Genomic DNA, 71,911 nt, shown 5'->3' with positions numbered 1-71,911 from the left:
CCTCTATAAAAAGGCTGTTAATGATCAGTTGATACCTGGCATTCAATAATTGCATGAATGCATGTAAAGCGAGACTCTGCAGTCTCTATTTTAGATTATCGTCAGCTCACTATTAAAGATGGGCCATGAGCCAAACACCTCTCAGCTCTGGGGTGTTCAAACTTCACCTCCCAATTTTGCAGCTGGGGCCCCTCTCTGACAAACTTATTTAGTCAATTGTAATAATTATCCAGATAAAATTCACCTCTGCAGCTGCTAACCCTGGGGAAGGGATTTCATAGTCTCTAGGGCCCTATTTCACCAAGCTTTAAGCATGTGAGTAGTCTCCTTGGGCATGTGCTTAAGAACCTTGCTGAGTTGGGGCCTACAGTAATAGAGTCAAACAATGGTAGGTAGAATGAAGTATCCCCTCTACAGTCTGACTCCATCTAGTCTGTGACATTGTGGGGGTCAGGTACTACAGTGATTGACATGACACGACAGGATGGATGAATAGAATAGGGGCAGGAGGAGGGAATGAGGGTCTTGCTAAATATGCATAGACAGGGACATCAAAGTAAATAAAATGTTTCTCTATCACCTTCCATTCTGCAAGATTCCAAAGCACTCTTGGGTGGAATGGTCAAAAGGAGTTTGCTTCCTAACTTCTGTTTAGGCAACTAACTTCTGTTGAAATCAGTGGAAGTTAGGCACCTAAATAGAAGTTAGGAAGTGAACTCCTTTTGACCATTCCACCCTTTACAGACTTTATATCGATCTGTTCATCCGCTGCTGAAATGCAGCCCACTCTAGGGTGGAACCTATCAGGTATTTAACAGTGCACAGCAATGCTACACAAGAGTTTAAGACAGGAAGCGAAGAAGAATCCTGGATCCAATCAGCACTGCAGGGGGAATCATTTTAGGGAGGTAGAATGTAAATACCCAAACTGGAATAAATTAAACAGATAAACAATAAGGGTTCTGAAATTACAAGTGGAGTCTCTTGCACTCATCCGCAAAGGCAGTGTTTACATGCTATTGTGGCTGGTGAAGCCCCATTCTTGCCCTGACACACATGGTATTACATTTGTAAGCTATTTTTTGTTGTTTTAAAGCAACGCTGCAATTTTAACCCAGAGTCTCAGATTGTCAAATAGTTTTTCTTTTCTTTTTTCTTTTTTAAAATACAGCTGAACTAATTTGATGAAAGGAAAAAATAAAGCGTAAGCCAGACTAAACATACAGAGTTCCTACCTACAACCAGCGTTCAGCTTCTCACTGCCAAAATCAACATGTGTCAATTTTTAACATGACAGGATTTTAAAGAGGAGGTTTGATTCCAGGACAAGGGGTGGCTGGAAAACATTAATAATGGGCCCTGTCCAGGCTGATATGACAAGCTCTTACAAAGGGTTTGGACTTTTATTTGGTGAAAAAATTATTTATGAACTTTGTCTATTAAGCTAAAACAACAGCATTTTCTAGCCTGTACACACCTTGTGCTGGCCAGCAGGGTAAATGTACCTGTGTGTGTACGAGTGTGCATGTCTTTGTCTGACTGTGTATAAATTCTATGAGAATAGATAGAGTGTGTGTCTATGTGCATCTGTGGTGTGATGTGTGTGTGTGTAGATGTATTTATATTAATGTGGCTGTGTGTGTTGTGAATACTATATGTAAGTAAAAGCATGTTTGGGAGAGTGTTTGCCTTTGGGTGTGTAAGGGGTGATCTCTCTGTGTTTGCAAACACATTTTTTTCTCTCTCTCTCTCTCTTTCTGCAGGAATACTTATCTCTGCTTGGGTCTGTATCTTGGACTGCTTGGGTCTCTATGCAAGTGTGTTTGTGTGATGTGCGTGTATGAGCATGAATCTCTGCTAGGATATTAGTCTCTGTGCGAGTGTGTCATGTGCGGGTTTCTCTGCATGGCTGAAAATTTTACGTTTGCATCACATTGCTAAATTAAAGAAAAACTGGTTATTTATTTAGGAATCTGGAGAACTGACTGGTCACTGAGAGTCAGGAGTAAAAGGTCAAGGATGAACTTTATCAAAGCTCATATTCCTGCCCATCCCATGCCACGCACCAGGCCATTTTACCTGATTTTGTCTGGACAAGATGAGCAACGGGCTGGCTGGCCCAGCTCACTTGACAAGCCTGTCTTGTCTTGAGTCTGCCTTATCAGGGAGCATCAGTGTCAGCCAGACTTCATAGAATTTATTGAGCCGAACTGACTTTTCCAGTGATGTGCCTGTCACATTGGAAATGGCAGTTTTGGGTTATAACGAAAAGCCACTTTTATCGGCCATGCAGAAACAGCGTATCGCTTCTGTGAACGGGGTGTGCTTTTCATAACAAGGCATCCACGCATATTTAAAATAGGTCTGAAAGTGAATGAAAGAGGTGGAAGCTAGAATGTCCTTGAAAAGTGTCTATTAAACTATACGGTAGGACCAAATATACTGAAATATGGAAACACAAACCTCATCCTAAGAGACGTTAACATTTGGCTGGTTGGTGTTATCTTTCAAATACGCGGCTTGGCATAATTCAGCACAGGGCCTGATTCTCCTCGCTCTTGAATTGGGGAGAATCAGGAGTTAACATCAGAATAAGACCAGTTCTTCATTACCCTGCCCCTTGTGCAGTCACCTAGACACTGTAAAAATATGAGGGATCATAGCCCTCTTAAAGATCAAGATGACACCCAACATGGGGGACAGATGATCTCACACCGGACAACTGAGGGATTCTTACACCTTCCTCTGAAGCATCTGGCACTGGCCGCTGGCCGAGATAGGCTACTGGGCTAGATTGACATCATGTCTGATCCAGTGTGGCAATGCTTATGTCTCTCTCTCTCGGTAAATGACTTTGTGCTTTGCTAGGATATCTGAAGAGATGATTCACTTCGCTCAGCGTGAGGCAAACGCAGAGTCACAAAGGGAAGACAAGTCAGCTAATGCCCCCCACTTGCTGCTGTGCTTCCCCTCCTCCCACGTACCCCTTCTCGTGGCAATGACAGCATTTACAGGGGCATCACCCCATGACACAGGCTGAGAGGTGCCTAGGATTTTCCCATGGAATTAAAATAAATACAGAGGGTCTTTTGAAGGTGTTAGAAGATGGCTAAGCATCAAGTTGGTTATGCTTTTAGTGGGACTGTGACCCGATATGTTTCTTTCTTTTGTATTTCAAGTGTGTTTGTGTGCAAACTTAATGCTGCTGTATAATGCAGGCAGGTGCTAAGCAAGCTTCGTATAGATACAGCTTTGCCAGCGCATCTCAGTCCTGATCTGCACCACCGCCTGCTAGTTCAGGCCTGGGCTCTCATACTTTCAGCTTTGCCAATGCACCACATTTCTAACCTGCAGGCAGCCCCCCGCTACTCAGATATTCCAGCCCTGGGCTCCCATACACACAGCTTTGTCCATACACCTCCATCCAGACACGCAGCAGCCCCTGCTATTCCAGTCCTGGTCTTCCCATTTAGCTCTGCCATAGCACTTCAATCCTGAATGGCAATACCTCCACTAACCTGAATCTGGGCTGCTTCTTGCCAGAGGCTGTTAAACATGAGGCCTGATTCTCTGTTGTGCTGACCCAGTCAGTGTAAATCGGAAAGGTCACATTGCACCAGAGTAAATGACTCCACAAGGTGCAGGGTAATGGTGAATCGGGCACATTGACTTCACCAAAGTTAATGCCTGATTAGCACCAGTGCAAAAGAGAGATGGATCAGGCCATGTGCACGTGTAAATTGTTGTGAGGATTGGATCGGGGGTTAGAGAGTTACCTTATTTGTTACTTTTCTCACTGCCACAACACTCAACTTTATTTGGGTTTAGGGCTTTGTAGGGAAGATCTTGGTTTCACTTGTACACATGCAAGTAAAAATTCTTTTCACCGTTACACACATTAAAAGGACAAGATAAAAAAAACTGGTCAACCATTTTTTAAAAGACCATCTTCTTTTTAACAATCCCACTTATTCCCTCTTCCTCTATTTCCCCCTTTAAACGTCTATATTGGGGTAGTCAATAGGCAGAACGTGGGCCAAATGCAGGCTGCCAGATGCTTTTTATTTACTTCTTCTTATTATTTTTGTATTATTTTCTGTGGAGTCTGGGCCTTGACTATACCTTGACCAGGAAATTTGATCTTGACAAAAAAAACAATTGACTACCCCTGCTCTATAGGAATAGAGGACGAGGGAATAAACGGGATTGTTAAAAAGATGGCCTTTTAAAAAAAAAAGTGCGATTAGTTTTCTCCTTGTCCTTGTAATGTCTGTAATCGTGGAAAGAATTCTGGATTGCTAGTGTGGACAAGGCATGTGACATTATATATATATATATATATATATATATTAGTATCATGGCTAAACTGCTCATGTTAAACCTAAGCCTCCCTATAGGCTTTAAAGCAACCAGTTTAGTAGATGTTCAAGGCAGCATGCCTATACTTTTAAAATATATTAACTCCTCAGCTAGACCAGGCCTCAGGCCCTGTCTTGGGCAGGCCTAGGCTATAACTCGCTCTACTATATCAAGTCATTAAACTGCATCCACATTGCTGTTATGTGGGATTTTAAACTGAAGTGGGAGTTTCAGCTAATTCAGCTGAAGAAAGCACCATTTTCCTGGTCTAGACAAGGCAAAGGAGTGTGCTTTTCATTCAAAATGAGCTAACATGACTGAAAATACACCCTTTTTGCCTATTAAAACAGGGCCTTACCAGTCAGCTGCTCAGGCATTGGGATTCGCTTGCCATTTGGTCAGAGTGGAGTGTCAACCAGTTGCTAGGACTGCTGCCAAACAGAGGGCAAACAGAGAGAGAGAAAGAAAAAAAAGACGTAGGTGGAAAATAGAATGAGGAGGAAGGTTACTCACTGGGGATGGGCTAATGGAAGGAACCTTACATACATCTCTCAAGAGTTGCTGAGGACACAGCCATGGAGACAGTGATGTTGTCTGGTACCCTTCCTCTCCTTTCTGGTCAGAACATCTTTCAGGTCCAGGAGATAAATCCCCGGTGCCTCCCAGTGTTTGGGATGGTGACAGCCATGAGGACAATGCTGGTTGATGCTTTTGGCCATGCACAAGCAATTTGCCAAGTGCGCCCAGGAAGGAAATGTCTCAAAGGAGGCAGCACGCATGTCCCATCAAACGAAGAATCTGATGCTCACATCTGGGGACACTTCCTCTAACCTTAAGGGATTTTTAGTGTGTTGCTATAACAATTCCATAGGCTCACAGGAGCTTGGGAATGCCCTAATCTCCAGCTCTTTCAATTCAGACAAGCTCACTTCACACACTCCTTTGGTTCTGTTCTGTGCTTTCTTTGAACAATAATTTAATTAACATGTTTATAGATGACAGCGATCTCTCTGCCACCTTCCACCCACTCTGGACAATTTACAGCTTCATCCAAAGGTAGGATTCAACACAACTAGAGGACCTGTGAGCCAGTAGATGCAAGTATTTTCATGTTCAATGTAGGACCACCTGTGAGAAGGGACCAGCTGTTTAACTTGAAATTTGGAGCCTCAGGCAGCATTTACACTAAATATTTCCCACACAATTGCCTATCATTGCTACCTCTGGTTGTAGCAATGGTGGGAGTGACCGTGTGGATAGCGCTGGCATCCATCACCATGTGATCTAGACCTTCTCTGAGCAGGGTTAGTGACATGGTGTTAAAATGCCAGCTACCAAGAGATCTGTGTCTACACTAAGGCTCCCACCATTGCAATCACCCATGGAGCTGAACCAGTGTGAAATGTTAGGCAAAATGGTTAGTGTAGACGCAGCCTTAGGTTTGGAATGGCCATGTCTAGTGGGTGCAATAGAGGAGATTTAGCCTTTTGGTAGGCAAAGTTCTTGACTCAACAGCTCAGAAAGTTATTTGATGTCAGTGTTCTGTGCCCATAGCTTTTAGAAAGCACTTTACCAATGCATTTTGTGAACCTGCTGCCTACCAGCCCTATGGTAACCAAACCAAAGTCATCTCTGTAGGCAGCTGCCTAGTGCATGAACTGGAAAACATCACCCCCAAACAATGATAGCACCTTGTTCAAAGTCAATAGTTACTGCTTGTTCACTTTGAGGCAGTCATTTAAATCATTAGCTCCTGGTGGTTGCTAACAAACTCCATTCTCAGTAGCTATGTAATGGGTGAATGATTGCTGTCAGCAGTCTGCTAACTCAACATTCCTCAGGACAAAATCAGGGCTGCTCCTCCTGGGAGGTGGGGTAATAAGTGGGGAAGGTATAAACACAAGCAGATACAACCTAGGCTGATTTATTGGTTTTCAGCCAGCCAATGTATTGGTCAGTCTTGGTCTTTTTACATTTATGTAAGTACAACTCAGTGAATGAGGGTGGGAGTGGGGACAGAGCTCTCTGGTCAGGCATAAGGGAAGATGGGGTCTAGCTGCTTAGGGCAGACAGGCACTGTTCCCGCTGTCCCACATAGTTCTGCCAATACATCACAAGCCTGATCAGCAGGTCCTCCCCTCCCCTGCTGTTCCAGTCCTAAGCCTGTGACATAGTTCTGCTGAAGTCCCTCCAGCCTGATCCAGCAAGCCCTCCTTTTATACCAGTGCTAGAGCTCTTCTGAGCAGAGACTGGGAAGCACATACTCAATTCTGCCAAACTAGTTAGTGTGTTTGTGGTGTAGACACATGCCCTAGGAGTAAGATTCATACCTCCCAAAACAGATTTCAAGTGTGATATCGTCTACAGACAAACCAAGTTCTCCACTATGGAGAGGCTAGTGCATTATCCTACTGCATCCCTTAGCTTCCTCTCTGTCTTTATACTGGCTACAAATGCTACCATTCCCAACTCAATGTTTGCCTAGCAGGTTCACAGACATTGCAAAAATAGGCCTTTTAAATTAAGTCATCCCCGCACCGCCCCCCCCCCCGCCCAAGAGAGGATAATTGTCCCACTCCCTGTTAGAAAAGACATCTCAGGTGCTAAATTCATGCAATATTTGATCACAGCCAAAGAAATCAAGATTATTTACAGAATTCATTCATCTTTAAATGTAAGCCATGCTATTATTCCTATTCTGAATGGTGAAATTACTATATTTCCCCATTTTCCTATTAGAATAGTAGATAAATAGTAGATCATGTAATAGGAGACCTTTCCATTGTAGGACTACTGTAACTTCATCAATCTGAGACTGAAGCTCAACTCAGCAGAACCCAAGGATGGAATTCTCTTGTTAAATATATATTATTACTGTAAAATAGAGAACTTCTATTTACATTCAGTGGATCATATTCTGCTCTGTTATACTGATATAAATCTGGAATGATGCTACTAAAGTCAATGGAGTTACTTTAGATTTACCTGGGTAACTTAGAGCGGAATTGGGTTCAACTTGAGATCATTCAGAGTAGCATGACTGTGTGGTACCATGGTGTGACTGATTAAGAGTATCATGATGGTATGATGCAATAGGTAATAAAATTGAAAGTCTCAGCGCTGCATGGCATCATTGTGAGAGAATCTCAGGGCTCTATGAAATCATGGCAGGACTAATAGGACTTATCTTGTCTGCAAGTCTAGGTGAGTTTTCAGACACAGGTGAATTACAGAAAGAAGTTAAGTACCCCATATATACTAAATATGAATAACTAGCACTCGGAGGAGAAGTGGAACTGAGAGACTCAGCTTCCGTGGCATTTATCTTACAGAGACTTTGTTTTCTGAGGCTTTTTAATAGTGAGGTTGATGCCTTTCATCGTACACTACCATCCTCCAGCTGGGCCTCTTCCTGGGAACTATGCGTAAAGTGCAGATGCCACTGAGACAGAGAAACAACTGAGGACTAACCTGGGGCATTTAGCCACAGTGCTGCATCCAGCACATCATGGAGCCATACCCTCCCACACCCAGCAGTGGGCAGAATGCCTCTTGGAAAGCCTAGGTCACGCCAGGTGCCAAGCAATTTGCTGCTCTCTTTCAGAGGTGCAGTTCTCCTGCTTGCACAGCCAGGCAGCTCAGCTGAGCGGCAGGAGATGGGGTGGAGCCATTTGTCAAGTGCTGCCCCATGGTAGTCATGCCTAATGGTCAGAGCAGAGGTATAAGCCTCACTTAAGGTTGGGACTGGCCTGAGGGTGGCACTAGAATCTGGGGTCAGAACAGAGATCAGAGTTCATAGACAAGCCAAAATCAGTACCACAGCCGAAGTCCAGGTGCAAGCTAGAGGTCGAAGCCAGGCAGTCAGAATCCAGGGACAAGCCAAATTAGTATGGTAGCTGGGGCAAATACAGGCCGAAGTTCGAAGCTGGGTAGTCAGAGTCCAAGGGTCCATGAAGGATCAAGAAGTGGAGGCAAGGCTGGATTGGGTCAGTAACAGGGCTGGAGTGAGTCAGTAACAGAGCACAGACAAGGCTGAGGCTGGAGCCGGATCAAGAACAGGCTGGAAGCCTGGAGAGTCTGATACACCGGGAGGAAGGTTCCTGGCCAGATAATACTGTTGCAAAAAACTGATCTGCAGCTCTAGTGGGGTTGGGGAAATACCTGGGCCTGAGGGTCATCTGACCCAGGCTTGGCTCAGCCATAGGCTGCTGCCGCATGCCTGAAGGCTGGGTCACTGCAGGCATTGTGGGAAGGGTAAGTCAGTGCAACTGGGTCCAGGCTGCTTGCCTGCGTGGTGACTCAGCTCAGCTCTGTTGGAGAGGCACCTGTGCGAGTAGCCCGCGCTTGGCTGTAGGTTTGCCTCCCATCATGGTTCCACCTATTCCCTGCTGCTTTTCAGGTGTATTGCTCCTGGGCAAGAGCTGTGCACGAGCAGCCCCTAAACATCCCGGAGCTTTCCCCAACCAATAAATAAGCACCCTCTGTAATTAGTGTAAAAGCTTGAGTCCCAAGCGTCTGTTACCAAACTGGTGCCAGGCCATGATATACCACCAAAAACAAAATCAACCCAAACTCTCCATGCTAGCTTGCAAAGGCATTGTGACAGACACTCAGGACCTGCAGTTCCCCCGAGCTGAGAAACATCAGCTAATGCAGAATGTGGCTGCAGCCAGGCAGGGGCAGCAAGAGCCCAGAATGTGCATGGTCCATATCCTGCACTGGCTGCTAGAAACCCCCTTGGCGGGGACATTCAAAGAGCTAGGCTGGGTCCAACTACCATTTCTTGCTCTCCATCCTGGCACACAGCCTGCTTTCAGGCAGAATGCTTAAGCCAAATGTCTCAAGGGTGCTGGGCTCAGGGCATTTCCATTAGCAGACCTTTCCTTCTGGCAGCTATTGACTCTAGGAGTTTGCCAAAGCCCAAGACAAATTACAATGAGAAAATACTGTAAGACTTACCTATTGGTCCAGGCTTTCCCCTAAGTGTCAGCTCAATTTCCATTATGATCCACCCATTGTCAGCATCCTCATCATCTCTATCCTTTCCAATCATGTCATGGAGCAGGGAGGCCTAGGGGTATTAGCTCCCTATACATGGGAAATGTTTTTCTGCCAACTTAAGCCTTATCTAGTTCACTCAGATACTATGGTGATGGGCACCATATCAGTGCTAGTAATCAGCTAGCTAGCTAGAAACATATGCTTTAATACCCAGGCTCTAATGACAGGGTGAACTTTAACAAGAGAGGAGCTCTGATCCTCAAAGTATTCCATAGTTATTTTTGTTACCACTCTTCTTCTGGACTTACGCAGCTCCAGGCCAAGCTTTGTGGTGCTTCATCACATGAGCATAAAACATAACTAAGTTACAAGGAGAGAAATTCATTCCCAAGCCACTAAAACCTGAGCAATAACAGTATTTTTAAGGCTCATTCCTACAGCTTTGAACCCAAGGGTTCAAAAAAATCACGAGCCGATCCCCAAAATCATGGCAGTGGCTAAACAATCCCATGAGACTTTTTAAAAAAAATACTAACTATAGTGTTCACTTGGTCTGCCTCTCTCTTTTGGAGCCTTCAGGGTGCACACAGATCAGATTCTCCAGCTTTTCTCTGCAACCACAAGTACTAGAAACTAATGCAGTTGTAAATGAGACCAGACACTGGCCCTGTGGAGGCCCACACAAACAACTATTACTCCATTTCAGGCCAGAGAGATCTAAGAGTTTCATTTCAAAGGAGGTAAGTGACACACACTCAGAGCACAAAAGCAGAGACAGCACAGTGGAGATACTGTAATGTTACTAGGCTGGTGTTCCTAGTCTGTGCTGAAAGCCTGCTGCCTGGCCTCCAATACGCTGCTGTCCACCTCCTAGCCATTCCCACCTTCTGTTGCTGCTTCCAGGGCTGCCTGCCGCCCAGTGTCACTATTATCACCGCTATCTCCTGAAGAGAACGGACACCCATAACAAGGGGGCTGGGAAAGTTTGGGGAGGGGGGGAAGAAATAGAAAAACAATTCTTACTTCTCCTCTCTGACCGTTCTCCAGCTGCTGTTGCTACTGTTGCTTTCCCGCACAGATATTCCCATATTTAAATATTCCAGAATAATCTCAAGAACAGCCCCTCCAAGTGCACAAAACATTATGGTTCCAGACAACAAACAGGCTTTTTGTACATCATGAGCTCACATATGCGTGTGCGCACACACTCCTTCCCTCTCTGCCAGGCTCCCAGCAGTGACCATGGAGGAGGGAAGAGCTGCAGTTCTTCATGTTGTAGAGAGAACATATTTGCCACCAAGCTGTCTAAAGCCTGCCCAGGTTTTATTTTATGGCATTTCCAGGGGTCACCAAACCCCTCCCCGATACCTGCTTGATAACAAGTGACTTTGTTTTACTTCTTTATGCCAGCCTGGGCCAGGTGGTTTAGTTGCAGCGATTCAAATCTGTCAGCTTGGAAAATGGTGGTGTGTATATAACACAAGGCTTTCTTTTTTTTAAAAAATACGTATTTAGCAGAAACCTGCAGTCTTCACGACAAAACCACCATGTAAATAAATAAATAGATAGAACGTGGATACCATTTGTTGCAAAGGTAAACGCATAGTGAGCCATAAGCACTGGAAAATGTGAAGTTGATCTTTAGCATATTATGAGAAGCGGTAGAGAGATCACCGTTGTGAAATCAAAAAAATATTTATTTACTCTGTGCCATTACTGTGCAGGTGTCTGCTCTGTTTGGTGATCAGAGACCCTCTACAAAATTTCCTAGCCAATAGGAAGTTAGAGAGTTCACTGAGATAATCAGGCTTCAATACACCCAAGGATTTAAACCCATGATTAACTCTAGCTGCATATTTAAATCTGGTTGACTTGAATAGGATTTAAACATATGCTTAACTTTAAGCGTGTGCTGAAGTGCTTTGCTGAATAGACATGGACTTCTGAACTGGGGCATAATTCAGAAGGCTCATTACTAACACATATTAATGGTTATATAGAACACTATAGAGAAGGCAGTTGAAAAAGCTAACAGAATGTTTGGAACCATTAGGAAAGGGATAGGTGATAAGACAGAAAACATCATAATGCCACTACATAAATGCATGGTACACCCACACCTTGAATTCTGCATGAAGTTCTGGTCGCCCCATCTCAAAAAAGATACACTAGAATTGGGAAAAGCACAGAGAAGGGCAACAAAAATGATTAGGGGTATGGAACAGTTTCCATAGGAGGAGAGATTAAAACGATAGGGACTGTCCAGCTTGAAAAAGAGAGGACTGAGGGGAGATTTGATAGAGGTCTATAAAATCAATCATGGTGTGGAGGAAGTGAATAAGGAAGTGTTAGTTACCCTTTCACATAGCACATGAACTAGGGGGTCACCCAATGAAATGGATAGGCAGCAGGTTTAAAACAAACATAAGGAAGTACTTCTTCTCACAATGCCATCAGCCTGTGGAACTCGGTGCCAGGGGATGTTGTGAAGGCCAAAAGTATAACTGGGTTTAAAAAAGAATCAGATAAGTTCATGGCGGAGAGGTCCACTGCTGGCTTTTAGCCAAGACGGTCAGGGATGCAACCCCATGCTCTGGGTGTCCCTAAACCTCTGACTGCTAGATACTGGGACTGGACAACAGGCGATAGATGATTCAAACTGCCCGGTTCTGTTCACTTCCTCTGACACATCTGGCACCCAGCCACTGTTGGAAGACAGGATACTGGGTGAGACAGATCCTTGGTCTGACCAATGTGGCCATTCTTACGTGCTTAAGGTCTCATCTCTTGCGAAACTGTGCATGTCTAGTGCTATGACTGTGAAAGGCAGCAGGATGGTGAGGATTTATCCCCTAATAAGGTTGATCTAATTTCTTCCTACTTTAGCTCATAATTAAGCCCAGCTTTTGCTTTTCCCCAACAGAGTGAGTGAAGTGCTAGGCAGGTCTGTTGCTCGTGGCCTTTCCTTGAATCCACAGTTATCATGAAGTGGATCAACCAAAAAAGAAGGGACAGGACACATCTACTTTTTATGCAAGATAAAGAAGAATCTTTATTTTACACTGATCGAATCCACTAGCTAGTGCAATAAATATTTCAGCCACTGGCTAGCCTGACTGCACCTGAACGTGGGTCATTTTGAAAGTGAGAAGGCTAAATAATCCCAGCCACAGAAAATGGGCCTTACCTTTCCAATCCACAAGCTGGTCTCTTGGCTTTCTGGCACATGATGCTGTAGCAGAACAACATTAAGTGCAGCTTTCTAGCCTAGTTGGCCATGAAATGGGTTCTCCTTCCCGCGCTTAACTTCTGAGACCTATTGCACCATAAACAAACCTAAAGCTTTTGCTTAGGAAACTCGGATGCTTCGCCAATGCTGGCCAGAAGGTGGCGGCCTTCGCCTGCAAATCTCAAAGAGCCCAATTAGCTGTTCAATATCACTAGAAATCATTGCTGTTGATAGAGATAAATGGGTAATACACTATCTATGTAACAATAGTTTAAAAAAAAAAAAGAAAAGAACTTTTCATCAACGGCTAATCATGTTTTTTATTGCTTTGCTTTGCATTTTCTGGGGAATAAAACCTCAGAGGAGCCCACTCTGGTGGAAAATGAAAGGGCATATAAAAAAAATGAACGTACATGGATTCTAAATATTTCAGGTTGTATGACTTTGTGTTTGACCTTAGCAGAAGATGAACTAATCCTGCAATATAATAGACTTTCATAGAGATATGGAAAATGGCTGCTTTTTTATCTCAGTTGCCATGGGAACCATCAGAGAGAAGGCCTAGCTGAGATGCAATAGAAGGTTATTAAATGTGTGCTTGTGTATATTGGAAAAATACAGCTTTTTGTCATCCTGTGTCACTCATAGGTCTTTAATACCTAATGTTTAGGTTATTAATAAACTAACAGGTCCATTTTTTGCAGGGAACAGCAGTGAATGCAGCTGTAAAAAAAAAATTAGTACAAGTTGGACATTTGCAAAACTCTTTCATAGGGGCAGAAGCCGTTGGGCTGGTTTTTCTGAGCTATTATTTCCCTCAAGTTTGCACCAAAGTTTTCATTCCTCCCTTGAGGGAAAGCGAAGGAATACAGGAATGGAGCCCACCTATTCAACAAGGCAAAGAGCCCAGGCCTCCCCTCCTCTTTGTCTTGTACTGGCATGGAAGCCAATGGGACTAGAAGGTGGTGTGGGTCTCACATAGCTGCTTCAGCACAAGGCTGCCAAGGTGAATCATACTGCACGTTGGCCACGTCTTTGTGCTGGGTTAAGACCTAAGGGGGGAAAATTTTAGGAAATAGTTCTTGGCTAGAAATGTTCCCCTTTTACATTTTTTTTTTTAAAACCCAGGCAGCAAATTAAAGTAACAGTCTGCAAAGAAGGACAACAAGATGCAAGGATTGATGGCGGAGAACAGCAAAGGAGAGCCAACATGTCTCTCCAGGTGAAGGGATAGTTTCCCTCTCCCCCGCACCTCCCTGGAAATTGGAGCTGGGGGCAGAGCAGAGCAAACTCTCCCTGCTCTGCCTGGGCTTTGGGGCCAGGGTGCTGGGGCGGGGCGACCCTTCCATGGGCACGTGGCAGGCCCCGCTCTGGGGAGTCAAGTCACTGTGCAGGAGGCATTTTCCTTAGGCAGATGTTCGCAAAAGCTCGGGCTGCTGGTGCCCGTGTCCCGGGCTGGAGGGAAGCGCAGTCACAAGGCGCTGTATCCGGGGCAAGACCCCCTCTCCTGCGAAACGGTGCGGACAACAAAATACCCCTGCTCTGGGCTCCCCGCCGGAGCGGGCTGTCTGGGGGGCCAGGGCTGCGGGGTGAATGCTGCCTACCTGAGCCCGGGACATTAGAACCAGGCCCCCAACCGCGACCGGGGGCAGCGGGGATGCGATCTGCTCCCGCGATCAGCCCCGGCGCCCACCTAGCCTCCAGCTCGCAAGGGAACCGCAAGGGGAGCCCGGCCTACCTGCCCCCGTTCACACTTGTCCCGAACCGCCTCGCCCGGCCCCCCGGGGAGAGGAGGGACTGAGGCAGGGCTCCCCACGCCTACCTGCCCCGGGGTCAGCCGGGTGCCTCTGCCCCAGCAGCCCGCATGTCCCTGCGGTAGAACCCAGGGCACGGGGCGCTCCGGAACGAATCCGAATCAATCTAAAAGCGACAAATCCGGAGCTAATCGCTTGGGGACGGGACAACCCAGCCCCGCGCGGGAGCCGTTGAGCGCAGCAGAGGGGCTGGCTAGGGATTATTGACCCAGCACTAGCCGATAAATGCCCAGGCGGCCGCGGCCGCGACCTGCTCCTCAGCCACTTAGCGCCCTAACCCGGAGCCGGTGTGCTGGGCTCTGCCTGGGAGTTAACCCCTTCGCTGCCTCGGGCCAGCGCGGGGCGCCCTGTGCTGGCAGCGCCTCGGAAAGCTAGGTGGCTTCCCGGAGCGGGGAAGCTGAGGCTGGAGGGTTTGGGGAAGAAAAGGGGCGAACCAATGAGTGCCAGATCCTAGCGGGGGCAATTTGGTGCCGACTGTCCTCAATCAACAGCTCTCCAGCTGCCTGGCGCCAGCGACCCCAGGCCAGGGCACAACAACCGCCCCGAGCCAGACTTCGGCTTCGGAGCTGGTCTGAAGGCAAGCGAGCAAAGCTGCTTATTTCTCCCAGGCAGGGGATCCCCAGCATGTCCGGACTGGAGGAAGCCCCTGCGCAGAGGCTGGGCACCTCCCAGTCACAAAAAGGGGGACCAGATCACAACTAGAAAAGGAGTACTTATGCTCAAATAAATTGGTTAGTCTCTAAGGTGCCACAAGTCCTCCTTTTCTTTTTGCGAATACAGACTAACACGGCTGCTAGTCTGAAACAGATCTCAACTGTTTGTCTTCATTTGGTTTCCTACCGAAAAACAACCTCTCCCACACCCACCTGTATGTAGATATAAACGTAAGGTAACGATCTCTCTCCCTATGATCACACCCTTGGGGGGGAGGGTCTGTGTGTGCCGTTAGACATATATTTATTCAGGCAAGTTTGCCATCTCCTAAGTGGTCCAACCAAATCTAAAGGAGTCGTTACAAAGTGTGTGTTCCCCCCCCCCATATTCTTGTGCCATTTTTCTCGCCAGTGTCAGAGATGGTAGGAGCGCACTTTGTTACACAACGAATATAACAGTGAATAAATGAGGAGTGCTAACAAAATACGAGCTGTTAAAGATACCAGCCTCACGAATAGCCCATGCATTGCACACACACACACACACGTGTGTATTTCTAGACAATCGCTGGCTGGGCACACACATGCAGGGCTCACACACAAGCATGCATGCATGCTAAGTCAAGCAAAGAATACATAGATTTTGCCTATCTGCCGATCAAACGCGGAGATCTGCTCTGGTAAATGATGCATTAGATGCGGTGGCTGTATTTGTTGTGTGAGTTTTGAAAGGGTCCTGATAATCTGGAAGCGAGAGATAAGGAACACCATTTATTCAGCAGCACTTTGGAACCAATTTTCAACCCTGTTCAACCCCATTCTCCAGCAGCCTCCAGGAGCCCAGGAGATAAGGATTGGGCTATTCATTATCTTCACAAGGAACAAAGATTAGCTAGCAGAGATGAAAAATTACCCCTGGATAGTAATAAGGAGGAGAACCTCTAGAGTAGTGGAGCCTATATTCTCTCCGCTGCTACTACTGCCTTTAAATTCTCTCCCTCTCTTTTCTGTTAAATCGATATTGAAAGGGTTGGGCGATTTGTTAAACCTACTCACTGTCTATCATATTTTTCAATATGCAGAATGTGGTTGTTACAGTGGAAGAAAACGGTGCGGGGTTTCCCCCCCCCCTTACCCTCAGACTTTAAAATGACATCTTTAGCATGAAACCTAACTGGTGCAGGCAGAATAAACCCTCATTAGCCTATACTAAGCATTCAGCAAAATACATTTTTAAAACCTGTATTGGGTCACGGTGGAGTTTGGGGATTACTCCGTACAGACATCTGACCAGCCCGGCAGATAGCAATGCAGTTCTCAAAGAATAGACATTTATCCGAAACTCTGACCTTTCTACAAAATTGAAGCAAAAACGCCACACACACACACACACAGCGCCTCTGGGTTCAAATCCCCATCTCTATTAAAATGCATGCGTAAGAACCCCACGGCTACTAACCCTTTGAATTACACAGGACCTTCCATGTTAGGGGACTTTTTTTTTTAATTCGAATATCTGGATTTGCAATAGCGCCTGGCTTTTGCCTTTAAAATATGAGCACTTTTTAAAAAATAACACAGCCTTTCTTTTCTTTTTTTTTACCCTGAATAAATCTGGTTCTGTATCTCATCTCTTAGGACGAAGGGTGATACAGGCGAGTAATTAAAACAGTTACTTTGGAAATGGGCTGCTGGGGGCTGATAAGAATTATCTTTAGCATATCAAGGACCTTCCCCCCCCAGCCCAGAATCATATCACAAAGACAGACAGAAAATGCCAGCAAAATAGGATTTTTAGTTGTTTTTGTTGCTCACATATTTTTTACAGCCATTATGATAATTCTTCTCCAATATAACTTTTCTGCTTCCTTCTTGAAACGCATTTCTCCCTCCTCCCCACCCCGGGATTTTTTTTACATTAGTGTGATCATTTAAATTGGGAAAGTGGGGTTCCCCTTGCCCCCAAAAGGAATTTAAAATATTTGAAGTGTTGGTATTGTATCCCATCCTTTCCTAATCGAAGGGCAATATTCTCTCTCACACGCTGCCTTTTGCCTGAAGAGCGGATATACCGTTTAGACACAGCCCTTGCTGTGTAATGTACCAAAGAAGTTATTTTGCTAGCTGTACTATGGAGGGTGGGGGAAGTGAGGGGGGACAAGGTGAAACTCCCTATAAACCAATAAGAAAATAAAGAGCAAAGGTGAAGATTTCCAGCCTTGCGCTGAGGCTAGTTGCTTGCAAACATTTTCAAACACATTAGTTCTGGCTGACTTGCCTAATGGGCTGGGATAGATGCATTTTAACATTTCTTTCTTTGCGCACAACGACTCGCTGGTTGGTATCTGCTTTTTAATTCCTTCCTCCAGCCCCCTCCCCACACACAGAGCTAATATTACGTTCAGGTGCATAGTCCAGCAGATTAAAATTATGGACAGAAAAGTAGGAACGATTATAAAAGGCCAGCATGTTAAATGCAAGATTTACTCCCCTCAGCAGGAAGGGAAAAGAATACAAACTGTTCTCCTTTCTTGAAAGAAATAGGAAATAAAGGAGCAAATAAAGAGGGACTGCAGCTATATAGACCTTAAATCTGAACCCCAGATTTCTTAGGAGACTGTAGGGTCTTTGTGTGTGTGTGTGTTGTTGGTGTTAATATCAATTCATTTAAAAATATGAAAGTCAAGTCGCGTAGACTGTGACAGCGAACACAACAAAAGGTGCAAGCGGCAGACAATGGGATGTGCTTGTACAGATATTGTAATGATGCAAATGAAGTTGAGGGGACGAGCTGCCTTATTATGTACATAAATACACACCGGCTCGCTGTGCCATCCGTGAATGCAGGAGAGGGAGAGGGAGAAGGGGAGGGAACGGGGGAAAAAGACCAGCTCGAAAATTGCTGCCAGGTTTAAACTGCCTACCCCTGGCAACCCCTCTGCTGGCCTGCTTATGCATTCACCAGCCATTTAGACCCTTTCCTTCCTCTTTATTCACATACATGAAGGCGAGCTAGGCAGAGGCGAAAGTGTGGTCACTATTAGCGGCTCCAGACCTGCCTGCGCCGCTGTCAATGAGCCCAGGAAGAGAGAAGACCCCCAGCCCCCCAGCAAAGAACGCAGTGGAAGGAGATCAAGAAGCACGAGAAGAAAAGTCACTGTAGGGAAAAGGTAAGGGTATTACAAATAATAAACGCGTGACAAACGGGGCTGGGACTCTGCTTCCTCGGGCTGTAGATTAAAAACCTTTCATTTCGGCAGAGGGGGGAAATGCCAATTGAAACAGAGAGTTTTGGCTGCGGAGGTGGGGAGCTTACTGCATCTCTTCCTCACCGGGGCTGCGATGAACTGGAGAAAGTGGACACAGCGGGGCTCCCAGGGAGACAGTGCACTTGGACAGGGAGAGATTGTCCTTGCAGCCAGGTGTTCTTAGCAAGGGGAGATGGAGCGTTGTTTATTACAGACTCTCCCCTAAACCGCCCCTATGCATTTGTCACTGGCCGCTTGGATGGAAATGCAGAATATTTTGGGTGTTGTTCCCAAGCCACTCCATGAGGGACCCGTCTATCTAAAGAGTGGCCACTGCCCAGTGACAGAGAACAGCTTGGCGTGTCAAATAAAGAACTAGTGCTCGGCGTTTTAAATAAACCAGTCTTGTCTTTGCAGATGATTTAGGAGTTGTTTTTCCTCTTCCAGAACAAATCACAGAATTTGTTATTTCTAAAAATGTGCAGATCTACTACATATCTGGTGGGGGAAAAATCGTTCTCTTTGCATGGTTGCTTTATAACACGGCTGGTTTCTTATTTGAACTAGCTGCAAACAGGTAAAGCCATCCTTAGAAAATTTAATAATTTACAGACCAAATTTACTGACCAAATGAAGCGATGCTTCAAAGAATATCTAGAGACATACAGCGCGGAAGAGTAAGCTCCTATGAAATAATCTTGTTCTCATTCACACTGGAAATGGGTGGTTTTTATCGGTTTTGAAAAACATTTCACCCCTAGCGAATAGCAGGCTCAGAGATTAAAATAAACCAAGAGGGTTGGAAATTGAGAAAGAGCTGGTAGTTTTCTGTTTATAATGTAAACCTTGTGTCCCCAAATTATCTTGCAACTCAGGTATGAAAGAAGCGATCAAAGATTCAAACTGCTTTGCTGGTATATTTATATATTAGATGGATCTAGGTCGGAAACTGATTTCTAATGAACAGTGTTTTTTCATTCTTAAACTCGCAGTCACTTTAGAATTCCCAGATACTTTCTCTTCTAATAGACTGGCCCTATTACAGCTAAAGAATGAGAGCGTTTTAAACGCCACATCATCCTGCCAAACTATTCCTTTCGCAAAGAGGGAAGAACACGGATTATTGCGATGGCCCAATAAACAAACTAAACCAAACCACCGTGAATTAATAGCAGTGAATCTCCCAGAATTAAGTATGTGTCTTTATGGCTTATCATTTTTTAAAAAAACAAGCTCCACTTCGGAACCTTTATTTCTTTTCACCAATGGGGGGTTCAATGTTAAATTGACCCTCCTCCCACACGCCTGACCCCGTCCTATCCCCCCTCTCTCATTGTTGTCAGATTTGTTAATAAAAAGATGCGAGGGTTTGTTCTCCCCTGGAAAGCCCCGCATCTCCGCCGGCCCTGGGTTCTGCTCCGTTTGCACCTGCCTAACCAGGGAGCCTTTGCAGCCCCAGTCCCGTGCAGCAGATTTACACAGCTTTGCATGTTTTAAAATTACCCAACTATAGGCTTCAACCGCGTTTTTTTCCCAAGGCAGCTCTTCCACCCCCACCCCACCCCCTTTATTCTCCTTTTGCTGTGGGGTGCAGAGACTGGGAGAGAAATCCACCCTGGAGACTGAATGGCTTTGAGGAGATTTCAATAAGAATAGTTCGGGTGCAGGATTTGGAGCCAGGGTTGGCTTGTTTGGTTGGAGACCGAGAAGCTGAAACAAGGGTAACATCTTTATTAATTTTTTTAACTCAGATTTGGCCATGTCCAAAGAAACTGGCAAGTAAAACAGCTGCCCAAATACATAGTATCATTCCAATGATTAGTTATTTTAGATAGCTAGATAGCTAGATAATCAGTTGTCGCAGACAGCTAATCGTACCAAAAACTAAATATCTGGGTCTGAAACTGACATCGAATCGTTCTCTTCCAGGGCCCGATCTTGCAGCCTTAACTCAGGCGATTTCTCCATGGAAGTGTTGTTGCCTGAGCAAGAACTGCAGGATCGGGCCCCAAATATCTGACACCCGAATTGACATCGAAATATGCGTCCAGAAAATCGAACCCTGCAACGAAATCTTTGGTATGAGAGTCCCATAGACCGTCTACCATTACAACAGGGGAAGCAGTTATTAATTGCACGTATTAATTATTAGTAGTACTATCCTCGTTATCGCTGCAGTTGCTGCATTTTGAGCAGAAGTAGGTTTGGCAATTTCCAAAGCTGTGTGGTGGTGCTGGGGTTTGGGGCTGCCTGGCACGACCAGGTCTGGGGCAACAGACTCTGGGCTGGAGCATACACGGTACTAACCAAGGTGGCTCAAGTAAGGGATGCCCTGCAGATCGTTGTGCCCAGCGCCCGGGGTGAGGAGAACTGGGGAGCCAGTGAGGCGACCAGGGAAGCCAGACAAAGGTTCCAGGGCTGGGGAACTTTACCGGGATGGACAAATTGCAAACAAATTGCAGGGGAACAAAACGAATTTACAAGTTGTCAGGCGCGTCGAGAGGACAGGATCCAAACAACCAAAAAAGCCAGGAGGGAAAACAAGAGCCAGGAGGGGTGACCCAGTAGGGAGTGAAAACTCCCATGGAGCAATGGGCAAAATATCCGATCTGAATCACCTGGCTGGGGGGAGGGGAGGGGGCATCTAGGCAAGGCTTTTACAGTAGTTAAGAAGAGTACGTGGTCGGTGATTTATTCCCTAAATCGCTCTGTTTTTATGCAGCTTAAATGGGGGCCCGCGGTTAAGAGGTAACTGTGTCATTTTATAGCCTTCTTAGCCAGCATTAAAAATGTACTAGTCATGCAGGTCGTATTTTAAGAAAGAAAACAGGAAAGAAAAAGAAAGGAAGAGGAACACTGGGAAAAGTCTGGAGAGAAGGGCTGGAAAGTGACTGCTCGTATTTCTACCCAAAGACTCCCTGTAGCGGCTAGGCTCTGAACAATGATTAGTATTTTAACTAACAGCAGAGGACATAATCACGACAGTAACAAACGCGGCGGTGCCTTGCTCTGCCTGGCAGACTCTCGGCGGTTCCCCCTCCGCAGGGTGCGGAGCCGATCCGGCAGGACCGCCACCGGCCGGGCTGCGTGTGCGCGCGGGCAGGGTCCCCCACTTCCCCGGGCCGCGGGGAGAAAGGCTCTGGCGCGCTCTGTACCTGCCGCAGCAGGCTGCGGGGCTGCTGGCTCGAGGGCTAACCCGGAAGAGTGTGTGTGTGTGTGAGTGTGCCCCCCTTTCTGACGCCAGTCATACGTGTTTCTATTTCTGTACCTGACTTAGCCAGATTGCTGGAAGACTCGGGGTTGCAGCAGCCCCGGCGAGCAGCGAGGCGGCTGTGCGTTACATCCACAGGCCTGCTTCTTCCCCCCCCCCCCCCCCCAGCTCCAGCGCAGCCGGCTTCCTCTGCCTCCCCCCCCCCCATACACAGACACATCCCACTCTGCACCCCATGCTGCTGGCACTGAGGATCTGGCTCCTGCTGCTGCTGCAGGGGACGGGCGTCGCGGGAGACCACCAGCGGCCCTCTCAGCAGTGAGTACCTTGCATTGCGCTCCGCCAAGGTCTGCACGGCGACGCAAAGGCGCCCCCGAAGCCTGCGTGCCCTCCGACAGGGCTCGTGCCGTGTGCAGCCCCTCTTATCTCAGACCCTGTAGGGGTTAATTAAGTGCGCCTCTCTCTCGCTCGCTCTTTCCTCCGTTTTTGATGGCTGCACCAATTAGTTGCACAGAGGAAAGGACGAGAAGAATAGGGTTACAAAGAGAGGAAAAACTTCTGCTGCCCCTGGGGTTTGCAGTCAGGGTGAGTGAAGTTTAAACAAAGAGGAAAGTCGATGCGGTTGCAATTCGAACAATACATCTGAATGGGAGAGCGACAAGGCGAGGCTAGGAATTTATGCTAAATCATAGTCTGTGCTGTGGTATGTTAGATGACATGTTAGTGTACGCCACTGTACCTAGCACTTCACCCCGGTGAAGCAGGATCGGGGCACAGAGATTGCAGCTCCGATGGCTGGGGCGGAGTTGGGGCGAGAGATTTCTTGTATTTACTTCGCGGCGGCGTGGTCTGGCGAGAAACCTTGCCCGTGAAGAGTTTACAGATTGCGATAATTATTATCCGTTGTAATATTTATATCAAAGGCGTGAAAGGAGGTAGGAGACGGCCGGAGTTCCCTCCTCGCCTAATTAACAAGATAAATGATAGGAAAAGTCCAAAACTGCCAAAAAGAAAACTGTCACAAAGGGCAAGGCTGAATGTTCTCGGGTACCGAACCGCTCCCCATCCGCACGGACAGGCCAGGGATTATCAGACAATTAGCTCCGCCACCGCTTTCCTCCCCAAACGTTCAGTGTCCACATTCTGTTACAGCAGAGCATGGGGATTTGGTTATTTCCCTGTTGAACCTTTGCCCACTTCTTGTTGTTTTTAGAGTCTGGCATAAGGTCTCTTAAATTGAGATTTCGTCAAATAAAACAGGGGCAAACCTTGAGGGCATGTAAATAAACAGTCTGCGTGTAGGTCTGGGCACATATGTTTTCTGCCTTCGAATATATTTGCGCTTTGATCACAGTCACAGGTGTCTTGCTACATCAAATGGCCCCACTAACTGTTGCTAAAACATGTTCCATCCCCCCCTTAAGGAGATGACATCACTTGTCAATCAAATTAAAATAACCAGCTGTGCTTCCAGATCTGGAAGATCTCCCTTTAAAAATTACAACAAAAAATTAAGGTTAGTAAAACTGTTGTATAAAAAGAGATAAAAAAGCCAGCCCTGAGAGATAGACAGCCAGTCTGAGGAGAAAACTTTATAACTCATAAGAGGCAATTCTGTTTTACCAGTTTTCGCTCTCACTAGATAAATCCACGCAGATCTATCTATCTATCTATCTATCATCTATCTATCTATCTATCTATCTATCTATCTATCTATCTATCTATCTATCTATCTATCTATCTATCTATCTATCAGAAAGCACAGATAGCTGATTTATCGGCTTGTCTGGAAAATATACAGAGAAACACTTGAAAATAAAAGGTGGGATTTGATGTTTGGAGTTCATCCTGACACAATTCTTCCTTTTCTTTTCTCAGTTGCCATACCCTGCAGACTATGGTATGTGCAAAGAAGGAGGGCGATTTGTAATGCATTTGGCGTACCTTGTGTTTGCATATAACAGCCAATAAATCTAGCAATCTATTGGAAGAGGCTATGGAATAGAGATGGGGGAATGCAGGGCCCACGGAGTGACTTTAGGGACTGGAGCCGGCTGGCTGCAATCCTGCAGCTCACCGCCCGTTCAGGCAGATTCTCTCCAGAGAGGACTTTAATAAAATTGACAGAATAGTTGTTTAACCAGCCGTGTGAAACAGGCTGAATCTCAGCTCCAGAAGATTAGTTAAGCTTCTGCGCCGAAGGTCCTTGTGCGGGTTAGTTTATGTTCCGATGAGCGCATTAATTAAATAAACGTCCCCAGCATGCAGCTTTACTCCTTTGCCCCCACGGTGTTGCTGCAGTGGGGGCATTTAATAACAAACCCACCCTAACAAACAAGACCGAAGCACTGAACTGCCCTCAACGAGCTGAACAAGCACTTTGTAAATCAGCGGAGATCACTGAACCTGGAGTTCTCAAAACACGTTTGGAATCGAATTCATAATGATCTATTAAAGCACAATTTCCACACACCCACCCTGCGCTCAAGTAAGTATCAGTGGAGGTGGATCTGTAATACAGACAGGAGTTCTACGCTGTGTCGAGCGATTTCACTGGAAAGAATTAAACCGCCTTTGAACTCCTGTATCCCGCGGGGAAGGGGTATTTTGTTTTTTTAAAAGGGAGGAGGATTTTATTTGCTGTTTGTTGTCAGGAGTTTAAAGAGAAGAGCGGGAAAGCGCGATTGAGGGGTCATCCCGAGGCGGCGGAAAGTAGTGCATGGGAGCAGTGCCCTGCAGATGCTCAGAAGACATCATGAAACTTAATAATACATAGAGACACTCATTAACAATAAGAACCGGCCGATGGGAGACCATGATTTTCCAGGAAAATAAGAGGCTAGGAAGAAGGTGCCCAGAAGCCTGGGCGAGGTCAGTAAGAGTGTCAGAAATACCCCGAAATCATTGGTGGCAAAGGAAACCAGTGAAGGATTTCTGTTAGCGACACGATCCAGTCCCAGAGAGAGGCGGCGGAGGGACGGACAGGCAGGGCATTCGGCTGGATTTTGTATTTTCATTTCTGCGGAGGAAGCGGCACCGTGTATTTCCCCACCCCCAGTGTATCCCCAATGCCCCGCGGACGGGTTGGGTTTTTCCCCTCCCGCTCCTTGCCGGCATGTGAATGTTGTAGGCAAGATCTGCAGAGGAAGCAGCGAGCTCCCCTGGCTGCAGGGAAGTGGCAAGAGCCGGCTGCAGGGTAATCTGACACGGGGGCTTCAGGGAGAGTTTCCCGGGCAGTTTTGGGGTCTGTCGCTCCATAAATCAAGCAGCCTGATTAATCTTTACAATTTGTCTTTTAAAACAAACATGAACGAATTATCAGCTCGTTAACTGCGATTTTATCACCTGCCTAAAACAAACAGCCCCCCCCCCCAACGCCGCCTTGCCCATTGCAGCGGGGAAATAATTAAAAAGGTTGGTATTAATTAGTAAGAATGCATTCGGAGCGCATTAACGCCGGTGTTAATACGATCGCATTAACAGCCCAGCCATTGCGGCGAACTCGGATTCTTCCCCACACTTTCGCGGGAGCTTTTGCAATCACGTTCTGCGGGGAGCTGCTGGATGATCTGTGATTTTTCAGTGTGAAATGTTTGTTCGGATCTGTTAAAACATTCTCCCAGCAGCCCCCTCCCGGTCAATTTTGCAAACGGGGGCAGGAGAGCATTTATTTCTAGTAAGCAAACGCGGTGAGATTTGTTGTTCCCTTCTGTTGTTTGCAGCTTGATACTTGGAAGTAAAAATACCTGATCTGAAATCGCCTTATTTTCATTTAACAGATCGATTTGGGTGTGTGAAAAAATATAGATAAGTTTTAATTATTTTTTTAAAGAGGTTGTCACCTCTCTCCCTCCTTCACACCCCAGGCCTGGTACAGAGCCTGCGGTCTATACAGCCTGATATTGGAAGATCATATCTGCTAAAGCGCCCTTACACCAGAATCCGAATAAATCATCCAGGAATTTCTAATACTGCCGAGTTTATCTTTGGGTCTATACTGTACTAAATCCTGCACAGGGGACTGCAGTGGCAAGCTTCTAATTCAGTCTGTAGCTATGTCAGGGTACGTCTCTCCGCGCCCCGATTTCACCGGAGAGTGTGTGTGTGTGGGGACGCTGACAGACTTCCTCGTACGATCCCTTCTCTCCTGTTTTAATCCCTTTCACTGGCTGAAAAGAAACGGGAAGTGTGTGAGTGGGGGGAGGGCGGGCTGGGCGAGAGGGGTTCGGGGAGGTCCCAAGCCTGGGGACCGCGGGCAGGCAAGGGGAAGCCCGGAAGGGGGGAGAATCCGAGGACATGGGGAGGTGGTGGTGTGAAGACGGGGTTAGGTTCAGGATTCTGGGCCCGGGTTGTCGCACAGGATGCGGGATTGGGGCGAGCTCCCGGCCGGCCTTGGCTCAGAGCCGGGGCACAGACATCAGCAACCCCCCCTCCTCCCTCCCCCCTCCCCCCCAGCAGAGCTGGGCTGGCTGAGCCCGCGGGGGGCTGCGCTGTGTTGCCCCAGCTAGCTCCGAGCAAGCCCAGTCCCGGCCGGCGCAGCCAGACCTCCTGTCTCCAACCCCCGACCCCTCCCGAGGCCGGGCCAGCCCAGCCGGCTGCAACTGCATCGCGGCTCCTTTCTGCGGCTCCCACCCCGCCGGGGGGCTGGGGAGTGCAGGGCTTCCCCTCTCCCGCAGGGGCCGGCGGCGGCACATCCTCAGCCCGGCTCCCCCGACCCGGGTGCTCCCGGTCCTAAAGACCCCGAGCAGAGCCCGGGACCGGAGCTTGCTGAGCTCCCACGGATCCCCCACGGCCGCGCGGCGCCCACCTCCCGGTCTCCGGCTGCAGAAGCTGGGGCCGGGGCCGGGGCCCGGGGGATCCTGGCAGCGGAGCTAGGGCGCAGGAGTCCGGCTCGCCTTAGTTTTCCAAGAGGGGCAAGGAAGCCCGCTGGGGGGGGAATCCTAGCCCCCCCCAGTCCCCGCAGCCCCCTGCCCCGCAGCCAGGCCCAGCCTGCAGCCAGCGGGGAGGAAGATGCCAAAAAAGGGGGGGGGGGGGCGGGGAGGCTGTTCAGTGTCTGGCCCCCGCTTGCCTTGAAAATCTGGACTTGTTTTGTCTGGGTGGGAAGGTGGCAGGGACGGAGGCAGGAGCAGCAGAGGGGGCAAGGCAGGAATTGGGGGTGTCCGGGAACCCCAGTTCCCAGGGAGAACCCGCCCCGATTCGAGGAGAGAGGGGTTTGTCTTGTATTATTATTATTATTAAAAAGTTCATTTCCTGGCGAATTTGGCAGCGGCGGGTGACGTCAGAGCCCCGGCGTCTCAGTGACTGGGGCCGCCTGGCTGGGGAGAAGCAGCCTCCTATTACCCAATTACTGACTGTCAATCCTCCGAGCCGGCCCCCCTCCCCTCTGCAGGGAGACCTTCCCCTGCACACCCAGCCCTGCCCTGCGCTCCGTGCGGGGGGGGGGGGTGATATAGCCTGGTCACCCCAACACACCCAGCCCTGCCCTATCCTCGTGTGTGGTGTGGTGTTTTTTGTTTTTTTTGGGGGGGGGGGCGTTATAAAACCTGGTCACCATCACCACTGGCCTACACTCTGTGTGTGATCATATAAAGCACCCCCTAAAACACACTCCTGCCTTACATTGTGTGTGTGATTATATAGTCTGAACACCCCCACCACAAGACACCCTACATTGTGGGTGTTGTAGGATTATATAACTTGATCACCCTCCCAATCCTCCCCTAACCACCACCCCCATGGGGGATTATATAATTTGATCTAATCAAACAAATAATCCTGAGGGGGTGGATATCCCCACAGGACAATACAACCTGATCACAACCCCCACCCCAACACACATACATCAATTTTGCCTTACAGTGAGGAGGATCTACCCTCCTTCCCTGTCAAGCATATTACATCCTGCTCACAACATCTCCCCTCTCTCCCCCAACACACCCCTCTGGCCTGGTGCAGTGGGGGGACTCCCCAGCCCATGATATAACCCGATCATAACTCTCCCCTGTCCCCCAAAGCATGCAAATCTCGCCCTACAGTGTAGGGGAGGTGAGGAGATGTACACCACCCAGAATGATACAACCAGATCACACACACACCTCTCCAAACCAGCCATCATCCTCCACCTCTTCCATTGTGACCTGGAAATGAGTTGGTAGAAGGAATAATAAGTATGGAACTTACACATAAAGTAAGGAATGTGACAAGACTTGGGGCCAATCTCAAAAACATCTCCACAGGGTCCCCTGAACCCACTTTTCTTCCCTAGCATAGTCTTCATTTCTGAGGTGGATGGGAGAGAGAGGCATTTGTCTTGCTTTGATTCCACCATTGAAATCTATTCATGTCAACAATTATTTTTCTGCATCTAGGAGATAAGAGGATTTACAATAAAATGAAAACAGCTTTTAAAAAACAACCAAAACCTATCAGTCAATTAGTTCTTTTTTAATATCAATATTTTTAGGGGTAGGTAGGGACCTGGCCCACACCGTGTTAGTCCTAGTTGTATTTTCCTGTGGCCCTGTTGTTCTTTGCTGCCTCTCCCTTCTTTCCCCCTCCTCTGGAGTCCTTTTCGCAGTACACAAGCAGTCAAAGTGGGACCTTCAAACTGTGATAAATTAATTAGCTCCCTGCATAAAAAGCCTGTTGATTAGAACTGCACTTCTCATCCGCCCTATACCAGGCGGGTTGAAAGCCTCCGCTGCTTCAAACGGACAGAAATACGTCAAAAAACCAACCCAAAACAAAGAGAGGGTTTATAAAAATGAGTTTTAAAAAGGTTCTGGATGAAATAGCACTGTAGGGCTCCGAGGGCCAGGACTGGTCCCCTGCGCTTCAGGCTGTTTATTGTCTAGTACAAACATACACTTACTTAAACAAGGGTGTTTTTTCCCATTATCTGGGTGTTTCCTAGATTTGTAACGCTGTAATGTCGCTTTGGGCCTGACCATGCTTTCGGCGCGCAGCCCAAACTCACAGGCAAGTCAGCGAGCCCAGCGCCCGCATTACTCAAGAGATTTCAGGGAAAGGTCCCAGGGAAGTCCGGGGGGCTCTGCGCGAGAGACAAGTCGCCAGGATCGGGCCCGAAAATAGACAACCAACGACTACCTATAAAACGAATGACTCAAATGGATTTTTGGGCTCCTAATCCCTCTAGTTTACACGTCCACCCCAGGTGGGCTCCAAACAGGCTTGTGCGGGTTTATTTTCATTTTAATCTTATTTTATTTTGCTGATTCAGTTCTTTCGAACTAACAGGACGGTAACAATCCGGGACAAATCAGACATCTGCTAACGGCCCGAATCCGGGGTTTTCGAACATTTAAAGTCCTGCTTCGGGAAAACTAGAGTCCTGGTTAAATGAGAAACGAGTCCTGTATTAATGCAACTGGCTAAAATAGCCTGCATTCGTTCCGAGCAAACAACCAGAGTTCACTGGGGCAAACGCATCACGCTTAAACGTTTAGGAAAGAAAACGAGCATGTTCCTATCAAATCTCTACCTATCAAATACCTTTTCTGTTTAGGAGCCGGTTCCACCGTCCTTACTCACACAGAATACCCATTCACTTTAATGGGAGATTTTGTCTAAGGAGAGCCTGCACGATCCGATTCTGTCTTTACAGCGTACTCCCGATTGAGGTTCACATTCCAATCAAATAAACAGATAAACATAATTTTGCCTTAATTGTTTTTTATAGATTTGTGAGGCAATTAGCAACTCAGTTAAAACGGGTTTGTGAGCGTCTTCTAACAGGCTGCTGCCCGGGCATCTTTCCTGGGAGAGCCTCCTGACCCACTTAGGTGCCCCCCCTTTCACTCCTTTGGTGCATGTATTTCGATCCCCAAAACTGGTTGGAATAATTTGTTCATAACTTTATTTTGGAGCGTAGCGGGGTATTTAACGTTAGCCGCAAACAAACACCAGCTCTGCAAGACAGGCGGACCTGGATGCTGCTGCGGGGAGGGGAGAGTGGAAGCGGGGATAGCGGGAGGTGGGCGGATGGGGGGGGGTCTTTTCTGTCCTTGGCGGGTTCAGCTCTTTTAAGATGTTTGGAGTAAATTAGGGGAATGTGGAGTTCTGGGGCCAATGGCAGCGCGAGGCTGGGCGCTAGGACGCTGATTGGCTGGGCGGAGGTTCTTAGCCCTGCGCGTCGCCCCTAGTTCATGTCTACTGAACTGAGTCCAGCTGGCGCCAGGGCTGACATAGGATGCTTTGGGGATGTTACAAAAAAGGCCAGAATAAGTGGAGCTTGCCATCTGAGTAAGAACCTCCATCCAATCCTCCTCTTCCTTCTCTCTCTCTCACTCACTCTCTTCTGCATTCGCATCCTCCAAACAACCATCCATCACCACCCCTCTCCCACCCTCTACACTTACAACCCCAGAAAGAAACTCTGCAAACATTTGGAATTAGATTCACTCCACTTGGAAGGACTTTGTGTAAGTATGTTGGTGGGGGGGGAAGAAGAGCTGGGTTTATTCTGCAGGGAAATTGCCTCTGAGCTGCTGCTGCTTTTTCTTCTTCTCCTTCTCTGAACATTCCTTTCACTTTTCCTTTTCCCCTTTTGCTTTTGTGTCAGTTCGAGCTGGTATAAGTAGATGACATGAGACCTCCTGGCTTTACTTCCCCCCCTCCCCAAGGCAGCTGGAAAAACTCTTATTGACGTTTGTAGAAAAGAGGAAACCTTTTTAAAAAAAGCTCTTGAAAACAGATGCTGTTTATTTGGGGGGCGGGGGGAGGTGAACCCAGGGTAAGAACTTGTGGGGGCGACGGAGCACAAAGTGAGACTTTTTTTGAGGGGGGGGCACAAAGAGGGACTTCTCCTACCCCCGTTTAGCTGCATGTTGGGAATTGCGGAATTAGATCAAACCAGATGGAAAATGCAGAGGGTGACGCGCCTCCCTTGAATAGCCATGTAAAGTACTAACCACTCCTTTCCTCTTACAGGTGGTGTCCCGGGCGTGTCGCAGGGAGCCTCTCGCCGCAGCTTTCCAGCTAAGAGAGAGGGACACGTTGGCTTCCCCCCCCGCCCCCACCCGTCCTGAGACAAACACGAGCCACCTGCCGTTTGTATCATTCTGGTTTTAGAACCGACCCATCACCAATCCGTGCCGGCTGGGGGTGGGCTGGGGGATTCAGCGCCGGCATGGAAGTCGCCACCGACCAGCCTCGCTGGATGGCTCACCACGCCGTGCTGAACGGGCAGCACCCGGAGACGCACCATCCAGGACTGGCTCATAACTACATGGAACCGGCGCAGCTCCTACCTCCGGATGAAGTCGATGTCTTCTTCAATCACCTGGACTCCCAGGGCAACCCCTACTATGCCAACTCGGCCCATGCCAGGGCCAGGGTGTCCTACAGCCAAGCTCACGGTAAATCTGCACCGGTCTCTCCCCCCCTCCCCCGCAGTTTACTTTCTCCCCGGGTCCTCTGTGGGCTTGTGCCGGGCGGGGAGTGATTAGAGACCAGGTTTGTCTGGGGGCTGCTTCAGTATCACTGGAAAGGGAGAGCCGAGAAAAGGGGCTCGAAAGGGAAGCCCGGGTGGACTTTAACCCTAGACATAACCGATGGGGGGAGGAGGGGGAGGAAGGGGAAATAGACTGAGAGGGTGGGTGGGTGGGTGGGTGCGCGCATACAGACCAAAGAAACTTCCTAGTCCCGAGACACGGGCACTTCCCGGATATGAAATACAAACTAATTCAAATCACAGGTAGATTTTATTTTGGGGGGACCGGGGTATTAGTAGCAGCTGAGAAAGTGCTCCCCAAGCCTGCAGAGCCAGTGGGTTTTTTCTTTTTTGCGGGGGAGGGGCTGCTCCCCCCGACACTGTGCTTTGGTCGCTCCCCAGGCTGTGGCTGCTGCTTTCTTTGCTGTTAAATCCAAGGGGCAAGTGGGTTGGGAGCCTTTCGGGACTTGCAGGGTGTTGCTGGCGCCTGGATAGGGAGAGGAGAGGCGGGCATGGGGAGCCTGCGTTGTCCCCCTGTCTCGTCAGGGCACGTCTGCTGTGAACCATTCACCCCAGCCACAGCGCTGCTCCGTTGGCTTGGGGATGGTGGGTGTCCTTGTGCGGGCGCTGGATCTCCCTCCCCGGCGATCTGGCTCTGGCTCTGGGCGCGTCCCACGCGGAGAGCACCGGAGCTGAACGGCGAGCCGCCGCTGGACACTTCCCCGGCCCCCTCTGCGCAGGGCAGGCCTTCTGCCCGCGCCCCCCAGCGCCCTGCAGGGCCCGTCTTCCTCGCCGGGCTGGCCTGTGTGATAGTGAAAACTCCCCTCTCCCCACAGCCCGTCTGACTGGGAGTCAAATGTGCCGGCCTCACCTGATCCACAGCCCCGGGATCCCCTGGCTGGACAGCGGCAAAGCGGCGCTCTCGGCAGCCCATCACCACAACCCGTGGACGGTGAATCCCTTCACCAAAGGGCCCCTGCACCCTTCCGCCGCTGGAGCCCCCGGAGCCATCTCCGTGTACCCGGGCAGCAGCACCTCCAGCACGGCCTCGGTCTCCTCGCTCACCCCGGCCTCGCACTCCGGCTCCCACCTTTTCGGCTTCCCACCCACCCCTCCCAAGGAGGTGTCCCCGGACCCCAACTCCAGCAGCGCAGCCTCGCCCTCCTCCTCCTCGGCCGGGGCCAGGCAGGAGGAGAAGGAGGCCATCAAGTACCAAGTGTCTTTGTCGGACGGGATGAAGATGGAGAGTGCCAGCCCGCTGAGGACCAGCTTAACCTCCATGGGGGCCCAGCCCTCCACCCACCACCCCATCCCCACCTACCCTTCCTATGTGCCGGCTGCTCATGAGTACAGCAGCAGCCTCTTCCACCCGGGCAGTTTCCTCGGCGGCCCAGCCTCCAGCTTCACCCCCAAGCAGAGGAGCAAAGCTAGATCCTGCTCAGGTAAGCCCTGCCACTCCTTGATCTCTGCGGCGCCTGTGCGGTGTTTGCCTGGGGGGGTTGGTTGATGTCGCGGGCAGTAGGGGGGTGTTGTAGGTCAGGTTTGTGTATGTGTGTTTTTGAGGAAGGCTGGAATGCGTGTTACATGATTCTAGTTTGGAAAAAAAACCCAAGAGGACAGCTTTTTACATGCACTCCGACGAGGAGGTTCGGGTGGATTTACTTTGTTGGCACCGAGATACATCTTAATCTCATCCCCCTGGATTTTTTAAACACGCTGTTGTTGGGGCAGCTCTGAAAAATGGACCTAGCTTTTCTGTGATTAACTGCTGGTAGGGCAAGCAGCCTCCTTAAAGGTCTAGTCGACTGGCTCTCTGCTCTGCATCAGTCTCATGGCAGGGCCTAAGGGACACAGTAATCCCTACAAGAAAAAAAGCTGGCAGATCTAAATTATGCAAATACCGGTTTATACAGCAAAATCTCACACAGAAAAAGAAAGACAGTGGCTGGTTCTAGTCACTGGAAATTCTGGGCCAGATCCTGCACTCTTTTCTTCGGTGAAACTCCCATTGACTCCATGAGGGGAATTTACTTCTGTTTCCTTGCAATAAATTTGCACCTTCATTAATAAGAGAAAAGGCCAGTCGTGCGCTTTTAGCATTGAGCACACATTCACAATTGAAATTACCAAGCCAGTTGCTTAAAACTGAAGAGGGCTTGATTTCTTTCAGATCACACAAGGAGCAAAAGTTCAATAGTTTACACACCAGTACTGAGGACCAAAGATACCTAGTAAACGCCAATTTAAAGCAACTCAATAAAAACTAGAAAATGCGATCGGACATGATTGTTCTCTGCCTCAGACCCATCCCTGTTTGCTAAAAACGGATGGCAGAGCTTCACTCCAGTTTCACTCCCTCTTCACTCCAGTTTTCCCTAAAAGTGTCTTCTGAAGCCAGCTCCTTCAGTGTTGGCTCAAGTTTTGATCTCACTTTCAAGTGTCCCCAGCTGAATATCTAGACGAATTAAGTCAACTGTATGTTGTTCTATTCACCTAAATCATCTTCCCCGTTTGTCTTCCCATCGGTGGAACAAAATAAAAGTATATATTTGGGATAGCGTTTTAAAGCCACCTTTAAACAAAACTAAATATGTGTACACACACCTCTATTTGCTATTTTGAAAGCGGCCATTAATTAAGAAACCTGATCTCTTTTAGGAATTTTGCAACAAAAAGATCAGACATTTTACAATATCAGCTCTATTTCAAATTGCTCTTTTAAGGGATTTTTTCTCCAGTGTTTGAAATGCGGCTGCTGTTTTCTTTTTTTAAACCGTGAAAAGAAAATTTAAAATAGAGTTTCCCCCCCCACCCCGACTGCTTTTAGAAACAGCTCGAAGAGTCACTGCAGAGAAACGGATCCTTAATGGCCTTTTTTGGATCCCTTAGTTCTCGAGGATTTTATTAGATGGGGGAAGTGAATGATCTTGATTTTTTGTTTTGTTTTGTTTTGATGGGAGCCCCCGCGCATGAAACTGGGGAAAGTTCGTGACCACTCACTGTTTTTGTAGGGAAACTAAGACTCACGACACGACGACTCCTGCAGCTTCCTGCCCTAGGAGGGACAAAAGCTAGGAACGCAGAACTCCCCTCATTTTTCACTGCAGACTGTGTTGTTTAAAAGCCACCCACTCCCTAGATGGAAGGAGACACAAGCCCTGCTGAACTCCACAAGGCCTGCTCCAGTTACTAGCAAAAATAGTTTCCTCTGCAGTTAAATACTGTACAATTTGCATAAACTGTGTTAAGAGAATTTCCTATATTAAGCAGACCAGCCCTCAAACCATCAGGGGCAGTGAACTTTAAGCAAATAGCTTTCTGAGGCCAAAACAAAAAGCAACAACAACAAAAAAGGCAGCAAATATCTAAGGGATTATATGTGGTATTCTAGTTGGAGATACAAGATGGGTGAGCTAATATCTTGAATTGGATTTTGGGTATTTTTAAATGCTAGTTGGGCCACTGTAGAATCAGGCCTGTGTTGCCACTCACCAAAAATTAAAGTATTCAAACAAATGAGGAAAGAGTAGGAGTCAGATAAACCTCTCCACCAAATCAAAATTTTCCACTTAAAAAGTAAAGTACAGAAAAAAACCTGTTTTTATAAGTTCCAGAGTGCCTGCTTAGATACAGTTTTTTCAAGTGTTGCATTTCAACCAGTTTTGCTAAATTAAAATAAAAATACTGATTGAACCATTTAGATGCTGTATCCACTTCCAAGCTGCCCTGCTTTATTTTAGGATATTGCAGCACTTGCAGCAAAGTGTCTTTTGGCCCAGATACCCCTTTTCCTTCAAAATTTTCGCTTTGTGTGTGTGTGGCGGGATATATGTGATCTAGCCATAGAGGTGCAATAGATATGGCAGGGGAATGGTGCACATTACATGGTAAGGGAGCTCTTGTTGTTACCGAAATGATACAAGTGCCATTTGACACAACAAGAGTGTCCCTCTTTCTCACCTTGCAGAGAGAGCAACTGGTTTTTGATCACAACATAGAGTGCTAGTTTGTATTAGAGACACTAAGGAGAGCCTTGCCACATGTACTGTAAATAATCAATGCTGTCTAATTATGCTTGAATAATGCACTGTTTTGACTTCTGGAAAATGCCTAAAGGACAATGCAAAAAGCTTTTGTGAATTTGTTTTTGAAGAAAGAAATCCGGTTTCTTCGTGTTTCCATTTAGAAGGCAGAGAGTGTGTGAACTGTGGAGCTACTGCCACCCCTCTCTGGAGAAGAGACGGCACTGGGCATTACCTGTGTAACGCCTGCGGGCTCTACCACAAAATGAACGGTCAAAATCGACCACTCATTAAACCTAAACGAAGACTGGTAGGTGTCTGTCTCTGCTGGGTTTGGGGATAAATTATACAAAGGGACCACACGCAGACCCACCCATGGTGTGTCTCACTCATCTCCTGTGCTTCAGACCCCGCATGGATGCTAGATGTTGTATTGTACATGAGACTCATGTCACTCAGAGGTCACGGCATAGCCTAAGGACAGATTGCAGGGACTCCACCCATAGCAGCTACATGCCAAGGTATAGAATGTAAGTAGGCTAGCAATCTCGATTATATTCCTACACTCTGTTCCTATTGGAAGATATGGGGCATGATGTGTAGCTGTGTTTCTCCTTATGAACACACACTTTGATCCTTGGATGACAGCTTTCATTTGATTTCTCATTTATTTGGCCTCGTGGGGCAGTTCAGAAGTGAAAGGGTTACAAGCGTGACTGGACTCCAACATGTACTAAAAAAAAAAAAATTCCAGCCCAAAAAACAAAACAAAAAAATCAAATGAGTCAAACCCACTGCTCCCTACTTAATAATTATTTGTATAAAGGCCATGAAGTAATTTTCACTCTTCTATTCCATGACAATATTAATATTGGTTCCCTCCTCAGACAATCCCCTAATGTGTTTTTTTTAACCCTATTATTTTTCCATGGAGTCACCTATACTTTGTATTTTCATTTGAGTGATTAAAAAAAAATGTCCTTTCTAAGCTCCTGGTAGTAGTTTCCTATCCGGATATCTGTACGTTAAAGATAAGGAAACTCTGTGTATCTGTTTCCTGACTCTAAAAGCTTTAGAGAGTTTCTATAGGCAAGGCATGCCAGTCATGCTTGCTGTTTTGAAATTTCTAATACACTTTACTCCACAAATAATGTGTAAAATGCTAAGAATAATAAATATATATATTTTGGAGCCATGTGATTTATAGTCCCTAAATCTCTTGGCCATTTTGGGGACATTTTACTGGCCTGGGAGGAGGGAAGGAGAGTTGGTTTTAATGATATAATGCTGGGATGGGATAAAGAGGATTTCTGTAGTGAGCCAGAATTTCAACTATGCAAGCTTCTTAATGACTTGCTTTCCTTCTAAAGTGACTGACACATACAGAAAAATGTTAAGACAACAGTGTAACATTATCTGAAGTGCTTGCCAGACTGAATGGGACAGGCCACAGAGCTAAGCAGCATAGTTTAGTATCAATAAGCCATTTCAAATATGCAAACATAGCTCTTCACCTTCGAGTGGGCTGGGAAATTGCCCGACTTAGCTCACTGAAAGGAGTTTTGGGGAGCTAGATTTTTTTCAGTTGTGTTTTTGTTAAATGTTATATTTCCCCTGTGATTCACTCCATTTGTTGGGACTGGAAGAAGACTGTTTTCATTTACGGGTTTATTAATATTAGTTTTTTTTATTGCATGTCAAAATGACATTGTCAAGGCTTGAAGGCCTAAAGTTAGTTGTGTTTTGGTTTGCTTACATGTGCATGCACTAGGGTACAAACTGCCTCAGCTCTGGCTTTTGGCTTTGTTCTTGCAGGCTGGCAGGGGGACTGAAATAAATAAATCTCCATGGCCTGATTCTAGTCTCACTTTACTGAATACTCCTCTGCCTTCAGTGGAGTTACTTCTGATTTACACCAGCATGTACTATAAATAAGAGCAAGATCAGGGCCATAATCTTCAGAGCAGGGCCAATCTATGGTTTGATATTTAGCCAACTCTCCAGCAGAGCAGATGGGCAGAGGAAAATGCATTACGAGGTGCATAAAGCCCTGATCACAGAGAAAACCCAATGTTCTAGGATGTTATGTTGTAGATTCTCCCAGAAGCTCAATGCCTTGAGAGGAGCATTGCTGGGGTGCAGGAAGGGATGGGCAGTAGCTTGTCCCTAGGATTTTTGTAGCCAACTGTAAAAATCCTTAGGGAGCAGGGCCCCCAAAAAATTAGCACAATATAGGTGTTTTATAAATAAATATTTAATTCTCAGAATTCTCTGGGTTGTACAAAATGGAATGTATTCTAAACATTTCCTAGAGCATCTTTGAACCTTCCTAATAAGGATGTCGCCCCAAAATACGGGGTGCATTTTGTCTATTCCTAACATCTTCTGAAATGCCACCCTTGTCCAAGGATGTGTTATTGTAGGGTCTCTCACTCAAGTGCTTATACTGAAATCCACTGGTCTTTTGCATGCGTTTACATTTTTCCTATCTTGCTGTTCTCATTTGGGAAGGCTGAAAGGTTCCCTCTGCCCCACCACGGGTCAGCAGAGCAATCTGATTAAAAGCATCAGAGTTTAAGAGAGGATATTTTTGGGGCTTATCAGCCTAGAAAATGAATAGGGATAGAGGCAGTAGCAGGGGCAGCACAATCATTGCTGAAAGGCATGAGACTAGGTTTGCTAAATATTTAACAAAAGTTGGAGCTGGTTTTGTTTTCTCTTTCACTTGTAAATGGAAACTGACATTTTAGTGATGGCTATGATAAATACGGCACCCATCTAAGTAATGTAGCTGGTTTTCATTGCTGGTCACCTTTACAGGGACACGATCAGTTTAAAAATCATCGTCTAAATGTCCTCCTTTCTTGTATTGTGCTATAAACACTGTTGGTGCTTAACGAATTCGTAATAAGAATATTTTAAAAATCAAAGTGATCTTGAATTTATGTGGAGCATTACCAGGGAAAGCTTTTAAAAACAAATGTATTTCCCCCACTCCCCTCTGCCCCTTATTAGTGCTGTTTAGCTTTTGCATTATTTTTGTCTTGGACAAGGAAAATAGACTACTCAGCTTCACTGTCTGGTTTTCATGCAGTAGCCAAATGTTCCAATATTTGGGTGGCTGTTACGATGGGGGACCATTTAAATACAAACAAGCAAAACCCGAAGGGGGGGGGGAAATCAAAGCAACACTTCTCTGACCTTTCTGTTTTGTAAACAGATTTGGGATTAGTTACAAATCCTACATATTGGACCTAAATTGACCTTTAAAATGGGCTTGTTCCAAGTATACGCAATAATTTTCCCTCTCTTTTGGTTAGTCAGCGGCTAGGAGAGCAGGGACCTGTTGTGCCAACTGCCAGACAACCACCACTACCTTATGGCGACGTAATGCAAACGGAGACCCAGTTTGTAATGCCTGTGGACTTTACTATAAATTGCACAATGTGAGTATTTGCTTGTCTTGTGTGTCTCTGCTTGCTTAGCTGGGATTGATGCTTTAACTGGATGGCATGCACTGGCCTTTTATTGGTTTCAGGTTTTTTTTCCTCCCTCCCAGGTTCCCCTGGGGACTCAGAGCCATTCTTTGTTGGCATAGTGATGCTAAGTTCACTGACATTACAATGTATTAGCTTGGCTTCTAAAAGCTTGGGCAAATCAGGCAAAATAGAGTTACAACACTAGTTTTAACTAAGCATGTTGTTTGCGCTTTCTCTCTCCAGCAATGCAGAGGCCATTTGAAATGGATTCTGTGCAAAGGTTAATCCCAGGGGGAGGTATCCTCTGTGCAGAATTGTCAAGTTTTTTGTTTGTTTGTTTTTAATAGTAAAGATTGTATTTTTTTAAAAAAAGAATGAATTTGGAGCAGGAATCATTCAACACATTAGAACATTATTTAAAATGTAAGTAACTGAGGTTGCAGCTTTCCTAGGAAGAGACCACTCCCATTTTAGAAGTGAATTCAGGTCAGTGTGTGCTGCCTTGTTTGATCTCTTCTATTAGGAAATGAATGGGGGGCAAAGGGTAAGCATAAGGGAAGGATGGCCATCAGCTGCCAAATTCAGTCCAACTTGTTTTCATGTCTGGGGTTTGTGTGTGTGGCTTCATTAAATAAATCAATATAAACAAGAGAGAAACACCATTTTGTTTGGCCAGAAAAAGTTCTCTGTCCAGGAAAACACACGGGGGCTGTCCAAATATTTTCCTTTTTGCACAATAAGGTCATTTTGTCTGCATGAGCCTGATTTTCTCATTTCTTGCAGGTGAACAGGCCATTGACCATGAAGAAGGAGGGAATTCAGACCAGGAATAGGAAAATGTCCAACAAATCAAAGAAAAGCAAGAAAGGCTCTGAGTGTTTTGAGGAACTGTCCAAGTGCATGCAGGAGAAATCCTCTCCATTCAGCGCCGCTGCCCTCGCCAGTCACATGGCACCAATGGGGCATTTGCCACCTTTTAGCCACTCTGGACACATCCTACCAACACCTACTCCCATTCACCCATCTTCCAGCATCTCATTTGGACATCCACATCCATCCAGCATGGTTACAGCCATGGGATAGAACCTGAGTATCAAGAGACCCACACAGAGATTAAGAACACAGGGCTCTGTCTAAGATGACACTGAGTAAGGAAAGATTCTGCCAAGAGGAGAACATAGGGAAGGAAAAAGGGGACCTTGCGCCAATGTGGTTGAACTCTTAGGGTTGGACTAAAACCCTGCAATGATGAGTCTGCTGCAGAAATGCTTAATGGTGCCTGTTATGCACTTTGCCCCTCAGGTATAAGGAAAACGAAGAACTCACTTGTTTGATACCTGCTGGCCCAGCAGAAAGCAAAGGTGGCAGAAGCAGCAGAAGACGGATGCTGGAACTGGCTCTCCTTTCTCTGTTATTACTGTGAATATTGTAAAGAGATAGCAGCCTCCAAAGGCGGAGCAGGCTGGCTGGTAGCCACCCATACTGGATTTCTATGGTGGACTTTGTCTGGGGGAGAAGGGGTGGGAAACCAGGACAACTTTATAAAAACTTAATTTTTAAAAGGAAATCAGACACAGAAAGTCATCATTTATTTTGCTCTTGTTTTCCAAAAAGAGCCTCAAACCTTCTGACTTGCATGATTTTGTGCCTTTTTTGGGGGGTGGGGCGTCAACCCTGCTAGAATAAACACAGCTTTATAATGGGGGGGAGGGAAGTGTGCGCTAACCAGCCACCCCTTGATTGTCTTCATCAACATTACATACAAAAAGATCTGTTAGGGAAGGGATGAGAGAGAGGGGAAAACAAAGCAAAAATGTACCTGGAATATGGGAATGTAATGGGCCCAAGATGTGGATTATTTTGACGTAATGCCTGCATTCTTTTTCTTAACATGAAAGATTTTATTTAAAAAAAAAATGCTATTCCACAAACAGCGAAATAGGACAAATCACTAAAAAAAATACACTGTAGGGAACAACTCTGTGCCAGGTGGAAGTAGCTAGAGGAGGTCTTATTCATCTGTCCCATCTAACTTCTAGGAGTCTATCAGCAAGGAGGGTAAGGCAGAAAAAATCCCATTCAAACCCTTTGGAGGTTAAAGCGTTTTGTTCTGCCTTGTGGGCAGCTGTTGCTTAAGAAACAGACTAGCTGCTTTGGTAAACTCACCATAGTTTGGCTACCACATCCATGCAAAGCCAGAGCGTGTGCTATCTGTAGGCATCCAGGCTACGGCACAGTTCACACCTGGGAGTGAGGAAGGGCAGAAAGTGGATTAAGATCACTGGACAAGAGAAAGAGAGAGAGGCAATCAGTTTCAGCTTCACATACCCTTCAAATCCAAGAGGAGGCAACAGCTGAGGCGTTGAGGGACGGTAACTGTTCCAAGGGGGACAACTATTTCCCATAGCACATTTTATATCTAAAAAAAAATAAATAAATAAAAAATGAGTCTCCCATTATTAAACCATATTGTACGTAAACAACTGAAAACAGCTATTGCCAATGTGAAGTGTATTCTATTGATTGTTGTGACCTGATGACTCTCATGAAAACAAGCTCCAGTATAACATATGATGTACATATTTAGCTATACTTCTGATGAAAATGCCCCAGTGAGCAGAGGGGTTTGATAATGTAAACTGCGTAAGCTTAATTCTGTGACAAGCTTTTTCTTTTTCTTTCTTTCTCCATTTTTTTTTGATCAAGCCAATTGTATCTTACTGCAAAAGTTCTGCTTAAAAACGAACCCACATAAAAATGGATGTACATTTTTTTCCTAAATAGGTAATTGAGATATTTGATAATGAAGTAAGGACCAAGCAGCCATGGAAATCCTGCTTTCCTCCTTTTTCTGGTCTGTGTAAGGTGCACTTTGTAAAAGTGGAAATAAATGAATGGGGCGGGGGAGGAGGGAATTGGTTGGGAGATGCTGTAAGAATTTTTAATTTACTGAGTCAAAATTTGGTCTTTTTACTTTTTACCTGTTACTATGGTACAGTTGTACATTATTTGTACCCAGCTCAAATTTCTGCAGGATTTGGGGGGTGATGGGTGGGGGGAAAAGGAGTGGGTTACTGATACAGTTGACAAAGTGCAATATATTGTCAGTCACTGCAGCGTAGACAACGGCAGTCAAGATTTAAATTATTTTGTACTTGTATCAGCATAAAAGTTCTGCAGTATTTTCTGTTTTTATTCTTAATTTTTTATTTTGCTTATTTTTGGATTAGTGAATTAAGTTATTGTTAATTATGTACAACATGTTTATATATTGTCTGTAAAAAGTGTATGCTTTCCTCATATTCCTTCAAGATGAATACTGCTAAAAATAATAAAATACCTTTTTTGTGAAAGCAGTTGTGCCCTGTTTCATGCAATCAAGTTGGTGTGTGTGTGTGTGTGTGTGTGTGTGTGTGTGGGGCTAAAATATTACAAGGGTGATTATGACCAGTGGAATGATTAGTTTAAAATTTGTGAGGCTAGATTATCAATATGTTTTAAAAGCTAATGGGTTTAGAGAAATAAAAACAAACTTTTGAATGTTCACATATCAAGGAGCATTCTCAGGGTTGTATGTTATCATAAGGAGTTCAATGTATTATAGACTCTAAACCAGTTTAGCACAACACCAGTGTTTCTAACAACAAACTGATTTTTAAAGTTTAAAATAATAAATCCTTTTAAAAGTGAAATTGATGCTGAAGAAGGGCAGCATTTTGCTTCAAGAATATCCAGTGGTTTGGTTTGGTTCTTTTGCTATTGACTTAAATGGGAGCAAAAGCAGGGCCTAAGTTTGATAGCCCTAGATACTGAAGTTCTGTGTCCCTAGAACAGGCAACAGAGGGGGACGCTTCCCTGAGATACTGCTCTGCCCCGGTGCCTCACCCCTGCCCTAGGGCTGCAGGACCCCACTAGGGATGGCAGGGGAGTTCAGCCTCCGGCCTGTTCGGTCTATGGACACTGTTAACTAGGGGCACAGTTATTGCTAACTGTGATGATGTGTTGGGAGGCAGGATTGGGTTTGTGTGACTGACCCCTGTGCACTAGGACTAAGGCAGTAACACATTTCACCCAGGCCACCAACCAGCTGTCACAAGGTTACAATTTTGAGGGCTGTTCTAATCCAGTTGGCTGATCCTGACATACCTAAGGCACTCATCTGGGGCCTTACAGCATGACAGGCTGAGCGTCTGCAATCCCCTTTGACTTCCGTAGGTGAGGCAAGGGGGGTCAGCACCCCTCCAGGTAAAGCAGAATGTTAAAACCAAATGAAAGATGTGCTCCTGCTCCTGCTGAGGCTGGGGGAGTTTTTGGCCCTACTTTCAGTGGAAACAGGCTAGGGTATAATTGTTTACAGTTTAAGAAAAGTAACCTTTTTAAAATGCATATATTTCCCATCAATGCTTCTTTTAATCTGCAATCTCCCCTCTGGCTCCCCAGGGAGGCCATGTTAGTAAATAAAAAATGACAGATGATAAAAAGACACTAAATTAGGAAAATTAGACAAGCACAAGTAACAGATACAAGGCTTTCCTGCATCATTTCAAGTGTTTTAGTCACTTTTCTAACTTGCTTAGCAAGGGTTAATGCAAACACCAATAAAAAGTGGTTTACGGGCACAGATACAATTCAAGTTTACTTTGCAACTTCTATTTAAAATAAAACAAGCCGACCATAAAACAGGTCTAAAACTGGGTTATATCTAGAAGCTTTTCCCTTTGAAACCATAACACACTCATCTTGCTCTGATGTCTGCAAGAATTCAGCCAGCTGATGATGGTTAGGCTGAGGGGAGAATGGGAAGAGCTAATATTATTTAAAACAACACTTTACAATTTAGAAGCACTGAGCTATTAGCTTCTATTGTTTGTAACATACCCTTGTTGTTTCTTAGGACTTGTCTACACTATGGGCTGGCTTGATGGGCAGCAATCAATCCAGCGGGGGTCGATTTATTGTGTCTAGCATAAATGCGATAAATCGACCGCCGATTGCTCTAGCGTCGACTCCAGTACTCCACCTCAACGAGAAGCACAAGGGGAATAGCCAGGAGAGCATCTCCCGTCGACACAAGGCAGCGAAGACCCTGCGGTAAGTAGATCTAAGTACGTCGACTTCAGCTATGTGAAGTTGCGTAACTTAGATTGACACCACCCAATAGTGTAGACCAGCCCTTAGACTAGGGCCTGGTTCAGTAATTGACTCTGCACAAACCAATCCCTGTGCGTGCCTTCATGGATCAGCTTGCAGAACCCAGGCCTCGATTGTAAACTCTTCAGGAGAGGGACCACGTTTCCTATTTTGTAAAGTGCATAGCACAAGAGGCTCCTTCTCCTGACTGGGGCCTTTGATTGTGACTGTGACACAAATAATAAACAATCCTGTTTCCATAAAGTGGCACTAATCTGTGAAAGATCAAAATGTCTTTCTGTACCATGATGTCTTCAGATATTTTATACAGTGAAAGAAAACAAAATAGCAGGGAATGAAAACTGAGTAAATATGTAAAGTTAGATACAAAGTATAAACACAGAGCAGATATCAAGGCAACAAATCTGGATTTAAACTCATTTCATTTCAACCGAATACTGGGGGACAGCTTCTCATTGATGGGGAGCCCTGACATTACTTGCCTTTGGTTCCCATTGTTGGGATTATTGTTTTAAGCCGTGCTTAATTGTCATGTCTCTACGGCCACATCAAAAGTCAAGGAGATTAGGTTACAGGGAGTGTTTAATGTCAAAATACAAAATAAATAGAATGGAAGCTGGAAAAGGTACCCTACTTCCTGAGATTTCTGCTCAGGCTTTTGCCTCAAACATTTTCTATTTTTAAAGATTGCTTTTTTAATGATAGCGTTTCTTTGATTTAAACTTTCCTTTCCCCAAATGACTTCACTGTTTTCCTATAGCAGCACAAAAGGGTTAATATTCATTCTCTAATGTCAAATATGGTATAAGTTATGCAAGCTTCTTAAGTATCTTGGTGACCTGTAGATGGCTACAGGAGAATTTTATTATTTACTGGCTTGCCAAACATTTATCGCTTATAACTAGAAAACTAGGAAACAGATATTAAGTCTGACGTCCTTATCTGTGATTGTATGGAAAGTTCCTACCGTACAGCATGTATATATCAATCACAATTAAACATTTCTCTATTTATTTATTTTTAAAAATGGATTTCATGTTGGTGAAAGGTGTCAGACTGACAGACCTGAATAATGAAATCGTCTCTGCCCACAGAGCAGGTTCCACATCGCCAGTGACAGGACAAACTTCCCCCACGCTGTGACCTTGACCTGGAAGGTAGGAAAGGAATTTAGTTTCCATGGTCCGTTCAGACCTCTGCCACTCTGCTGGTGTTGTCAAAAAGGGAGCCAGTCAGTGCCAACCTGTGTGCATAGATTTTGTGGTGAATTCCTATTCACTAGGAACTGGGCTGAGAACCCCGACACAGGATACAAAACAGCCATCAGGTGATAAAGTTCATTTATTACCAGCCTGGACTGGATTAGAATGCATGACCTAGAAATGAAATACTTTGTTATACCAACTCTCTGAGCCATCTGGTGCCTGCAAATAAACATTTCTAAGTGACATTAAATGGTTGTTTTTTAAGTACATTGATATGACTGAAAACAAGATTGTGCTGGATCTAATGGCTCTGACCGCAGCATCAGGATTTCTGTTCTGTGCCTATTTAGGAACTTCATTGACTTTGAATAGCCTTGAGCTGGATTCTCATCTCATTCTCAGCAGTTTTGCACTGGTGTAACTCCATTCACTTCACTGGAGATACACCAAATTAAATCAGGAGTGAGATTCCCAGAACTTTATGCAGTATTCTAGGTGCAGTCGGTGGGCCTGCTTTCTAAGAGGTAGAAAGACATCAAGAAATAAGAGGAGGAGTACTTGTGGCACCTTAGAGACTGACCAATTTATTTGAGCATGAGCTTTCGTGAGCTACAGCTCACTTCATCGGATGCATACCGTGGAAACTACAGAAGACATTATATACACACAGAGACCATGAAACAATACCTCCTCCCACCCCACTGTCCTGCTGGTAATAGTTTATCTAAAGTGATCATCAAGTTGGGCCATTTCCAGCACAAATCCAGGTTTTCTCACCCTCCGCCCCCCCCCCCCAAACTCACTCTCCTGCTGGTAATAGCCCATCCAAAGTGACCACTCTCTTCACAATGTGTATGATAATCAAGGTGGGCCATTTCCAGCACAAATCCAGGTTCTCTCACTCTCTCACCCCCCTCCAAAAACCACACACACAAACTCACTCTGCTGCTGGTAACAGCTTATCCAAAGTGACCAATCTCCCTACAATGTGCATGATAATCAAGAAATAAGAGGGAATTCAGGGAAGGGCAGTAAAACTGAGGACAATCCTGGAAGTACTGAAATGAAAAAAAACCTACATTTTTTCCCTCCAGAAGTTCAGTTATGCACTTGTGCACCTAAATTTTGCATGCATTTCTGTGCTGGCAGTATATGCAATGATTGCACTTGCAAAACATAAAGAGCTAACTGAGATGTGTCCTAAATGATGGTGTAAGTTGCATGTGGTTAAATCAGCATCAATTGACCAAATCTTGGTCCTATTGACATGAAATGTAGTTTTGCCCTAGACCTCAATGAGTGAGGGAAAGTCTACACTTAAAACACTGCACTGGTGCAGCTGTGCTGCTGTAGAACGTTAATGAAGATGCTCTAGATTGATGGGAGAGAGCTCTCTCGTCAGCGTAGTTAATCCATCTCCCTGAGAGGCAGTAGCTATGTTGGCGGGAGAAGCTCTCCCCCCGACATAGCACTGTCTACCTGGGTGGCATAGGCACCGACTTTCTAATGTGCTGAGGGGTGCTCCTTCCCCAGTTCCGCCCCAGGCTCAAGCCCCACTCCACCTCTTCCTCCAAAGACTCACCCCATCTCTCCCCGCCCCCATCCTGCCTCTTCCTACCCCGTTCCACCCCTCCCCTAAGTGCACCCTGGCCTTGCTCCTTCCCTCCTCCCCCAGTGCCTCCTGCATGCTGCGGAGCAGCTGATCCACAGCAGGAACCAGTATTCCACAAAAGATTGGTACCACTAGGGCTTCTAAACAAAAGAGAAAAATTAGAAGAGTATGAAAAAAACCCCAGTATGACAACACAAATGAGAAACCAGTGACCTAAATATATTCTGCACATGTTTTCTCTGCATGGTTTGGTTTTTTTCACTGTAGTGTACTTCGTGAACAGCAGTTAGCTCTGGCATAAGGAAATTTAAATCTACAGGAGCTGGGCCCATTTATGCCAGGGATGAATTTTGGCTCTTGTTTCTTCCAAACATTTCTGCTCCTCACCGTGAGTCTCCTTCAGCTTCTTTAGTGGTGCCCGAGTCTGCTTTGGAGTTTGACTCTGCTTTGCATACTGGTTGCAGAGGAGAAGCCTGAGACTCTGCTATGGCAGATTTCTTTCCCCCGGGTATAGAGAGTTGAAGAATGGGATTAGGTTATCTGTTCTGGTTGTCCATCAGATCTTTATCTTTAGCCATCTCATCCATTCTCCCACCTGGCCACTCTGGCATTTTGCTCCCTATTCCAGCAGAATATTTTGCTGGAATCTTTCCAGGCTCATCCCTAGCATGGTTTCACTCTAACATTTTGAATCATTTACTACCTCCATAATATATTATTGGCCTTAATTTTGTTCTTTCCCTTTCATGACCTTGTATAGTTCTATGATAAATGCATCCACATTTTAAGGGCCACAGTGGCAGGTAGCTAGAAGGGCTACAGTGAAATTGAATAAAATAGAGCAGACTGAAGACATCCTAGAGTGCAGTCCAGGGAAACTACATGTCCCAGCATCAGTGGCTCCATCTTTAGCTGAGCAGCTTTATACAGCTTTCCTCACACCAGAATAAATGCTTTTATTGCAGAACTCTTTTCATGACTAATGTATGTTAGGAGAGAGCGTGCGATCTGGTTAGTCCAGGTGACAGAGTCAGAACTCCTGGATTCTATCAGACTCCAGCACTGGCTTGCTGTATGAGCTTAGGCAGTCACGTCACCCCTCTGTGCTTCAGTTTCCCCATTTGTAAAATAGGGATGTTAATAATGACCTACCTCACAAGGTATGTGAGTGACTTCTTATATGTCTGAGTGTCTAAGCATACTTCTGAGCAAGTGAAAACAAACAATAAATAAAAGTCCATAGGATGCTTTGAGGTATTCATCTGCCAGGCACTAAAAAAGGCACAGTATTAATATTCTTAGGCTAGTCAGGCTCCTCCCATGCTTCCCCGTATAACTGTTGTACTGCCGTTAGCCTTTCTGTACAGCTGTCTGTGGCAAAAGTGACACATCAGAGCGATTAGTCATTGGAGTGTGTCAGCCTCCACCACCCCATGTACCTGACCCCCCAACTGCTCCAAACACGCACAGTAAAATATTTCAGCCCAAGCCCATTGTGAAGTAGCCCTGTCTCCATCTCCCATGCTGTCACCCCTTGACCATTCTTTCACATGAGCTGGTGGTCACTATAAAACCCTGAGCGAAAACAACATCACTATTAAATAGCACTAATTTGTCTCCAGCCTCGCCCTCCCCCACCAATTTAACGTTTAAACCAGCTGAAGTTTACAACAAATCAAAACCTCCCTATAGACTCAGATTGTCTAAATACAGAAAACAGGAAGTGAGTAACCTTCAACAGGAAATAGTTCAGCTGATGGAGGCCAAGACCCAAGGCCCAGTGCCTTTCAGGCCTGCCCGGAGCAACGCCAGACAAAGTGTGTGATCTATTGAAACGGACACTCAGGGTTTCAGATGAGGGAGTGGCTCGGGGAAGGGCCTCTTTTATGATTCTCTTGTGGTTAAGCTGAGCCTGTTTCAAGAAAGGGGATGAGGTTAATGTCTGTGACGAACAATAGATGGGTAGATGTTGGGCTTCAGTGGTGGGGGGATGGGGGGAGGAGAACCCAGGAAGAGGGGGAGGAGGAGAAAAAGGTGACTGGAATTGAAGTGACTGCATATTGCTTCCTATGGAGGTGATAAAGTAAAGCAGTGTCAGGGACTGCATTGGGATGTTTCCAGCCTACAGGGGTGGGAAGGGTTTTTGAACTCAAGCCCAATCAGTGAAAAAGGAGGCTATTTCATTTCTTAGGCAGATATAATTTAAAAAAAAAATTTTTTTATAGAAGTTTTTTCTTTCCAGGAAGAATTCAGAAGTGATTTACAGACTATATACGTAGGGATCACATTACCCACCATTGAAATACAGCCCTCTCTGGGGTGGAACATGGCAGCTGTTTGAACACTGCACAGCAATGGTTTTTAGGAAGGGAATATGAAGAACAATGTCTCTAACTGAAACTGAAGAGGTAATTTCCGGACACAGGCTAGACTCCATCAAGTTTAAGCTTTGCTCAGATTCTAGATTCGCAACTCCCTCAGCATCACAAAAACACAAAAGAAATTGGGACACAGACACCCCTCTATCCCATCTGCTTTTCTTCTCCAGGACTGAAGAAAGCTGAGTGCATGTTATCCCTCCTTCAGATATAACCCTGCCATGCACACTGCCAACAGGGTTAATGGAAAAACACACCAGGCGTGGCAGCTGGGAGCTGGACACGTCCTTTACTTGCTCACTGTAGTCTACTCTATACCCATACTCAGATGGGGATTTCACTCTGTCCTAATCACCACTGGGTTGGAGAACCATCAGCAGCCTGGGCCACACAAAATCACGATTGAAAAAGGGAAAAAGAAAAGGAAGGCATGCCGTGACCTGTGACCTAAAGTTTAGCAATATCAAGTGGGAAAGCTGGGTTCGAGTGGTCAGTCCTGGTGCCTTGTCCCTGGGTTGGGGCTGAGGGTTCTACACAGGAAGTACACTCATCTGCTGATGGGCAGGGGAGAGAAAGGAAAGTCTCCTAGAAGTCTGGATTAGCAAGAGGGATTGGCTGGGATGATTTAATTGGGGATTAGTTCTGCTTTGAGCAGGGGGTTGGACTAGATGACCTCCTGAGGTCCCTTCCAACCCTGATATTCTATGATTCTATGAAGAGGTGGTATAGAGGGGCTCTGGAGGATATCCATCTTGAATCCTCAGCTGGACTGGAGGAAGTTTTATCATGAGGCCTCAAGGGAAGAGGGATATAATATGGGGGATTTGGAGTCCTTACAGTTCAGTCAGGAATGTGAAGATTGCTTCTCCACCTCATCCTCAGAAGAAAAGTGTTAAATATAGGGAATGGAAATGTTAATTCACAGAATAAAGTCCTCTAATCCCAGAGTGATGAGTGTCGTCTAAATGCCAAAATAAAGATAAAATGCACGCAGGATCTCTGCACTGAATGCCACATTTTCAAACTTTGATGCCTGAGAAAAATGTGCAGGAAATGGCCGTGTGCACTGGGGGATGAGGGTAGCACATTGCCGGGGGGGGAGGGGGGGTGGAGGGAGGAAAGTGAGAGGTTAGGCAAGTTTTTGCAGGTGCCCTCTTGCATTCATTTGAATTACTGGCCAAAAGTTACATTATGTTTGAAATCCCTCCTTAAAATTCTCCCTTTGCCTTGATGCCTACAAAAAAAACTTGACAACAGTTAGGTGGCTGGTGTGCCAAGATCACACCTTATCATGCTGCCCACTGTTGTCTCATTGTTTCCTTGTAACTCCCCTGTCTGTCTGTATCCACCTGTTGTCTCTTGTCTTATATTGAGATTGTACACTCTTTGAGACAGAAACCATCTTTTTATTCTGTGTTTGTGCAGCGCCTAGCACATGGGGTTCTGGTCCTTGACTAGGCTTCCTAGCTGTTATGGTAATATAAATAATAATAATAATAGCACACAACTGTTAAAACAATAGTACACGACTGTAAAAAATAAAAGGCAGATTCTCCTCTCGCTTACACTGTTTTTTCACCACTGTATCTTTGCCAATTTAAACAGATGTCCTTCTAGTTTGCATGGGCATATCAGAGAGCAGAATCAGACCCAATACATGTGTTTCTCAGTGATTTTGTCATTTGCACTGACATGGTTTTTTGTTTGTTTTTTAACTAACAGTCAATATATTTACGGCTGGCTGGCAAACTAGCTGGGCAGAGGAAGAGGCTCTCCAATCAGAAGGGGATTCCCTGCCTCTCTGGGGAGAATTCTGTTTTTTCCTCTCACATCAGGTTTCCCCTTTGTTCTCTAGTGGGCAGGTGTCGTCCCACTGAGATGTGGAAAAGGGCAGGCACTGATCTCATGACAGATACCCCCACTTGTAATAGATCAAAAGGGCATCCCTAGCCTGTGGGATAGTCTCAATTCACTGGGTAGTGAACAGTAGAGCTGGTTATCAGGGGCAGATCCAGGGTTTTAACTGGAGTCCTGTTCTCCAGAGGCATAATGAAAGGCAAAGGAGCCTGAAGAGGGAGGGCTGCTGACAGCATTGCCAGAAACTGCCTTTGGTCCTGCAGCAATGAGCATGCTCATCGAGCTCAGTCCCGCTAGTTACAAATGATATAAAGACTTGACCCCATCTCTACACTATGTGTACTACGTGTAACTATGTGTTACACTTTTTCTATTTGCCGTCTCCTCCATAACAGTTTTATTTTAATGGTTTCAAAGCAAATTTTATGTTGGTGAAAGGCGAGGAACTAGCAAACCTGCAGATCGGTGTCCTCTGTTTATTCCCAGAGCAGGTCTAGCACAGGCAACAGCAGGGCAAGTTTCCCCATACACACGACCTCTTGCCAACATGCCTCAACCCATCATTTGAGGGGTCTTCACTAAGAACTAGAGGGGAGTTCAGTCTCCGTGGCCCAATCAGCGGTTGGCCTCCCTGCTGAGTTTGCGGCCATCTCTGGGTGTTTCCTGTGTTGTTGACACCTAGCTCATTAGTAATGGGATGATGGCAGGTTTCAGAGTAACAGCCGTGTTAGTCTGTATTTGCAAAAAGAAAAGGAGGACTTGTGGCACCTTAGAGACTAACCAATTTATTTGAGCATAAGCTTTCATGAGCTACAGCTCACTTCATCGGATGATGGCAGAGATCAACAGCTCATTTAATTGTCTCAGAGAGTCTAAAGCAATTCTAAAGGGGATTCTACTGTGATCTAGACTAGAGCTTAGGTCTGCCAGTGTCTTGCTTCTTGGGCAAGCCACTTAGCGTCTCTGCTTTTCCCCTCTGTAAAATGGGAACAATCAATACTCGTCTACCCCTTCTCCCTCCTGGGAGTTGTACCTATTAGTTAGTTCAGGTTAGTGCAGTGCTTTGAAAATGTAAAGTCCCAAGGATTTGAGCTTGAAGCTGTGTAACTGTACCAGCCATAATAGATAGCTGAGCTTGCACACTGTGCTACATGGATGTTACTAAAGTCTGTTCCAACCCTGCTGGCCAGCAGATTGTTTCAAACAAGTTTCAGAGTAACAGCCGTGTTAGTCTGTCTTTGCAAAAAGAAAAGGAGTACTTGTGGCACCTTAGAGACTAACCAATTTATTTGAGCGAGCTGTAGCTCACGAAAGCTTATGCTCAAATAAATTGGTTAGTCTCTAAGGTGCCACAAGTACTCCTTTTCTTGTTTCAAACAAGGCACTTACTCCTACAGGAACTGTGTTAGGGCACAGACTTCTTGCACTCTCTTGTCCCTCTGCAAGTCCACGGAGGGCCAGACACAATCCATTCCATAACAAGTGGTTACATGGCACAGTAGTGCACTGATCTAGCATTTTGTAGGGAGCAAGGGCCTGACTGGGTGATGCTTAGTGTGCCTCCTTTCAGGTGCGGAGCACTCCAAGTTTCCAATTAATCAAAGGAAAGGCTAGGCACTCTGCAACTCACAGAGTCAGGCCTCAAACTCAGCCCCCATATAAATGAACACACCTACTGAAATCAACAGCAGTTGTACCCGGTTGTGCTGGGCTGAATTTCATCCCAAAAGGGCCGGAGATGGTGGTGCTGGCACAAGCAACTGTGTCAGGAAGCGTGCTTTACTTCTCTCCGCTTAGTTCCTTTTCCTGCTCCCCCACCCCCCCAGTTCCCTTGTTATACTCCTTTTGCACTCTCCGAATATAAAATGCTTGCAAGTCGTGCTGCTCTCTCATTTGCATCCATTATCTAGCCAATGTACTCCCCGTGTTTTACGCCTCGGGTCACATCACTGCTGAATTTGGCTCAGTGGCTTGTAGGGGACTTGCCCTCCCTTACTCCCAGCTATGTTTACCTGAATGTGGCCTAACAAGACCGATCATTTTTTTTTGCAAACCCATCTTTGTATTCTGCCCCCTAGCGTAATGTGGCCCAGCCGCTGCCACTCCTGTCTGAATTCACTGCTTCCACACTGCCGTGGCTGAGGCCACTTTCACTTTTAGGCCTGACTCCAAACAAGCCCTTGAAGAAAATAGAGAGAAATATATTTTGCAAGATTTAATATTCTCCGAGCTCTGCTGTGGACTCTTTCTTCCTCTTTTGTCATAAGTCGTGGTTTCAGAGGAGACTTTGTGGGTTTCAGTGAGTCCTTGGACACCTTGGAAAATGTTCTGTAAAAGCAAACATGCTTTCCAAAGGTTTTGGGCTCCAGCCGAGAGGTCCTGAACTCTAGCACACTGGCCCCTCCCCCACCTGGATTAGCACAAAGTCTATTTGTCATTCAGTCTTATTTTCCTTGCTTTACTAAGGTAGGTTTGTGCTGCCCCCCTATCCCTTCAGTGCCATGCACAGAAATGGGAGACTGAGCTGGATTCTCTTCCTGCACCTACATCATAGAATATCAGGGTTGGAAGGGTCATCTAGTCCAACCCCCTGCTCAAAGCAGGACCAATCCCCAATTTTTGGCCCAGATCCCTAAATGGCCCCCTCAAGGATTGAACTCACAACCCTGGGTTTAGCAGGCCAATGCTTAAACCACTGAGCTATCCCTCCCCCTCAAGAAATGCAGCTCGACTTTGAAATCCTAGGCTGAGTTAGCAGGGCTGGTAAGAACTGGTTAGAAGCACCATCAAATTACTTGCAAACTAAGCACATTTTATCTGGAGTCACTGACGGAAAATAACCATGGAACAACACAATACTAGTTTGGGAGAGTTTCAGAGTAGTTAGTTTCAGAGTATGACTCTATTTTAACTGATTCTTTAATTTCTTCAGTGGGAAGAATAATACACTACCTACACTGCACAATTCATTAATTCTATATGAATTGGCCTCTAAGTACCAAATACAGTCTGCAACGCACAACGGAATTATGGGCCAGCTCCTCTGGATGGCTGGAGGCAAGGAGAGGGATAGTTTCAGGGCAGCAGTGGTAGAGCCAGAGCACAATATGCTCCAGTGATCCTGGCAGTGGAGTGGCTCCTTGGGAGCAGTTATCAGCCATCAAGAATTTGAGCAGCCCAGAGGTTGCTCTAATGCTAACAGATTATAGGTGCCGACCCTGTGGGTGCTCCAGGGCTCAAGCACCCACCAAAAAAAACAATAGGGGGTGCTCAGCACCAATGAGCCACAGCAAGGGCAGTGGGTAAAGGAGGTTTGGAGAGGCTAAGCCTCCCCCAAAGGAGCAAGAAATGCTGGATGCAGCACAGCTCCCTTTGGAGGCAAGCTGGCCCACTGCCTTTGGAGCGGCGCTGCCAGAAGCTCCCGAGAAGTGGGGGGGCCACCGGCATCTGGACCATGGCCCTGCCCGTGCTCCTCCCCATGGTCCCACTCCTGCTTGCAATCTGACTTTCCCCCCCTGGCCCAGCCCAAACTGCACCTCTTCCCAACCCTGCTCCCCCTCTTCCCCCAAGGCCCCGCCCTTGCTCCGCCTCTTCCTGCTCCCGCTCTGAAAGCGCCCACCAGCAAAACCAAAAGTCAGCGCCTGTGTAATGAATGGAAAAGTGGTGTGACCCCTTCTCAAGGCGTGTCAAGTGCTGTTGTGGTGACCTAGTCCTTTCTGTTCAAGTTTCAGCTTGGAGCCTTGGTAATGACAGCAGGGTTGGCAGGCTGGGACACAAGAGGGGAAAGGGAACTTCCTGCGAGGTAAGATATTTAGCTGAGGAATTTACAGCCTTATGGTCCCTAACTCTCACCTCCTCCCACACAGCTAAGGAAAGAAATCTCTTTTGTGAAAGTGTGATATAGGGCGGGGGGGGGGGGGGGAAGAGAAAATGTGAGAATGTGTGTCTGAGGTTATATTAAAGGGCTGTGGGCCAGCCCAGGGCAGTTTCTCAGAAGTCTCCTCATGCGTGTCTGGAAAGGTGGATCAGGCGGCAGAAGCCATGAAGCCGCCAACATGCTCAGGCCCCAGATGACTGCGTTTTCATGTTCGTTTGTAAAGCAACTCCCCACGTCCTTCTTCCCTCCCCGGCTCTGCCACTAATGAACCACAGTGCAGGAGCCAGACAACAACGTCTGAAGTAGGGGTCTATAAAGAGGCAAAAATGAACCTAGAGGTTGAAAGGGGCAATTATTGCAATAAAATAACCCTTCTCGTCATGAAAAGCTACCAAGCTGAGGCCTGGTCTACACTGGAAAATGAGGTCGGTTTAGCTACGTCAGTTAGGGGTGCAAATAATCCATACCCCTGAGCAGCATTGTCAAGCTGACCTAAGTCTCCATGTAGATAGCACTAAGTCGACAGAAGAATTCTTCCATTGACCTACCTCCTCCCTCTCAGGGAGGTGGATTATGTAGACCGAAGGGAGAACGCCTCCCATTGGTGTAGGTGGTGTCTACACTGAAGTGCTACCAGTGGCAGCGTAGCTGCTGCTGGACCACTGTAGCATTTAAGTGTAGACATAACCTCAGACAGCTCAGTGTCAGAGCAACTTCACCCCCCGCCCCATCAAATAAAGAGTTAATCTCTTCTCCCACCCTCTTCTGTGTGTAACTGGTGGACCTAAAGTGAGTTTTAAGCTCAGAGCATGGGCTAGTGATTTGAACAAAGAATAGGGAGCCAGGAGCTCCTGAATTCTTTCTAATTCTGGCCCTAGCATGGACCTGGGCAAGTCACTGAATCTCTGTGTGCCTCTGTTTCTCCATCTGTTAAATGGGGATAATGGTACCAACCTGCTTCCCAAGGGGCTAGTGAGGACTAGCTAATGTTTGTAAGGTACTCTGAAGATTAAAAGGGCTAAGTATTATCATCACATGGGAGCAAATTGATTGTGGATCTCTGTGAGAAAGAGATCACGAGAGAGAGCATATAATATGATGAAGGGGAGGGAAGCAGCACTGTACACCAACTCATTCATAAACATAATTTCTTTCACCCAGAGTCTTGCTGTCTAAGCAGCTCAGCCCCTGAACTCCTAGTGCATCAACTCCAAAGGCTGACTGGAGTTGTCTGCTCTCTCTTCCTCCATTTATATTTATAAGTGGGCTGAGTGCTCAGCACGGAGTAGAATAATTACATTAAGGGGAAAAAATAGATGCCAAACTCAGTTCCCTTTCTCTGCTCTTCACACCAGAGAACAAGCCTGTTCTCCTTTCACATGGGGCCTGGGAGAGCAGAATGAAGTGCAGGGTGGGCTGAAACTGGGCCGCTCTCCGCTCCTTCGTGGGCAGGAGGGATCGGCATTGCATCTGGAGACAGCCCCTTCCTTTCACACAGCAGGAACCCAAGAGGCTAGTGGGCCTACAACCCTGACAAGGAGAAGGCTTGTTTGAGGGAAATTAAGGGAGGGTTCCGGCTGCCAACAGCCTGACACAGTCACCCGCAATTCACCTTTAATGGGGTCTTTTTAGCATCTGTTACCAAAATAATGGGGACAAAAGAATGAGCTATTTATCACTATCTCCATCCACCAAATTACCCTGTGTACCTGCAGGGCCCATGCTGCTGCCCTGCTCTCCTTGGAGCCTACTCAGGAAGCCAAGGAAGAGCTAGAGGTGGGAGGAAGGCAAATAGGAGGGAAAGGAGAGAGAGCCCTGGTGGGCACTGATGGAAAATCTCATTTGTTTACACCTGCTGCTGTTTCAGTGTTCATTAACACCAAGCCACATCATCATAAGGTCTGGCTTAGTCCTGCCCTGTACCATGTGCAGTGCACCCTCGTTGCCTTTGTTGGGAGTTACACCTCAGGGCACAATGTGACAGTGATATAGCTCTTATAGCACTATAGCCCAGTGAATGGAAACGGGTGTCCACGTCCCCTAGGACCTAGCTGGCTCAGAGAAGCCTAGCCTACATTTTCAAAGCATAACAGGCACATTAGGTAGTTAATCCACACGACCCTCCTGTGAGATAAGTGACCTAAGTATAACACGGCCATTTTCCAGAGAGGTCAAGTGACTGGCCCCTGCCCACCCAGTCACTAGCAGAGCTGTAGGGCTTAGCACTGAGGAGTCCCTGGCCCCAAGAGCTCTAACCACTAGGCTGTGCTGCTATTAAAGTGAAGGACACAACACTCTGGGATAAAAGAAGAACTAAACTGAACCTTTGCCCTGAATGCAAATTAAACCAAGTGGCCTTTTTTCAAAAGGTGCAGAAAAGTTTGGTTGTGCTGAAGAGCACAGAAAAGGGCTTGTGGGAGTTCCTGGATGGACAAGGAATTCCTGGGAACTACTAGAATAATCGAATCGTAGGATTGGAAGGGACCTCGAGAGGTCCTCTGGTCCAGTCTCTTGCACTCATGGCAGGACTAAGTATTATCTAGGAGTAGGTTTGGAGCTAGGGATTCAAATTTGTCCTTCCTGAAATATGACTGGATTCAGATTCACTCCACTTTTCTGGCTGATTCATGGAAAAAAACCTATCATTTTTACCTTGGATATTTTATGTAAAATAAAAGAACTTTAGTGAAAGAGAAGAATTGGTTGAAAATGTGAGAATAATAGGGAAGCTTGGAACCAGAGACCATGAACTACATGAATTCAGCATAGCAAAGAATAAAAACCACATAATACAGCAGAATAAGGGAAAGTAAATGATGGGGAATTAAAAATCTCGTGAGTAAAGTGCAATGAGAGGAAGTACTGAAATCCACCAGTGTAGGAGGAGGCTGGGAGTCCTAAATGGCACAATAATTTATGCTGGATAGGGAAAAAATGAAGAAGAATGCAAGAAATAAGAAAGCACAAGGGCTGCTAAGAGATCTAAGGATTAAAAAGAAAACCTTCAGTGGAAATGGAGAACAGGGGAGGCAACCAAACAAGAATATTCAGTCAGTTAAAGCTTGCAGGGAAAAGATAAGGGCAGCAAAAATGCAGAATGAGTTAATTATAGCCAAAGGGATTAAGGAAAATGAGAGGCCTTTTACAAATATATCTGAAGAAACAGAAGTACTAGGTAGAAGATGGGTCTGTTAATAGGTCAGAGGAAGAGATGAAAATAACGAAACAAGTAAGGCCATTTGTAGTACGGACATCTTCCCATTAGGAACTGGTCTGAGACCCCCAAAGCATTTCACACAAGCCAACAAATAGTTGTTAGACTATTGTGACTTTCATCACCATCAATCCAGACTGGTTTCAATCCACTGACCTAGCGGTGCAAGGCTTTGTACCCCAGTACCAATCCACAAAGCTACCCAGCCTTATGCTTTGCTAAATTAAATTAATAGGCAGCAGGTTTAAAACAACCAAAAGTATTTTTTCATACAATGCACAGGAAACCTGTGGAATTTATTGCCAGAGGAACTTCTTGTCTTGAAGGCCAAGACTATAACAGAGTTCAAAAAAGAACTCGATAAGTTCATGGAGGATAGGTCCATCAATGGCTATTAGCCAGGATGGACAGGGATGGTGTCCCTAGCCTCTGTTTGCCCGAGGCTGGGAATGGGCGACAGGGGATGGATCACTTGATGATTATCTGTTTTGTTCATTCCCTCTGGGGCACCTGGCATTGGCCACTGTTGGAAGACAGGAACTGGGCTAGATGGACCTTTGGTCTGACCCACTATAGCCGTTCTTAAACATGAAACCATTTAAGCCGTTCTTTATGTTCTTAAACATGAAATGACAGCATCAAGGCAAGCTATGGACACATGGCCCAAGCACTGAGCAACTCTCCCTGTGTAGGGCTGCATCCATAAGCCTATAGAAGTCAATAGAAGTCTTTTCATTGACCTTAATGGACTCTGGACCGCCGGGCCTTAGCTACCCAGAGTTCTCACAGTAAAACAGTGTTAGGTTATTAAGGAAAACAATGGAAATTGCTTTAGAAGAAATTGCACTGTCCATTCACATCTAGAAGGGTTAGGTGAAGGGAAAGGTCCTCTGGGGTGAGTTACTCCCATCAGACACCTTCCATATGTCCTGCTTGGAATGGGTCTTGGAAGAACTGTCTAGTGGTTAAAGCACAGCAATGGGCCACAAAGGATTTGGGCTCTCTTCTTATCTGTGTCACTGACTCAAGGTACGTTTACACCACAGAGACTACACTGGCATAGCTAGGTCCCTGTAAGTATGCTGGCATAACCCTGCAGGGACACAGCCTACACCAATGGAAGGGTTTTTTCCATCAGTGTAGAAACACCACCTCTGTGACTCATGGTAGCTATGTCAATGGAAGTGTTCTTCTGTCAACATACCTGCATCTACACTGTGGGTTAGGTTAGCATAGCTACATAGAATCATAGAATATCAGGGTTAGAAGGGAGCTCAGGAGGTCATCTAGTCCAACCCCCTGCTCAAAGCAGGACCAATCCCCAATTTTTGGCCCAGATCCCTAAATGGCCCCCTCAAGGATTGAACTCACAACCCTGGGTTTAGCAGGCCAATGCTCAAACCACTGAGCTATCCCTCCCCCCATATGCTCAGGGTGTGTGTATTTTTCACACTTCTGATCGACTTAGCTATATCAATCTAACTTTTAAGTGTATCCAGGCCTTACTGTCACTTGGCCAAGCTAATTTTCTTCTCCACCTCAGTGTCCCCATTTGTAAAATGCAGATAATAATAATAAACCTTGATAACACACTTTGAGATCTGCAGGAAACAGCGGAGATGGGAGTGAATGAGAACCAGCCACAGTCTGCGTTTTGCTGTATAGTGGGCCAGGATTCAAACTCCACAAACTTTAGGAAAGTTTGAATTTGGATTATAAATCTTCAGGCCAAGTGCGTTTGGATCTGGTCTTTTGTTTCTGCCCATTACAGAGATAAAGTCTGGCTCCAGATTAAGGGTCTTGATACAGGCCTATTTGCTGGACAGTGCAATAGCAATATCATCAAGTATTATTTTAGCAAAAAAAAAGAGGCAAAAATTAAACACAGTTGTCAGAACATGGAAGCTGTTTTAAACCCAGCCTTTCACAGGAGAAGGAGACAGTACCCTTTCTGGATTCAGTGGGTGTGTTCTGTATGCTACTGCTGTCTTTGTATGAATAGACATACCCTCAGGCCACCCCCTGTGTGCTTGGGACTCACAACCCGAAACAAAGCTCAGGCTGTATTGTCCCAGGAGAGAAGGTGCCAACAGGTCTGGCTCTGTTTACTACATGGAATAATGTTGCTAATGTGGCAATGAGGGGCTGTGATCACTGCTGGGGTGTTGGCCTTTTGTCCTCCCTCCCAGCTTTGAGAGGCTTTCCTTTCATTCCTGCCGCCTCCTCTTTCTCCCTGCAATTCTCAGATCTCTCCTTCTTCTCCTCTTCAGCTTGACTTCGAAAGTTTTATTTTCATCAGATTGAAAAATGGTTCCATTTCGCTGGAGAAGTCAAGGATTGTTTTTACAGTCAAAACCAGAACCAGCTGGTGCCAGCTCCCAAGTCCAGGGACCTCCCTGCATCTCACCCATGGCTAGGATGAACAGCCAGGATATGAGTGGGTCACCCTCATAAGTCCCTCTTCTGGAAGGCAGTATCCAGAAGAAAGATGTTGCAGCCAGTCAGCAGTTCTGATGCTAACTGTACCATTCCAAGAGATCCCATTCTCAGGACTAGAACTACAAACATGCTGGCAATTTTCTCCAACATATCTCCATTTACAGGGATATTTTCATCTTTCCATTGAATAATTAAAAACCCTGTCTTCCCACATAGCATGATCTTTCACCAAGATCCAATCTGAAGTCAGAACTTGGATTTTAATAACTTTATCAAGGTAAAATGGCAAACCCCAGGTGAGGGTCACTTGCATGTGTAAACCTTGTACAGATTTGTGTGGTTATAGATGCACACTATTGTCTCAGCTATATGTGCAAACGGCTATCTATATAGCTATCTATATATCGAAATACTGTGATTGTATGCGCAGATGGGTAAGTGCATGTGGAAATGTAGTCATCTGAATGCATGCATTATTACCGTACTGAGGTTGTGTGTGCAAGCTCTGGATATCTGACACTGCAGCTTTTATTTCATCACGGATCCTATGTACATCAGAAAACTTAAAAATAAGTAAGCTGGTTAATAGATCCCATCAGATTATATGAGTTTCACATCATGTGTCCAAATAAATACGTTATGTGGTTACTATCTTCAACATATGATCGAACAACTCTGTTGTGTTATCTTTTTCACCTTTTTTGACACCAAAAGGTATGAAATCACAAATGAAAGGCAAGGTTGCAAAACCATGTGCTCCTGGTAAAAGGAGATGTACCTGATCCATCCTAGGCCTGCCCCATGCTCCTAGGCCTGCCCCATGCTCCAATAGGGGGTGTTGATGTTCCCAGTAGGATGAGCGTTAGGATGTCACATCGGCTTTGGCGTCTCCAGGTTGGGTGAGGCAGGATGTCACAGGGTCTGTAAGAAAACAAGATGAATTTTCAGTTCCCTTAGTCCGGTGAGTGGGATCTATGTTTAGCACATATTGCTGATGGTGATGGTGGAGATCACTTATGGGGGATGTATCTATTTTACTGTCTCTTGTTATGCTCTATTTTCTGGCTCTGCTGTATTACAGGAGCACCTCTGCTTTCCCTCTCTTGTGGCTCAAACTTGTGCTGTAGCTCCCCGTATTTCCTATCTCCCTGGTTCAGCCCAGCCTGTAGCATTAAAAGAGTTCCCCTGCTTTCCCATCGCACGCTGTGTGTGCCACCCCGCAGATCAGGCTCAGGCTGCAGCATGCAGTGCTCCTCTCTTCTTTTCTGCACATTTTGAGCATTGTCTTTATAATTTCCAAACTGCTCAGACAAGAATCTCTTTGGCAATTTGAAAAGAAGAAGAGGTGTTGGGAAAAAGGAGAAAGCACCCAAGCCAAGAACCATCAGCTGCAGCAGCAGCCGCAGCAGAAGGCAGTGCTTTGAATAATCTCATGAATCAGCCAGGACATTATCTACAGTGAAATGCCTGGGAAGGGGTTTCCCATGTCCTGCTCTGACCTGGAAGGTTGAATGCATCGGGCCCTGAAGGGCATTTTGATTACCAAAGACAAAAGCTAAATCAGAAGAAAATGGTATTTTATTTAACCTCTGCATCAAGGGGGCCAGTGACAGAGTCACAGAGATAATACCATGGGATTCAGAACCGATAACTCAGCAACATATGGGCTTTTATTAAAGCAGCATTTACCACCAAAAAGCCAATTGCCCCTGACATGCTGTCAGTCACTTTCAGGGACTGAGTGTGGAGAGCCTAACACAACCCAGGCTGCTCCTACAGGACTGCAGATCATTGTGATCACAGTGTAATGCTTTGTGTGAACAAGGAGTTTCCTTCTGAAAGAGGATAATTACTGCATCTTCCTTTTATACAGTGCCTTTAACCCCAAAGGCTTTATGGGACCACAGGCCAGAGCCTGAAGCCCTTATTCAGTCAACGCTCCCAGTGACGTCTTGCTGAACCCTGCTTCAATGAGAGCTGAGAGCTTTCAGTGTCTTTCAGGATCAGGCCATTAGATTGCAAGCTCGTTGGTTCAAGGATTATGTGTTGCTTTATGTCAGAGGTTCCCAAACCATGGCCCGGAGAACAATTGCTGGTGGTCTATGGAGACCTGGTGGGTCATGTAGACCCACTGACTTCAATGGACTTTGGACCAGACCCATGGTGTATCTTTCCTACCTGGCTTGAATAAATTATTTTAATGACAACTACAAACACTTCCATTAAACACTTTTCCATTAAAGAAGTTGCTGCAGTTATCACAGAGATGCCATCTGATCAGGAATGGGAGAATTGATGAGGTCCAGGCAATAGTGAATGGGGGGTGAGGTGACCCATAGTTCAATCTCTCTATGAAGAATGTGAGAGTCCCCACCCTAAGCTGTGTGGAACTCTGAACACATTGATGACAACAAACAAGTACTATTTTTTCTAATTCTTTTGCTAAACACAGCCTTCCACTCAACAACAGCCTCCTGTTCCCGCCTTTCTCTCTCCTAGTTTTCAACAAAACTACAGAAATAATTTGGTGGATCAGAGAACCATAGAAATTATAGAGATAGAAAAGGCTACTTTATCCTGGCAATCGTTCACTCAAAAGTGCAGATTTCTTCCCTGCACGATTTTTCTCTAGTGCTTTGTCATGAAGGAGTGTTGGTGTAGACACTCTGTTGAGACAATATCTGCCACCTATTCTCCATGAGCTGAAGCATCTCCTGTTACTTCCTACTGCCAGAGATGGTTCCTTTGCAGTAGAATTCCACCTGATGTGGTCACTGTATATTATGTCTAGTCCTGGTCTCTCAAATGGAGAAAAAAGGAAATCCTCATTTGCATTCCAATACCTTATTGGCCAAACACTGCTCAGATGTTGAAGCAGGGCTATGCAATTTTTATTAATATTTGAATACCTAATAGTTTGGAGGCTGATCTAAACTTCTTGGGTCTGCAGCACTAGGACACAACTCTTGAGACAACAGGCTTTCTTATGACAACTCCGGGACTTCCTGATTGACCAGCTATACTCCATGGAAAACTTTTCTCATGTTATTTTGGCACTTTCAATTTTTTCTAAACCAGGAAGCACAGAGTTGTGCAAAATGAATGATTATTTTTGTAATGATCAAAAATTTTTGAACCTGCAATAGGGTTTGTGTTAGGTTTTGGGTAAAGAACTGGTTTTGTTCTTAAAAAGAAAAGGAGTACTTGTGGCACCTTAGAGACTAACCAATTAGTCTCTAAGGTGCCACAAGTACTCCTTTTCTTTTTGCGAATACAGACTAACACGGCTGTTACTCTGAGTTCTGTTCTTAGTGCATCTGAGGAGATTCATCTGGACCTAGTAGTTTCTGGATATTTTGGTGGCAGATATGTGAGAGGCATCAATGCATCAGTCTCGCTGTGTAAAATATCTACAGCACAAAGAGATCCACGGGGAGCATGACCCAAGAAGTCAAAACAGGACCCTTTACATTTTCCACTGCCACCAAACCTGTTTGACTGAATTACAGGTTAAAAAGGCATCATGTCTGTAACTGTTGGGCTTTAGCAAGCATGTCCTTTTCCTTAATGCAATACCCTGCTCATTTCTTTTGCAAAGGAACCAAAGACTTCTCAGGTTTATCATAAAGTTGTAAAAATTTTATTTACCCCATATTTCCTGCTGGGTTATTTATGAGGCATTTTGTCAGGTCTCATAAAGCTGCCTAGTAAAATATATTTTCTTACAAAAAATAAATAAAGTAATTCGTGCGAGACATCTTGGGAGCCAAGAGGACAGAACTGATGGGATGCACACACGCTCGGACCCCAGGAGAACAAAACAAAAAGAAAAGAAAAGGTCAGGCACCGTTCTGTCCTATTATTAAATAACAGCTTTGGAGCTAAATTCTGCTCCCACTGATATCAATGGAAGTTTGCCCTGGAAATGCAGAATGAGAGAAGACCCATCTGCCACAAAATTAAGATTCCAGAAAATGTTTTTGAGACGCATCAAGGTGCCCAGAAACTATTGTTTCTGCAGGGTGCATTTTTCTCCAGAATATTAAGGAATAGACCTAGTTCACCCAAAAATGGGAGGGAATCTTCATTCAAAACTTGAACCAGGATATTTAATGCTCAATGTTTTTAATCTTTTATTTAATGTAGTTTTTATAATTGTGTGTGTGTGTGTGTGTCTCTTTATGTCCCCAGTGGAACCACTGAAATACTGCAAGCAAAGGTATTCTTATGGTATGTCCAACATGGCTATAGGGCTTTGAATTCACCTTTATTTGGCCTTCTCCAATTCATTGTATCACACACTTACCACTCCCAAAACACGGATCACCTTAATGTGGGGGTGGAGAAGCAGAATGCAAACTCCAGACCCCCTTCTTAGTGGCACGCATTCTACCTCGGACTCAAGCGACACAGCCCAGCAGGTATGTTGCACCTGGCATGTACATTGTACATTCAGCAGCACAGTAGGGGTGTTGTACCTGGGATATGTCAGGAACAGGGGGGGAAAAAGAGAGAAAACTGGCAAGGGCTATTTAAAGAAAAGGGTGGGGGAGGGGGAGAAAAAGCAGGCAAGGGTCTTTTTGTTCTGTGTTTGTGCAGTGCCTAGCAAAATGGGGTGCTGGTCCTTGACTGGTGCCCCCGGGTGTTACCACAATACAAATAAATAGACAAACAAAACCAACAGAATGTGATAAAGAGTCAAAGTGTTAGATTTACCAAGGCATTCAGTTGTCTAAAGATACAGACACACATCCAGTGGGACTCACAGAACCCCCTAAGCAGGTTAGGCACCTAACTCCCATTGCAGACATAGGCGCATAAATACCTTTGTGAGTCTGGCCCAAAGGCTACTTAAGCAGTTCACACTGAATCCCTTCTTTTCACACCCCCATCTGCATGTTGTGTCTTTAGAACTTAAGCTCTGTAGGGAGGAACCTGCTTTCTTACATTCTTGCAAGACTTCTAGAACAGATTGGGATCCTATGTAAATCAGTCAATAAACAACAACAACGGTCAGCAATGCGGCAAGCACTTTCTACCTGGGACGTACCTGGAACACATTCCGCAGTACAACTGCTCTATTTAACCTGGGTTGTTCTCAGTACACTTAATGACCCAGCAGGCGAAGTGCAGCTGGACGTACTTGGAACATTTATTAGCATTCGAGAGGTAAACGTCATCAGATTTTCTTGGCATAAAGTAACTCAAATCCAGAATGGGAGCAGAGGAAAGGAGAAATGTATCCTAAAGAATCTCTGGAGAGCATTCTGAGTCCCGAGGGGTAGAGATGGGGAAAGAGAATAATTTTTACTCCAGCTATCACACAAGCTCTCAGGGAAATTCCTTCTACAGCTTAATTCAATTGTTAAAGAAAACACCTGTGTCTCTCAGCTCGCAAGAGGGTTTTGGAATCCTGACACGAAGCTCAGCCATCTGTTCTGGTCAAGGACTGACAAAAAATGGCTGCTTTAGACTCAATGCAACCGGGAGACTGGCAGACATGTGGCAAGGCCGTATTTGCACTAGTGGGACAAATGGTGTTGACATTAACTTGCAAAATGTGAGTCAGCAGGATATTAGGATACTAGTTCTGATGGCTGAGCAATGTCACCTAAATAAAGTCTGGCTAAGGCATGTGCTAAAAGACCTCTGCATTCTACTCAATCCATTGTGATTCGTGGGATAAAACCCTGAAAAGTGTATCTCAAAGCTCCAGTTCCTACAGGCATGTTGCTAATCAGAACAGCTGTTTCTTGAGTTTGAAAGTTGTCATCAATACTGTGCCTAGAAGAAGCAAATGTCAATTGAGGCAGATAAGTTAATCAGAGAAGTGCAATGACCCACAATGGTATCTCTGCAAACTGCCACAAGGGCTTGCCTATACAGTGCCGGCAAAGCACACTGGAGAGGTGTGATTTGTAACGTGTTGTGTGCTAACTGCCCCGTGTAGACTCTGTTGGCATGCTCTAAAAGTTCCCTGGGTCATGTTAGGACTATGCTAACATGAATTAGGTACCTCTTAGAGAATACCAGCAGGGTCCACATGGGGCAGATAGAGAGCAACATGTTAGTGTGCTTTACCAATCACACCCCTCTGGCACACTTTTCCATGTCATGTAGAAAAAACAAATCAGATGAGCAGAAGACAAGGATGAACACTCGTCTTGTTTGTAACAGAATGTGCTGTTTCACTCTTCTCTCACTGCCAGTTGGCATCAGCACCAATTAACTCCCATCAGTGCTAAGATACTGGTTATTTTGAGCCAAATAGGACCCTCAGCTGGGGAAGATACTGGTGACATTTATTACAGTTTCAGAGACCACAGCTGAGGGTCCAGGCTTTCCCACCACACTAGGAGAAGATGAAATTCTTTAATTTGTTTGTTCGAGTGGAACTCATATAAAAGAGGATTTGAGACGCTGAGGAAGATTTAGAATGGATTCTGACCATAAGCTGTGTTTCTGTGCAGCATTCCATGCATTCAGAATGGTCATTCCAGCATCTATTCTGGTGATTCCGTCCTCAAATTTTAGAGCCCTTTTACTTGGCCATGTGGAAGGGACCAGGAGACCGTGTTTACCCCACATCGAACTGTAGTGCAGGCTCATCTGGGATTAATGGGGTTGAGACTTAAAAGAAAATCTGTCCTCATTCTGAGCAGAGTAACTTGGATAGACATGCAGATGCTGCCTCATCCTTTGTAGTTGGACGTTTTGCTGAACTGAAACATTTCAGGAGCACCTAATTGTAGAAAAACTAAATAACTACAAAAAGAAAAGGAGTACTGGTGGCATCCGATGAAGTGAGCTGTAGCTCATGAAAGCTTATGCTCAAATAAATTGGTTAGTCTCTAAGGTGCCACTAGTGCTCCTTTTCTTTTTGCGAATACAGACTAACATGGCCACTACTCTGAAACCTGTCATTATAAATAACCACAATAAAGCCAGATTGGAGGGTAACTTGTACAGAGATGGATGGAGCACAATTTATATAGTTTAGAAAATAGAAGATTCAGGAGGACATGATGGCATTTCTTCCTTTTAAGGAAACAATATGTATGAAGGGGAATTTATTTTGTTTCTGAAGATGTTTGGACAAGGACTCGTGGCTAAAAGCTAAGGAGTTTAACCTTGGACTAGAGTTTAGACGAGAGGTTAAGAAAAAATCCTACAACTGGGAAATGGAGCCGACAACCTAGGGAGGCAATTAAGGCACCATTACTCCAGACATTCAAGAACAGGGCAGATATGACATTTGTAAGAATGATGGATTAATTGGAGGCATGGTGCTGGTGAAAGTGTGAGAATTATAGTGGGTGATCCTAGTGGTCTTTTCTGGTCCAGTTCTCAGATGATATAGGAATCATAAATCAATGGTACCTGGACTCACAGAATTTGTGTTACAAGTTCTCTGACAGACACCTATCTGAACAAAGTGAACCTCTGTGATATTTTCCCTGGTTTTCTTGTCTTACATACTGTTTTTGTCGCACACACACTTTATCATGATGCTCATGACGGACTCCTGTCACTGTTTCACAACTCATGGTAATGGCTACATCAAGGTTAGATTTTGGGTTTAGATTTGAATGGTGAAAATTTTATGGGATTAGCTGTTTTCATGGGGAATGCCACCATTTGGGGCTGAAATCACATGAGAATAGGTGTTCTCATGAGATTTATTCTACATCTGAATCTGAACTGGAAAACAGGTTCCTTCCAACTTGGGGTCCAGCCAGAGCCAGCGCTAGGTTTAAGCAGGCCAAGCAATTGCTTAGGGCCCCAAGCAGCCAAGGGGGTACCTTATTAATTATTAGTATGCGTTTGTAGGGGAGGGAGAGGAATATTCCTTCTTAGGGCCTCCAATTTGCTAGCACTGGGACAGGATCTAACCCAGGATCAAAACTACAGAGGTGAGTTCAGATCTGGAGATTTGAATTTGTTCCCCATTCTGTGATACTCAAAAGAGGTTCAGATTCAAGGTTTGGGCTTTGACCCATATCTAATTTCAACAATTTCCACTAATTTCTCCTTCCAATATAATTTACTCAATATTCTCGTTAAACGCAAAACATGTGACCCAAGCCTCTGGCTGGATCTGGTGGAGATGCCATTTCCTGACGCGATCCATGATATATATATCTCAGAACTGTGCTAGATGTTAAAGGTTTTTGGAAGGGTGTCATCAAGGCTCTCAGCAAAAGGGTGAGAGAAAAGGTGGAGATTCAGATGGCTTTTTCTTAGGTCCAAAACATGCAACGATACTGGCTTCTAAACAATACCTGGATATGGAACAAACCTCTCTGATAAGGATAAAGAAATATATAACCAAACTTTGGAGGGACAAAAACAATTTCCCAACATGGACGTCTGGCTACCTGAACTCTTAACAATGTCATCTTTTTGATGTAAAAATATATACATAAAAGGACAGGACTTATTTTGCCACCTGGCACTCTTCTCATTTAAGCAGAGAGACAGTCAACAGAGGATGAATGTGGCCAAATCTGCGAGTCCATGGCTTAATATACATACGATAGGTGCATCTGCAGAAAAATTTTAAAAATGAAAACTGAGTGTTTCTGGTGAAGCAAGAAGACCCAATTTTGGAAAGTAATCAGGGAACTTAATAAGGTCCATAGATAAACACCAAAATGTCTAGAAGCTTATCTGAACCTCAGGTCTGGCTCATTGTCATCTGAGAGACCCTGCAAACATTGACAGTGTGGCCCTTTTACCCTCAACAACATAGTGAAAACCACATCCACTTTAATCTGTGCTTCCATTGAGGGGGCCACAAGAAACCACAGCTTCAGGGAAGGCAGGTGCCTTGGGTCAGACGTACAAATTTGTATCCAACCCTTTTACTTCTGCAAACTTGAGCTGTAAAGCAGCCTCTTTTGTGAAATTTACAGATCTTCCTAATTCCAGGGTGGCAGTGGACTAGTGAACTGAGCATGGAGTTGAGAGCTAGGAACTCAAATGCTAATCCTGGCTCTACCAATAACTTGCTGTGTAGCCTTGGGCAAAACATTTAAGGTCTGATTGTTTAAAAGGCTTCAACCCAGCCCATGAAGTTTGCAGGCACAAATGACAGTATTTAAGCATCTAACTGCAAATCAAGTAGTTAAATAAGTAAATGCTACCTGGTGTAGCAACAATTAATTGTGGGCCTAATTTGTACAAACAAATCAGAGGCTGTATTTCAAAATTTGTCTTTTAACCTCTCGGTGCCTTTGTCTCCTCAACTTTAAGGAGATGGTACCTCAACAGGGTGGTGTTTACCAAATTTTGTGGAGGTATAAGGTAGGCCGCATATATTCCAAGAACAGACCTTCTGTTGACATATTGGCATTTCTGCCAGCCAGATGAAAATTAAAAAATAAGGAAGGAGTGGCAATCAACCTTTTTGAACTCCAGAAAAGATTTAGTTTTTGTCCTGAGGGAGGATTTGACTCCGTTTGTATTTCCTTTGCATTCATCTGCCAGCCCTCATTCTCACATTTCTTCACCTCTCGCCACAAAAATTACAGGAGTCTAATCTCCATCACTGGATAAGAAATGCCTGGTTAGCTGTGTTTCCAAGACACAGAAACAGCAATCTTTCTACTCTTTAACATCAATAACACCAGTTATTCTCCCAAAGAATTATTAACAACAATCCCATTGCTATATTTACAAAGAAGCAGGGCTATTCTTAGAAAAAAACACAAAAAAAAGCCATTTTATTTAGTTTTCTTGGCAGTTATACAAAAATGTAAGGAATGTTGTCAGTTAAAAACATCAAATCCCTAACACAAGCCTGTAAGAGCTTTCCTAATGCATATTTACAGTATAGAAAACAACCACTTTCCTGTGTTGTAGAACAAACAAGGACCATACACTCTTCCACTCAGCTGTTGCTGAAGCCTGGACATTAAGTTTGACACAGAATGCTGCTCTTAATGGTGTGGATTTGTAAACCTTAATGCTTCGGAAATGGGACCTCGTGTCACTGTTTTCTTTTTCTAAAAATAAATGTGAATTAAATTTTAGTGCTGGGGAATGGTTCTGAATTGGCAGCCCAAGGCATTTGAACAATCTGTTTAACCACAAAGACCGCTATTTAACTATGGACAGTGGCAGCACAGGCTTCTTCTGCAGTGTTCCTCAACCCTGAACCGGAGAGATCCATCTCTTTCGGTGAGACAAAATCTGCCTGCCCACTACATTCTTATTGGTAAAGAAACAGACTTCAAGGCCTATTCAGTCCTTGGCTTTTCAACTGAGACAGCCAACAACGCACAAATTAGTACCAGAGCTTTTTCTATGAGATGGCCACCTGCCCACCAGAAAACGGACCGAGACCATCCACTTATTTCACACAAGTCCGACCAAGAGACACAATGATGATAACTAGGCTGTGGAATATTCTTCCACTCTTTCATCGGAAATCACAGAAGTCCAGTCATTTGGGACTTTTGTAACTAGATTGGACAAAACTCTAGACAACATACCGTAGAGAGCAGTGTTTCACTGGCCGGCAGGCAGGTTGGATGATCTACTAGATGTTTTTCATCCTAATTCAAATTACTCTATTTTCTTTTACGCTCTATCAATCTAGTCTGGTTGGAATTGGCGGCCTAGAGAGGCAAGATTCCATAACCCAGTCCCAGTCCCCTGAACCATATTCGAGTCAGTGAACTAGAAGAAAAAGACTCCATACAGCCCATTCCCAATCCCTGAAGCAATCTAGATTCCCCAGTCATTGGTCAGATTGGAATCAATGTCCTAAAGGTGGAAAACTTCATAACCCACTCCTAATCTCCTGAACCATGCAGCCCTTTGATATTATTCCATTGACAGCTCAGAGGATTTTGCTGTTTTAAGCTACCGTGTATGAAATAAGGCAGGTCACTTTTCTATAGCCCTTTCCTTTGCAGGGCACTATGAATTCTTTCTCTAGATGTTTTGATTGGGTGCATGTTTCCCAACTTTACACACATTTTCTCTCTTTCTGTAAGAAGATGAAGAAAATTAATATGTATAAATTCATCCCTGGTCTCCACTGAATTCAGCGTTCTTAAATCAGGAAAGAATTTGACCAACTCTGCTCAAATAATATTCAGGAAGATTGTGGCACCAAATGGTGAAATCTACAAAAGATAAGCCTGGCTCCTGATTGACACTTGTCCTGGTGGTCACAGAATCATCCTCCGCCTCGGCAGATCATTTAAAAATCCTGACTTCATTTTGGGTAGGTTGCTGTGTGGTGACATCGCATTGGAACATGATGATGCTGCTCAGTTATGTTGTGATGCAATATCACTATGATGGGATGGAACACATGAGCACATCAGGATACACCGCCACTGTCGGGATGCAGCATCGCTGCACCACAATACATCATCAGAACAACCTGGCTTGTTATGCAATGTCATGACAGAAAACAATGAGAGGCTGAGACAAATCCTGAAACTGGCCCTCACTCATGCCATGGCGAAAAAAGAAAAGTAACTCCTCCTTATGGCAAATTAAACAACCCCTTGGAACTTCACAGACTTTTTCCGATTTGTGTCCTAATCATAATGTTGTGCACTCCTAGTTATTCTTTTGGTTTTATCCATCAGAGTGATCAAAACTTAAGGTGGCCTAGTGTAGAGAAACCAACTCATGAAATTGACTACACTGCAGCTGCAATGAGAAACTCCACAAGGCCTGTGGCTTCTATC

The 71,911-nt window shown here is 45.5% G+C and overlaps 1 protein-coding gene across 5 annotated transcripts; it reads left to right on the top strand.

The window, feature by feature from the left end:
• The first annotated feature begins 18,088 nt into the window (after nt 1-18,088).
• On the top strand, nt 18,089-41,820 carry GATA2 (GATA binding protein 2). 5 transcript variants are annotated; one of them, XM_073351390.2, is made up of 6 exons: nt 18,089-18,226; nt 30,465-30,892; nt 31,803-32,408; nt 35,120-35,298; nt 38,309-38,434; nt 39,251-41,820. In XM_073351390.2, the coding sequence occupies exons 2-6, from the start codon at nt 30,664-30,666 to the stop codon at nt 39,548-39,550; spliced, it is 1,440 nt and encodes a 479-aa protein (XP_073207491.1). In that variant the 5' UTR covers nt 18,089-18,226; nt 30,465-30,663; the 3' UTR covers nt 39,551-41,820. The 5 variants fall into 5 exon arrangements, with proteins under 5 accessions (XP_073207491.1, XP_073207492.1, XP_073207494.1 ...); XM_073351391.2 differs by lacking the exon at nt 18,089-18,226 and adding an exon at nt 21,712-21,833; XM_073351393.2 differs by lacking the exon at nt 18,089-18,226 and adding an exon at nt 29,672-29,956 and having other exon boundaries at nt 35,153-35,298.
• The last annotated feature ends 30,091 nt before the right edge of the window (nt 41,821-71,911 follow it).

Source organism: Lepidochelys kempii, chromosome 7 (assembly GCF_965140285.1).
Source record: "Lepidochelys kempii isolate rLepKem1 chromosome 7, rLepKem1.hap1, whole genome shotgun sequence".
Taxonomy (NCBI): domain Eukaryota; kingdom Metazoa; phylum Chordata; order Testudines; family Cheloniidae; genus Lepidochelys; species Lepidochelys kempii.
The sequence above is the reverse complement of the archived record's forward strand: the minus strand, read 5'-3'. Positions and strand labels throughout refer to the sequence as shown.

What these genes read in the sequence shown, in the direction of transcription:
- GATA2 (XM_073351390.2), top strand. Translation starts at nt 30,664, where the DNA reads ATGGAAGTCGCCACCGACCAGCCTCGCTGGATGGCTCACCACGCCGTG. An exon ending in CAAAGCTAGATCCTGCTCAG is followed by an intron (nt 32,409 to 35,119) that starts GTAAGCCCTGCC and finishes TTGTTTTTGAAG; the next exon opens with AAAGAAATCCGGTTTCTTCG. An exon ending in TTTACTATAAATTGCACAAT is followed by an intron (nt 38,435 to 39,250) that starts GTGAGTATTTGC and finishes CATTTCTTGCAG; the next exon opens with GTGAACAGGCCATTGACCAT.